Source organism: Vitis vinifera, chromosome 10 (genome assembly GCF_030704535.1).
Source record: "Vitis vinifera cultivar Pinot Noir 40024 chromosome 10, ASM3070453v1".
Lineage (NCBI taxonomy): Eukaryota > Viridiplantae > Streptophyta > Magnoliopsida > Vitales > Vitaceae > Vitis > Vitis vinifera.
The window spans coordinates 24462107-24534195 of record NC_081814.1 but is presented as its reverse complement, the minus strand read 5'-3'; the positions used below and the strand labels follow the sequence as shown (position 1 = coordinate 24534195).

The 72089-nt window shown below is 35.4% G+C and overlaps 2 protein-coding genes across 5 annotated transcripts; one reads left to right on the top strand and one right to left on the bottom strand.

Annotated features, from left to right (window-relative positions):
- The first annotated feature begins 30441 nt into the window (after window positions 1-30441).
- On the top strand, window positions 30442-52770 carry LOC100240757 (uncharacterized). Of its 4 annotated transcripts, XM_002270411.4 has the most exons (5): window positions 33086-33308; window positions 44766-48124; window positions 48693-49765; window positions 50892-51429; window positions 52216-52770. In XM_002270411.4, exons 3-5 carry the CDS (start codon window positions 49352-49354, stop codon window positions 52524-52526), a joined length of 1263 nt encoding a protein of 420 aa, XP_002270447.1. In that variant the 5' UTR covers window positions 33086-33308; window positions 44766-48124; window positions 48693-49351; the 3' UTR covers window positions 52527-52770. The 4 variants fall into 4 exon arrangements, 2 of the variants coding, with proteins under 2 accessions (XP_002270447.1, XP_059596406.1); XR_002031047.2 differs by lacking the exons at window positions 50892-51429; window positions 52216-52770 and having other exon boundaries at window positions 30442-33308; window positions 47987-48124; window positions 48693-49240; XM_059740423.1 differs by lacking the exons at window positions 33086-33308; window positions 44766-48124 and having other exon boundaries at window positions 48142-49765.
- A 404-nt stretch (window positions 52771-53174) lies between these two features.
- LOC100263021 (pentatricopeptide repeat-containing protein At5g08305) lies at window positions 53175-55323 on the bottom strand. Its single transcript, XM_002270440.4, has one exon. The coding sequence runs from the start codon at window positions 55090-55092 to the stop codon at window positions 53473-53475; it is 1620 nt and encodes a 539-aa protein (XP_002270476.1). The 5' UTR covers window positions 55093-55323; the 3' UTR covers window positions 53175-53472.
- Between the last annotated feature and the right edge of the window lie 16766 nt (window positions 55324-72089).

Below are 72089 nucleotides of genomic sequence, written 5' to 3'. Positions count from 1 at the left end.
TGTTAGTAATTTGATCACCAAAGCAATCCAAGTTTGAGGAGAATTCTTTGGAATCTTGGGCAAAGCAATTGGAAGCTAAGAAACATGAAGAACTAAAGCTTTAAAGCCCTTTGCCAAGAGTAAATCCGGAATGCAAGGAGAAAAAGTAAAGAGAATCTGCCATGAAGCATATTCTTGATGACAGTCGTGGCAGCCACTTTTGGAGCACTTTCTGAAGACCAATTGATGCATGCTATATACCATTTCAAAGCTCAGGAAGTCAAAAATCCAATGCTTCAAACGGTGCATAATTCGGAGTTGAAACGAAGAAGTTACAGCCATTGCAAGTCAATCACTCCAAGCTGAAGGAAGCATTTTGCAAAGTGTTGCGAAATCACCCTTTTGTTGCGAAGTGATTCCGCAGCCTTTTTGTACAGTGTGGTGGATTTCCTCCTGAAGTTGCCCGATATATGCGACAAGATGGAAGCTGGGAACCTCAAGATGGAAGCCAACTTCGCAGCCTTGCGAGAATAGCCTTTTGCTGCGAAGTGATTTCGCAGCCCTTCTTGAGTGTCTGCGAAATCTCGCAGACATCATTTTCTCTTGCGAAATGGTCCGTAGTGCTTCCCGATATTTGCTACCGACATTGGGATATATTTTCCATCAGATTTTTGTTGTCTAAATCCCAAAATACTCCTTGTAAGCCACCAATTACAAGATTCCTTAGCTTTTAAGTTAGTAAAAAGAGAAAATATCTATGTAATAATTAGTTTTATATTATGTTCATATAAATACCTCTCGGGAGCCTGTTCTCAGAGAGGAGATCCTTTGTAAAGTTTTGGGAAAGCAAGTAAAGTTCAGGTCCTTTGTTTTGTCTTACCTTCTCACTTCGTATTTTCATTTTCTTACTAAGTTATACACTCTCTGAGGAATTTTCCCCAGAGAATGAGTAACTAAACCTTTAGTTCCTTGGAGCTAAGGTTGCCGGGGAAGGTTCCAAGTGCAAGAATGCAAAGCTTTGTGGTTTCAGCCATCAATGAAGAGGAAGTGAAATCCTTTAGTGATTTCTATGTTTTTAGTTAACTTAAAACACCTTAGAGTCACCTGGGCCAACACTTGGTAAGGCAAGTGATTTCCAACCATGGAGATGCACTAGTTTACCCCTTGCGAGCCTCTGGGAGGTGACTTTAGGGTAGGATTTTCTGGAATTGCCAACACTTGGTAAGCTTTTGGACTCCAATGAGACATCCATTAGCTATCTCTTGCGAGCTTGATAAGGGAAGTCCAAGGTTAAAGATCACCTTGAATGGTTAAGGCTTAGTGAGAGGCTTAAACCATTGCAAGTTGCATCAGTGAGAGAATTAAAGTTGAAATCTAATTAAATGATGTATCTGTACAACACCGGTTAGAGAATTGACTATATGTTGAATCTCTAACACGAGGAAATGAACCATCTGACCGGAGCTATGTCTTTTGCATGAGGAACCACCCCAGTGAACCTAACTCTCCAAGGAATGTTTTTCTTCCTAAGTTATTCCCATTACTTGTTTTGTTAGTTAGTTTAAGTTTAAATCTTTACCAATCAAAGTTTGTGTTTTATTTCTTAAGCTAACCTTGAAATGAAACAAGACCAATTCACTTTGAATTGGTATCATTGATAGCTTGCTAATCCTTCCCAGTGAACGATCCTAGAGCCGCTATACTATAGTAGCTTTTTCTTTGCTACCCTAGTATATGGTGTAATAGGTTATAAATTTTGTTGATTACTCCCACATCCAAGGAGCACCAGCTGGACGTGAATCAGTTGAGACACCAATTTGGCATGAATCATTACTCTAACAGCTGGATTATTTTGAATTGGTAACAGAATGGATAGAGTGAAGAATTGGTGCAGATACTCTTGGATTTTCTGCTGAAGATTCTGATTGTCTAACATTTTCATCATCTTCGTATTCACCGTCAAGCAACAAGCTCGAGGCTTTGAGGTTTTCCACCACTGTAATTAGTTTATTTGATACTGTGTCCCATGAATATATTCCTTTGAACAAATTCAAACCCATAGCATATTGTAGCAAGTGTTCCATGGAAACATCACCATCCCCCAACAAAGCGTAGAGTAAAAACAATGACTTTACCTCATCACCTTCCAAATGGTTATAGCTAAACTCCAGACATGAGTAGACGTTATTACTCACACCTCTGATGTTTGTTGGCTACACCTTCTCAGTTCTTCCAAGGCATTCTCCCATACACCCACCTTCTCATCTCTTTATGCATTTGCAATGGTACCAATTGCAACTAGTAGACCTTCACATTTTTTTATCTACATCAACTGCTATGGGATGCAGTTGACGCTTCTCCACGCTATCACTTGTTATCCTCTTGAATAAATGCTAGGCTTCATCTTCACTTAGATGTTGAAGATGGAACTCCTTTTGAGTACGCATATCTTTAGACAAGGCCCGACACTCGCGGGATGTCAGCAACACTTTGCACCCCTTATGATCATCTCCATAAGGAATTCCTATTTCTCCTAACTCAAGTTTCTCCCAAATATCATCTAAAATCACCAGGATCTTCTCCTCTTTCTTTAACATTTTCCTCAGGCAACCTACTCTATCCTTCTCCGCCTTACATTTCAGACCCAACATTCTTGCATTTTTTTCTTGAATTTCTGGGATGTTGGGAGTTTAGGATATGTTTAATGCCATGACCACCTTGTGAAAGAGCTTGTCTTCCTCCGCTTGTTTGGCTACTTGAACTTGACGTAAGTTAAGATCATATATAGTTATTTTATAGTAACATTATATTATTGTTATTTTATTTAATTATACTCAATTTGAGTTGAATCATTTGCAAATTACTATATTTTTATTAAATAAATATATTTAAATGAATTACAACATAACCAATCTTTTAGTAAATAAATGTATTTTTATTGTTTAAATTAGTTGAGAGTTATAATATCTGAATTTATTTAATAACTATATACATTGTATTTCTATAGCATTATTGGTATTATTTGAGGTAGTAAAGATGATTAATAATATTATTTATTTTTTGTTTATTAAAAAAATAAATATGTGTAATGAAATAATATGTATTTAATAATGAATGAGTTTTTTAAAATTAATGCCTACTTATTAATGGTAATGCTATGATGTAACTAAAAAATATTCTAATATTGTATGTTGATGCCAATAATTGAAGTATTTTGTTATTTCAGTGGTTGATGAAGTAGGAATAATGCTTTTATATGAAGGATAATGGGTATGAGATGAAAATGTTTTCTATTTCGAAGGAAGTAAAGGTAAAGGCATTGACTTCCCGAAAACTATATCATATAAAGAGTTATTAGGGGTTATCCATCATATTTTGAAGCTAGATCTAACAAATTGTTTTCTTTCAATGAAGTATCTATTCAATGCCAACTTACCCACAAGTCCTATACAACTAATTGATGATGGGGATGTGAAATTCTTTATTAGTTTAAATTGTACAAATGGTAAGCTGCCTGTTCCATTGTGCATCACAATTGAAAAGAGAATTGATAATCATAGTCATAAATCAATTTGCAATTCTTATTCCGAATATCATATGTCTTCTGAGATTGATAAAGAATTGAATAGGGAGTCAATGTTGATTCATAAAAGTACATACAGTCATTGTGAGTCAATTGAAACTCTTACTGTTGATGGTGAAAATGGACCAAGATTTCAAAATGAGTCACTTGAAGGGTATAAAGTTCATGATTGGAACATAAATGAGACTGCAATTAATAGGGAGGATTATAGGATGGATACTAACCCTACTAATGATAAGCAAGTGACCCAAATTGGCTCATTCAGAACTGGTTCAGCTCAGAGTGCAGAAATCTTAACCATGATTGATATAAATGATGGTTTCATACATGACAATCCCACTATAATCGAAGGTGTAGCAAATGAAAGACAAAACATGATGCAACAACCCATAGTTATTGGCATTAGTGATGACCATCTAGAAGAGCACCAAATATACTTAAGTAAGAAAGAATTACAAAGGAAGTTGTATATGATGGCTCTCAAAAGGAAGTTTGAGTTCAAATCAACTAAATCCACTACTAAGTTATTACTTGTTGAATGTTTTGATAAAGAATGCAAGTGGCAAGTTCGTGCTATCAAGTTGGGGATTTTCAATATGTTTCAAATAATGAAATACTATTCAACACACACTTGTCAATTAGATATGATGTCTTGTGACAATCGACATGCAAGTAGTTGGTTGATTGTTGAGAGTATAAGAAAAATGTATCAAAGGGTTGGTTGTGAATTTTGACCAAAAGACATTGTAGCAAACATTCAAAAGCAGTATGGTGTTCAAATTAGTTATGATAAGGCATGGAAAGCTAGAGAACTTGCTCTATGTTCTATTAGGGGATCACCTGAGGAGTCTTATAACACTTTACGATCCTATTGCTATGTTTTAGAGCAAAAAAAATCTTGGTACCATTACTGATATAGTTATTGATTGTGATAATCATTTCAAATAATTTTTTATGTCAATTGGCGCATCTCTTGTTGGGTTTCTCACATCAATAAGGCCTGTGGTTGTAGTTGATGGGACATTTTTGAAAGCAAAGTACTTAGGGACTTTATTTATTGCAACGTGTAAAGATGGCAACAATCAGATATACCCTTTAGCCTTTGGGATTGGTGATTCAAAAAATGATGCCTCATGGGAGTGGTTTTTACAAAAATTGCATGATGCAATTGGACACAATGATGATTTGTTTTTAATATCATATCAACATGGTAGCATTGAGAAAGTAGTACATAAAGTATTTCCCTATTCGAGGCTTGGTGTCTACACTTATCATGTTGGACAAAATTTGAAGACAAAGTTCAAGAATCCTGCAATTCATAAGTTGTTCCATGATGCTACCCATGTTTATCGTGTTTCAAAGTTTAATTTTATATTTGGGCAACTAGAGATGATTGACCCAAGAGTAGCAAGATATTTTACGGATATAGGAGTTGATCGATGGGCACGCTCATATTCTACCAGAAAAAGATATAATATCATGATGACAAGGATCGTTAAAAGCCTTAATGCTATGTTGAAACATACTAAAGATCTTTCGGTTTTGCAATTGGTTGAAGAATTGAGAAACTTACTTCAAAAATGGTTTGTGACTTGTCAACAACAAGCAATGTCAACTAAACTTACCATGTGGGCTGATGGAGAACTTCATTCAAGGTATAATATGTCAGCAACATATCTAGTGGAACCTATCAACTACAAGAAGTGTAATGTTAAATATGTTGGCATTAGTGCTCAAGTGAATTTAAACACTCATTCATGCACATGTCAACAATTTGATCTTGATCATATTCCATGTGCACATGCTATTGCTGCTTGTAGATTTTACAACATTTCATGTTACACTTTGTGCTCCCAGTATTTTACTACTAAAGCTTTGTTATCTTCATATTTAGAGTGTATTTATCCAATTGGAAATGAAATAGATTAGGTAATACCTGATCACATTCGTAACAAAGTTTTGTTACCACCTAAAATGAGACGCCCAACAAGACAACCCAGGAAAGTAAGAATTCCTTTTGGTGGAGAGGGTAAGCGCACATCTCGTTGTAGTCGATGTGGTCAATATGAGCATAATAAAAAAAACATGCAAACGACCAATCCCTTGACATCATGATAGCTTTGGCACTCTATGAACTTACGTGGAATGAAAATTGTAATAGTGAGCTTTTTTATTTTTTTGGTACCCATGTGAACGGAAATGTAAGTTACTTTTTTGTATAAGGTGATAGGATAAGCATTTAGATGAATACTGTAATAATGATCCCCTTTTTTTGCATACCCATAGAAATGGAGATATTTGTTACTTTTGTACATATATTCTATGATGAGTTATGTATAAAGTATGAATGAAAATTACATGTTTATTCTCAAACTATGGACTTAACTGTCCTCACATGTATTGATAAAGAACTTGACAATAGTTAAGTTCAGGTTTTGTCTGAAGACTGTGGACTTAACTACCTTCAAGTTTGCACATAAAACAACTTGACAATAGTTAATTTCAGGTTTTGTTTGAAGACTGTAGACTTAACTACCTTCAAGTTTGTACATAAAACAACTTGACAATAGTTAAGTTCAGGTTTGGTCTGAAGACTGTGGACTTAACTACCTTCAAATTTGTACACAAAACAACTTGACAATGGTCAAGTTTAGTTTAAAAGGTCAATTGTATACATAAATATCAAACTACATTCATCAAAATATCCAAGTATATATATCAAGCTATCCAACTACATTTCTCAAAATGTCTAACTACATATATCAAGCTATCTAATTACATATAACAAACCATCTAACTACATTATCAAAATGTGAAATATCAACATGAATTCATTACATAGGCAAATATTTCATATAAAATAACTATGCTGCCATATTTTCCCGAAACTAGTCCATTTGAGCATTTGCTAATGACTTCAATGGACAGTTGTGCATTAAGTATTCAACATATTTGATAACAAACATGCCATAGCCACCATTGCATGGTACACAGATAATCAATGTTAGAACTATTATTAAGGATTAAGTGTATAAGATATGAAAGTAAATTTAAGATCACTTACTCATGTTCCTGTTGAGGAATATCTTGTAGCCATTTAATTTCCCATTCCTGGTAGTTAAATTTTGTGTCACCATGAAACCCATAATATGCTATGGCATCCAATATATGCGGCAACAATTTGGCTAATGGTTTAATGGCAACTTGCAATCTTGCATTATTATTGATGCCCATCAATGAGTCATATACATACATAATCCTTCAACGAAGGTGGACAACTCCTAATACCCAGTGTCTAACCCGAACATTGATGGGGACATACACAATGTCAACATCGGGCCATTTGACATAATAAAGAGGTTGTGAACCATTGGCATAATCAATAAGAATGTCATTCTCTGGTAATTTGAATGGTTCCATTTCTTGTCATGCTTAATCCATCTTGCTTGAGCATTTTGCTACATCAAATAAAGTTAACATACATAAATAAATAACCAAGATCATAAGATTCATTATTACAAAAAATTAAAAATGATAATTAAAATTCAAACTACACATACCCAAAACATAGTATCCACTGTGGTAAACTTTTGGGAAAAAATATGAGGATTTTCTATTCGCTGCTTCGAGAAAAAGAAGAAGACAACATAATGTGCTAACAACTACAATTAAGTAAATTAGTACACTATTTGGTTGTAAGCTGAACATAATAATAAATAAAAATAAAAACAAAATGTGTCCTTTACAAATCGTGTCAGCAAGCCATGAACCATTATTAGACAGTGATTGAAACCATTTTTTTATCTATATGCATGTAGTCAATGTCAATTGTGGACTTTTGACATCAAAGTAGAAAAAAACATTAGTAATTTTATAACTTGTGAAGAACACAAATTTACAAGTATGGATGTATACAACTCACCATTGGTCATCACTCATCCACTTTTGAAACGACTTTAATGTTTCTTCAAAGGTTGGATGCAAAGGATCAAATAAAGTTAATGGTTCCTTAATCTCTTTTCTTAGTTTCTTTCTCTTGGTGGGATCTGTAAAAGGGTGCTACAAGATACGAGATTTTTTAATCTCACGTTTTCGCTTAAAAATGGTAGGAGATAGATGGTGAGGTATGACATATACTGAAAACTCGTCCGACATAGTTGGGGTACCAAACAACTTGGCAATATCAATAACTGGATCATCATTAGAGTAATCATCTTTCAACTCTTTAGTCATGTGTTTTTCTACAAGCTGAAGGTTTCTAGAAGCTTCCATGCCAATGTTCATATCCATGGGAATGTCATTCCTCTCCCCTTCATCATCTATAACATCCTAAAAAATTTCAGTCTGGAAATCAAAGCCCATACTGTTGTCATTTTCCTTTGTACTAGATTTTGTGAATCTAGTGTCATGCATAACATGCTCCTCATTCAAACTCTTAACCTGAAATTGCATACACCACCCAATAATAATAAATATGAGAACACACAAAGGTCAAAACATTGAAGTATTAAAAAATATAAACATAATAAACATGTCACTAACTTCTAATAAAAGTTGTTTCAATTCATCCATCTTCAAGTTGAGTCCTTCAATTTCTTTCTTTAGATGACTGAAATTTATATTATATTACTAATCAAAACAAAAGAAAAAAAAAAATCATGCAATCATGCAATAATGAAAAGTAAATGTCTAATATATCATAACATAAAAACAAAGAAATAAGGGATATGCTTATACTACCATCTTAAAGTCATGGATGCATAAGAAACTATGGGACAAGACTTTCGAGATGGACAAAGACTTTAGAATGGGTCAAACACGCACGTAAAACTATTGAACAAGCTATTTATGATGACTTTTAAGCTTGGGTAAAAACTTTAAAATGGGTGATGTCTGGTAGTTAGTGTTAAAAACTTTAAAATAAGTGATGTCTAGTAGTTGGTGTTGATAAATATTACTTTTAAATATATTTATTTAGTTTAGATTTTTCCTTAGAAGGTTTTTATCATATGCTAATATAAAATCTAATTGATTGATAAATATTATTTAGGTATTTAATTATTAATATAAATTAATTAATTAGAGTTCTATAATCATTATTATAAATAAATACATTAATAATAGAAATATTTGGTTAAAATAGATTAAATAATTTCTAAATTGTGAATCTAACTCATCTCATGTGTTTTGTTAAAAGGTAATTTATTTTTGACATAAATACCCTTTATCATTTCAAATTTTTACAGATAAATTTAAAAAAATTATTTATTCTTTGTACACTAATACAATGAAAATGGCGGCTATGCATGCTTCATTGCCCAATTAGGAAAGTAGTAAGAATTTTCAACTCATTATAGTTGTAAGATATTTCTATCTATTGTTTGCGATGGTAGTTGTGTGATTTTCAATCTATCCACGTAGAAATAAGAAGTGATAAATTTATTTTTACTTGCTCGTCCAATTTTGGTGTACTAATTTATTTTCTTGATAACCCTCTGGTGACTCTCATGTGAGATTGTCTAAAATCCTAAGTAATGGATGAATGATTGATGAAGTGGTTTAAAAGATTTTCATGGGATGCTGAGGATGATTTTAATAAATTGATTTAATGATTTAATTTAAATAGTTAAACATAATAAGAAAAAAAATACAAAAAAGGGAAAATATGATAAAGTGATTTAAAACATTTTCACGGGAGCTTAAGGATAAGTTCAATAACTTAATTTAAGTACTTAAACATAATAAGAAAATATATATAGGAAGGAAAGGATCCGATTGAGAATGAAAAGGATTATAATAAGAATTTGAATTAAGGGTAGGTTTGATGAGTGGTTATGGGTATGAAAAAATATGAAATTATTTTGGTCATTTTACATGTTTTTCTATTTAGAAAAAAAAAACGGGCATAAAACCGTACAAAAGTAAAGATCAAAAGTAATTTAGTTTATAATTTGTCATTTAGTTATTAATAAGATTACATATTCAAGAAATTATCTTTGAAGAATAATGAAAATTTTATATATTTTTTATTTATTTTAAAGACTGCACTTTATAATCATAGACACATTGAACCTATAATTTATATGACATACTAGTTGTCATAGGCACATATTTTGCCAATTGGTTTTGGACGCCTAAAAGTCATTTAAGCCAACCTACTCAACCCACACAAGAATGCAACCAGGAAAACTCGTAAAAACATACAAGGTTGTGATGCTTAATTCTGCAACTTGTACTTTATTTCTTCTTTAAATAATAATACAAGACATAACAAGACTCCCACAATCCCTTGGTGAGTTCATGCTTCCTCTCACATTATGTTTTGAAAATATTCTCCCTCTCTATATGCCATTGTATATTTTTCTCTCTTTATTCGTTATCTCAAGATAATTTCAAAAGGCACATCGATCCTCCTTATAGGTATGGCACCAACCACTTCCTATTCAAGTGGGAGTAAGCAATTCTAATTCAAACTACAACTACAATCAAAATCCAAACTTCTATTCAAACTCAAATCACAATTTGAGTCCAACTCTAAGCTTTCAAATGTCTTCGAGCCATTCCTTATCCATTTGGAACTCCTCATGTTGTTGCCACAAGCATTAATCCACATTCTAGCCCCTCAAGTACTCGGTCTATGATGCCACATGCCTTCCTTAGGCTTGTCCCCAATACCAAGATATCTCTCTTTTGTTCTACCTTAAGTTAGCCTACTCTTATGCCTTGAATTAGTCCACTTATGCACTTGAATAGACCTTTGCAACCAATCAACTTGTTGTAGAGTCTTTAAGTACCTTGCTACTGCTGAGAACCCCAAATTACTCTATTCCCTAACCCTAGATCTCATAAGTTAAATGTTATCTATCCTTAGACTCTTTAGATCTAACGCAATGGAAAAATATGGCTATAAAAACCATATTAGAACCTAGATCTAGAGGTATTAATGTCATACCATTGATATGGATATCTCCAGTGTTGGGAATTCTTGGATTACTCCTTTCTAAGCCCTAAATCATATAATTACATGCAATCTACCTTAGGACTCTAGATCCTATGTGACGGAAGCAAAAAATAACAATTTTAACAATCAATAATCTAGATTAAAAGCTTTAGAAAATAATACCTTTGATTTGAATGTTCCCAAATCAAATCCATTTGAAGAAGATCAAAATTGAAACTATTGAAGATCTCATGAATCCAAGATCTTCTATCCAATGACTTAACTTGATCTTAACACAACAAAGGTGGATCTTTAGTAAGGGAGGAGGCTATGCCTCTCTTCTCTCTAAAGGTGGAAGACAACTCTCTTTTAAAGTGATGGAAGCCTTAACACCTATTAGGGTATTTATAGGATTCCCTAGCTAGGTGATTACTACCAAAAAGTGCTATTTTGTAGACCTAATAATAATGGTTTTAAGCACCTTTGAGTAGTAATCATATTCATTTAACCCAATTAATTCATTAAGGTCCTTAGTAATTGGTTTTAACCATTTTGTGGCAAGTTTACATGTTTTTATCAGCTTATGAACCAATTCAAGCATGCCAATTAATGGAAGAGCTATTTGGGCGAGTTAAGCAAGGATTTTGGATGATTACAGGCTTGAATTTGAAGTGGAAACACGAGCACAAGCAATGGAGAAGAGGAAAACAGAGTGAAGAAAACAGCTTCAGTCTTCTTTCGCACTTTTGAAGCACTTCCCGAAGTCCATTTTCTACATGCTATATAGCATTTCAAAGCTCAGGAAGTCAAGAATCCAACGCTTCAAACCGTGTATGATTTGGAGCTAAAATGAGGAAGATATGGCCTTCGGAAGATAACTGCATCATGCCAAATGACCAATTTCGCAAGGTGAATTTTACCTTGCGAAAATTTCGCAAGGAGATTTTCATCATGGTGCGAAATTTGGCCATTTCGCACCATGAAGAAATACCTTGCGAAAATTTAGCAAAGAGGATTTAGGTACCTTGCGAAATTCCTTTGAATCCTCTGTTTCTCCACGCACGCACCACCGACTTCCCAAATATTTTTAGCTTGATATTTTCTCATGTAAATTCCTTTTGTAACCTTGTATTCAGCCGACATAAAGCTTTATCTTGTAATTTTGCTATATATAGAGGTGCACAACACCTCCAACACCATAGGAGGGAATTGGGGGATCGATCCTCTGTACATTAACTTAGGAATATATAAAGCTCTGTTTTTCTCTCTTCTCCTGTTCTTCCCCATTTCTATTTTCTTAGTAGCCAAACAGCCTCTGAGGGCTTTTCCTCAGAGGATGATTGGCTAAAACTTTTAGTTTCTCAAAGTATGGATGTTATGTGATGGCTTGGATGCAATCCCATGGAAATTTCTCGCACTTGGAAGGTAAGGTAGTCGTTTTTCATTAACGGTTCATTAATGCAAAGTTTGGTTTTTATTTCCTTTGGACAACTTCCAACGGCCAATACTTGATAAGCTTTTAGATTTCTATCCATTAGTTATCTCCTACGAGCTATTGGAAGGTGAGGTTTTCAATTCCAAGTTTTGCATTAATCTGTTAGAACCAATTTCAATGGCCATTGAAAGGTGAGTTTATCACCTGGAATGACTTTGAGTTGCCAATATTTGGTAAGCTTTTGGCTTTAGACCATTAGTTATCTCTTACGAGCCATTCAAAGGAAGTCTAAGGTGAATAACCATTGATGAAATTCACTACCATCTGTTTTGCCATTTTAAAGGATTAAAACTTGATTTGCTAAATCCATACCGGTTCGGGAAGCAAGCATCACCATAGTTGCAACCCCAACGCGAGGAGCCTATCCTGAGATTTCCAATTTGCATAAGAGCCAGAGCATAGCTATCCTATCTTTGAGAAACTTGTTTTTACACCCTTTCATTTTAGTCTTTAATGTTAGCTTAGATTAGTTTAAATCTTTCTAAAACATTTACATCTTCTTTTAAAGCTAACATCCATAAGAAAATCACCTATTTTCCTAATTTGAATATCACTAGTGTTTGCGAAAACCCTTCCCAGTGAACGATCCTAGAACCACTATGCTATAGTAGCTTGGCTACTTTAGTAATAGTATTTAAGGTATAAATTTTGTTGATACGCCTTTAAAGCTAAGCTACCATGAGTCGCATCACTAGGCTTAAGTGACTTGAGCCCTCTAATGGTGCGAGTCATTTAATTTAGCCCAAAATGGGTCCTAATTAATTAATTAACCTAATAAGGTTATTTAATTAATCAATTAACCCAATTCAGAGACTTTATTTACTAACCTATGCAACTTAGTGTAATTACCAATATAAACAAAAGTGAACCTAAAGCCAATATAACCCTCATAAACCATGCCTTCACAGTATATGAGCTTTAGCGAGGGCCATTGAGATTCATAGGAGTATTAGCTCCCTCAAAATCCAATTTTGAAGTTGATTCAACATCCTACTACAAAGAATCAACTGCACTATAGTACCCTATGTAAATAACAATGAGACGAAGTTCAGGTCCATGATCTGTTATCTACTGCATGCAAATTCACCATGAACTGGTGTCCATAATCTAACAAAGTAGTGTTATCCCCTATCAAGATTACCTCTCCAATCATTGGATTACAAATCCCACTTATTATGTGATCAATTAACATATTCCAGCTCCTAAGGAGCATATGTCAAATTTCCATTAAAGGAAATGTTATGACCATAGTCTTTTAGATTACATGTTCTTTGGATTACCCAAGGAGACACACTTTCTCAAAATCATAAAATATCATGGTGCCTCTATTGAGAATATTTGTTGTCACTAGCCTTCATCAATAGAGACCCAATCCATTAGGATATGTGACCACCTTAAGGTCTTATCTATAGATCAAAACCTCTTGTTGACTTTGACATAAGTTCAATATTCTCTCAAGGTTGAGAGTTTATACAGTATAATGGCTTGATGAATCATGACAATTGATAGTCTTATGTCATGATTCACCATAGGTCTTGTCTAATGTGTAACCATACACATTAGTGAACCCATTATGGGAAACCTTTTCCGATAGCCAATATAAGACATCCCTCCAATTATGAGGTAGTACACTACGATCTCTATTAGATTGCCCTAATCCATGAACTATATGTGAACAAATTATCTATTTACAAGGAACTCGTATCCTCTGTGTAACTCCTAATGCACCTAAGTCATAGAGAATGTAAGAAATATGGGTGTGTATGCTTAAATAACCAATTAATGCATATGGGATAAAGAGAATCAACAAACATGAATAAATAAATTTAGAAATGAATCTTAATTTTTTACATCATGTCATGCTTTCTATGGCTCAATTCCAACTCCCAGATCAAATCCAATCCAATAAAAATGTTGTAGGCATCGTGGTTGTCTACTCAAGGATCTTCCGCCTAATCTTTCCCTTCAAAAATCTTAGTACACAATAAGGGTGGGTTTCTCTTTCTCGCTTAAGGGTGGTTAGGATTTGCTTTCTCTCTCTCTCTCCGGAAGACAATGACAAAAAGTGAAGTTTTAAATCCCTTTAAAGGGTTTATATAAGCTTCCTTGTAGGCTTAAGTGACTTGAGTCCAACTTAGGCTTAGATCATATAATCCAACCCACTTAGGTTTTAATTAATTAATTAGCTCTATTGGACTCCAATTAATTAATTAACCGTATCCAAAAAGACCATTGATAAGATCTAATGCAACCTTTTATTTTTACCAAAATGCCCTTATGCACACTTATGAATTGCAAACTTAAAATCTCTCAAACAAATATGTTACTATGAATTAAAAGCTCAAGAGGGGATCATTGTTGACCCATAGAAAAATACTAGCTCCCTCAAAATCCAATTTTAAAGTTGGCTCAACACTCCACTAAAGAAAGTCAATTGCACTTTAGTATCCTATGAAATCACAATGAGATAAAGCTCGGGTCCATGACCTATTATCAATTGCATATAAACTCTCCATAAATTGGTGTTCATGATCTAATGAGGTAAATGTTATCATCCTCTCAAGATCAACTCTTTAATCCTTGAGTTACAAATCCTATTATTATGTTATCAACTTGCATAATCTAGCTTACAAAAGCATATGCCAAATTCCACCTAAGGAATTATAGTGACCACAAACTTCATGATCACATGTCCTAAGGATCACTCAAATGGACACATTATCTTAATCTCATGAGATATCATGATGCCTCTATCAAGAATATTTGTTGCCACTAGCCTCCATCAATAATGACTTAATATATAAGGAATATATATAACCACTTTATTGGTTTAAGCCTCCTATTGATTTCAACACGAGCTCAATATCCTCTCAAGGTTAAAAGACTCATGCAATATAGTAGTTTGGTGAATCATGACAACCTAATAGTTAAGTCATGATTCATTGTAAGTCTTATCTAATTTATAACCATACACACTAACGCACTCACTAAAGGAAAACCATCTCGATAACCACAACTAGTTATCCCTTCAATTAGGAGGTAGTGCACTAAAGGGTCATATTGATTGCCCAAGTCTATGAATTGGATGTGAACTATTGGGAACACCAAATTACTTCATTCCTTAACCCTACATTATATAGGGTGTATGTTTTCTACTCTAAACTTCTCTAAATTTATTGTAGTGGAATAACATGGCTATAAAAAAAAATAGATTTAAATAGTGTAAAGATCATACTTTCAATCTAGACGTTCCCAAATCGTGTCCAATCAGATGAAAAGGTCAAAAACCACTGTAGAAGTCGTCTACCTAGTGCTCTTCCAAATGATCTCTTCTTAAACGAGCTTAGACACGAGAAAATGGTGGACTTTTCTCTCTAGAGCATAACTAAGGTTTCTCTCTTTGGATGCTCTTCAGAAGATAACAAAAAATTCTATAGAAACCCTAATCCCAAGGGATATATAGAGGGTTCCTAGTGAGCTTAAGTGACTTGAACCCAAATTTGGCTTGGATGACCTATTTTAATCCACCCAGGTCCTTATTAATTAATTATCCATATTAGGCTCTAATTAATTAATTAGCCCTATCCAGAAAAGTAATTCATATGGTTTAGTGCAACCTTACGTTTTAACTAAAAGGTCTTTATACACACTTATGAACCTAAAACCCAAAGTCTTTAAAAAAACATGCCACCATGATCTAAGAGCTCAAGTGTGGAGTGTTGGGATAATAAATAAAAATACTTGCTCCCTTAGAATCTAATTTTGAAGTTGATTCAACATTCCACTAAAGAGAATCAACTATACTCCAATATATTATGTAATTGCAATGAGACGAAGCTTGAGTCTATGATTTACTATCTACTACATGCAATCCCTTTATGAACTGGTGTCTGTAATCTAATAAGGTAGTGCAAACACTTATCAAGATTACCTCTTCAACCCTTAAGTTACAAATCCACCTATTATGTGATCAATTGAAATACTTTAGCTCCAAAGAGCATAGTCAAATTTCCACTAAAGGAAATACTATGGTCATAGTCTTCTAGATCACATGTCCCTAAGATTTCCCAAGGAAACGCACTATCTCAATCCCTTGAGATATCATAGTACCTCTATTAAGAGCATCTGTTGCCATTAGCCTCTACCAACAACAACCTAATCCATAAGGATATGTGACCATCCTGGGGTTTTACACATATGTCAAAACCTCCATTGACTTTAGCACAGACTCAATATCCTTTCAAGGATGAGAGTCCATATAGTATAATAGTTTGATGAATTTTGACAATTGATAACTTTAGGTTATGATTCACTATAGGTCTTTTCCAATAAATAATTGTACACACGAGTGCACTCACCATGGGAAACCCATCCCGATGGTTAAGACAAGTCATCCCTCCAATTAGGAGGTAATGCACTACAATCTCTACTAAATTGCCCAAATCCATGAATCAACTATGAACAACTTATCATCTTACAAGGAACCTATGACTTGTATCCTCTATGCAACATCTAATGCACCCAATTCATGTATAATGCATGTAATATGGGCATGTATACTCAAATAACCAATTAATACAAATGGGTTAACAGAGAGAACAATATACTTAAATAAATAAATTTATTAATAAATCTAAAACCGTTACATCATTTCATGCTTTCTAAGGCTCTATTCCAACATAAAAAAACTCATCAATCTTGCAATGAACCAATAACTTGGATCTTCCATGCAACTCCTAATGTACCTAAGTCATGTACAATGCTAGTGATGTAGGTCTGAATGCTCAAACCAATATCAATGCAAATGATGGATAGATAAGTGGAAACTCAAGTCAAACTTTGTTATATCATGTCTTACTTTCAAGGACTCTATCACTCTCACTAGCCCTAAAAGTAGATTAGGCATTAGACATAGAATATGTTTCATAGAAACATCACCTCTTTGAATTATCTCATAAAAAGGTAGTAGCTCATCTTTATGCATTTTTTCTTCTAGTGTTATCTTGGTTCTTTAAGTTGTGTTAACACCTACTATCATCATAAAACAATATCATGGATGATACAACCAAGGGAACTATCTCTAATCCTATAAGAAATCCCCAAAGCCAAATGACTTCATTTTTTGCTTCAAAAGGAACAAAAACCACTTAGAGTGGACACATACCCAAAAGATGACTTGTAAAATCCTCATCAGATTGAAAGTCTTGTTCTCAGTGCCTAAGGAGTATCAACTCATCGCAAAGCCTCACAAACATATATTCCTTCATTTTCCTAGGATACTTTATTATATGCTTGACATCCACCTAAAACTTTAATCTTGGGTTGACTTTATATCTACTCACCACTCCTACACTGAATCAAATATCTAGTCTAGCCAATAACATCGCACATATATGGTTACCTACTATAAAGGCATAGGAACACTGAACTTGAGAAAAATGAACTCCATGCCTAAAGGGTAGCAAACTCTTCTTATAATTTTGGATTATGCACTTGACCAAATGTTTATCAATGTAAGTGGCATAACACAATTTTCCCATTCTTATAGTCCTTAAGGACCTTAATCCCAAAAATATATTGCATTTTTTCTAAATTTTCGTCTAGAGATGAGTAAACAAACAGAGTTTGATTGATGATAATATCCCCACATCATTCCAAATGAGTAGATTACCATCTATCTAAAAGATCTTATAACACCACCATGTTTTCCTACACCTTCTTATACACACAAGGTTCAATCTTGTTTTGATCAAAATTAAGGGTCTTGAATTATTGATCAAAACACTTGCACCATGAGTAAAATGTTTGCACTAATATTCCATAAATGGATTTATGTAACTTGTATTCTAAGTGCTCTTGGCCCTTTACTATGAAAACATTTGATTGCATTATATACATGATAACATCAAAATAACATTTCAAGAACACTATCTTGATTTTCAATTGTCATATATCATAATTGACATGCACTGCAATGGATAGGAGTACTATGATGGATTTAAGTATGACTGTTGGTGAAAAGGTTTCCCATTGTTGAAACAAAGTTTCAAACTATAACCTTTAGCTACAACCATAGCCATATAATTTTTACCCTCCATCTACTCATTTTTTCCTCTTATAAACCAGCTTGCACGTATGGATTTTATCTCTTGAGGTGCTTTTACAAGATCCCAAACTACGTTAGAATGTAAAGGATTCTAAATCACTCTTCATATCTCCTTGTTAACCATGAGCACCAACATCACTCCTTGTTTTATCATAATCCATGGGTTTTAAACCTCTTATTGTGATGAGGCACTCATGTACTAGAAGTATCAGGAATAACATGTGCTTATACCTTTGGATCCATAGTATCTTACGCTATGTGGGACTATCTCTTGGTGTTTTCCTATCTATATCCCTCTTTGCCTTATTACTTATCACAAAAAAATCTAACATTTGTACCAACAAATACCTTCTAATCAATTTGACTATAAAGTACTAACCCCAAAAATCCTCTTGGACATCCTACAAATTGATATACCTCTTATGTAAAGGAAGTACAACATAGTCTCTAAGGTATATCCCTAAAAGATGTTAGGATAAAGCTCTTAAAAGTATGACATGATATAACAAATTTGGGATTCATTATTTATTTAATGATATTCTAGTTTCATTTTTAACTATCTTTATTTCATGCATTACACTTTATGAGCATTTTCACCTAGCATATTTTGCATTGTACATGATTTAGGTGCATTAGGAGTTGCATGGAAAATCCAAGTCACGGGTTCCTTCTAAATAGATAACTTATTCATAGTCAATTCGTAGGTCTAGGCAATCCATTAGAAGTTGTAATGCATCACCTCCTAATTGAAGGGATGGTTGATCTTGGCCATTAGGATGAGTTTCACATATTAAGTGCACTAGTGTCTATGGTTACCCATTGGATAGGAACTATTGTCAGTCATGACTTACGGCTATCAAGTAATCCTGACCTCACCAAACTACTTCATTATATTACCTCTCAACCTTAAGAGAATATTGAACTTGTGCTAAAGTTAGCAATGACTTTAACTTATGGGTGAGATCGTAAGTTGATCATATATTCCCTATGGATTAGGTCACTATTGATGGAAACTAGTAGTAATAGGTATTCTCAATAGAGGCATCATGATATCTCATGGGATTGAAATAGAGCATGTCTTTAGGTGATTCTAAGGAGGTATGTTCATAGAAATTATGGTCATAATAGTTTCTTAAGTGGAACTTGATATAAACTCTTTAAGAGCTAAGACTTTTTAGTTCAACACACAATAAGAGGATCTACAACTCAAGGATAGTAGAGGTAGACTACAGAGACCAATTCATGTGGAGATTGAACACAATGGATAGTAGAGTGTCTTATTGTTAGTACTTTAACTCTAAAAGATCAATTTTTGAAAAATTGGTATTACTTCTGTTGCCTAATTAGATCTAAGATGCCAACAAAATCATGTGAGAAGTGATGAGCAATCTATCATCGATCTCACTCTTACATCAAAGTTTGATTTCTTCTTTCCTCTAATCCATTTTGCAATGGAGTCTCAAGTGCATTCAACTAAGATATAATCTCATGATCCTTAAGGAAAAAATCAAACTTATTAGACATAAACTCACTACCTTAATCTAATCAAAGTGAATTGATATGTTTACCTAATAGGTTATCTAATTCTACCTTAAAATTAATGAATTTATCCAAAGCATCAAATTTCCTAAGTCTTAGGTGCTAGGAACCCTGGATTACTACATTTCCTTGCCCTAAATCTCATAGGGTACATACAATTTCATCCTAGAAAAATAATATGACAATAAAAATCATAACATGTTCTAGATCAAGAGGTTTAAGTTGCATGCTTGCGACTTAGAAGTTCCTAAATCGAATCCAATTCGAATGAGATGTCAAATTTTCAGTAGTCATCGTAGATCTCGTCTACTCAATGATCTTCCACCTAATTTTTACCTTTACGAAACTTGGCATAAGTGAAGGATGAGTTTTTCTTGCTTTTTAGGATGGCTAGGGTTTTCTTTCACTCTCTGGAATACAAATAGCAAAATTGAAACCCTAATCCCCTAAGGGGGTTTATATAGGCTCCCCTATGAGAATAGTGACTTTAACCCAACTTAGGCTTAGGTCACCTAATCTAGCCTATGAGGGTCTCAATTAATTAATTAGTCTTATTAGTGTAGACCCGCATTTTTCACGTGCATCCCCACTCAATAGCAAGACTCATTTTTATTGGTGAAAAATTAGTTTTGTAAAAGTTGGAATCACCACTTATTTTATTTTATTTTAAAAGAGAAAATAAAACAAGAAAGAAAACCCTAAAGAAGTGACTCCACAGTTTTGGAAAAGCAAGTCTTGAAAAACCCATGTTTTGGTCCGAGGATCAGGTTACCTATTGGGAAAGTACCTCTAAGAGGTAGCACCCCTATAAGCCCTAAAGAGGTCTCTAATGACTAAGTCGAGAAAAAAATGGCAATTAATCAATTGATCGAAGCTACCTAGGTAGGCTAAGGTGATTTCAAAACTAGCATGCTAAAAAAAAAATTAAATCACAATCGCAAAGGATGGTTAGGATGTGTACCTGGACTATCTCTCAAGTGTTATCATAAGACATTAAAGTTAGCACAAAAATATAGTACACGACATGTATTTAATCAGAGCAAATCGAACACACATCTAGGCACCTAAGGATGGAATCAAACATGGATAAGGCTCACAACAACATGCATGTTCATAAAATTCTGAAAAGTAAGTGATAAAGAGCGTACCTGGATAGCATGCATAATTTATAAGATTCCTCCAAAAATGGTATAATGGTTAGGACAAGTATAAACTATATAACATGCCCATTATGTCTAATATACAATACCAAAGCCAAAATTGAGCTAAGGTAAGTCAAATGACTCTAAAAATAATAACAATTTCAAGCAAAGTACAAAATCATCAGTATATAATTAGAAAAGGGAACATCACAAAACAATTTCTAAAAAATGTCTTGGAGTGGAATTTAGTTACAAAAAATTTCAGGAAATAACTCTTACACATCTAGAACAACATACGAAAATCCATACACTCATTCAAATGACAGATTGTAGTAAAGACACCTAAAAGTTCTAAAAAGTCCAGATTAGGTAAAAAAAGAGTGGCATGCATAAATGAATTTTTTTTAAATAATAAGTGATCACATAAGATCATAAAAAAAAAATTACACACATCTTTCAAAGTGTCTATATCATAGAAAAAATAAATCCAGGGTTGGGTAGTACCCAAAAATATTTTTAAAACACTCCAGTTAATCAAATGTCCAGATTCCATCATGTACAGTAGGTATGACTTTGAAAACTCATATCTCCCTTAAAAAGAATATTTTCAATATTTTATATGTCTGAGATCAATTTCAAGAAGTCCAGAATTAAGAAAAAATATTGAATCAAATTTAAAAAGTCATCTGTTATTTTATTTTTAGAAAAATATTTCGGGTATCCAGTATTAGGTGAAAATAGAGCCCTCCTAAATACTCATTTATATCTTCTATTCCAGAATTACTTTCTAACTCAAACGAAATTCTAAATTCAAGTTCAAGAAGTGAGGAAAATCATACAAGTTTTGGAAATTTTTTAAAGATATTTTGAAGTTATTGAAAGAAATTTTAAATCTAAAGGGTCAATGGTTGAGTGAAAACTAGCAGCAATGATCAAATCATTTAATACCTTAGATGGGTAGTTCTTTTCTAACAAACCAATTTTAAACCAAGAAATCTTAGTAAGTAGGGGCCTCATCTTAAACGGAGCAATACTACACATTTTGAGACTAAAAAATCTTGGATCAAATGATATCAGATTTAAGTGTTCAACTTATTGCTATAATCTCACAGTAGATCACAAGCAAGTAGTTATGCTTTTATATGAAAGGTCGGTCACATGTCACAAGATAGGGATGCAACATCATTAATTGAAAACAAGTAACCAAGTAGAAGTTTCAACAGGAGTTAGGCTTCATATAACAGAATATTTTCCCTAAATTGTAATCCATAATTTTGATATTCTTATTGGTCATTTTCAATTGGTTAACACCAAGCAGGTGGTTGTTAATTAGCATGGGCCTCAACAGGTAAATTTATATTATAATTGTATCTGAGATGACAAAGTATCATCCATACCACCAAAATCTTGTGTATTTTGTAATAAGGTAACCATGAACAGGGGTGCACCAACTGGGAATTCATGTTAGAAAATTTCAATAGGTATAGAAGCTGCTAAGGGGAATCACAAAAAGTTAGAACCTAACATTTTTATAAAAATCTTACTATCAGAAAAACGATGTAGGTGGTCAGGCCCCTCCACTGGCCTTGTCAGCAATAGCAATCTTCGTCTTAATATCTTCTCTCTTACCATTCACTTGTGATAGAGAATCAAATAGAGGATTTGAAAACCTGATGGCCCTCGCTTTCTTTTTATCTTCCTCCAGTGTATCTGTCTTAGACACTGATGCAAATTTGGCAAGCCGAGCTTTCTTCTTGGATGCGTGTTTCTTGTGTGTTTATGCGTCCTCAGAAATTTGGGCAATATGTTTGAAGAAGCGTGTCGTTGGTCGCCACCCATGGACGCGTGCTACTAGCTGCCTTTTGAATTTATGGACCATGCATGCTGAAGGCCACCCTCATGAATGTTTGGTTAGTTTTCCTCCTAAATCACTCCAGTTATATCTCAATCCTTATCAACATGGCAGCTCGCGTGTCAATCTTCCAATCATGCCTACTGTATATATCTTTTCCTGGTTGTGCGTGGAACTCTTAATTGGTTGATGCCCTGAACCTTAATTGGTTGGGAGTCATCGATGGACCCCCGTTACGTGGACACTTTAGAAAACAATACCTTGAGCATTACACTCCTACAATGAAAAAAAAATTGTGAAATAAAATAGGTGCGTTCCTAACCTATTTGTTTTTTTGGTCAGTTTACTAAGGACTGAAAAATAACTAGGTTGAGGGGGAAAGAATAGTTTGGCATACTATTTTCGAAAACTAATAAATAACACGTAGATTTTTGTAGAAGAGTAAGGATTGACCCTTTGGGAGTGGAAATTCCTCTGATGCTTAAAATTGCATAATGTCTTCTCTATATGAATTGTGATCATGCAAGTTATTTGATAACGCATGTTGAAGTTTGAGTTTTATATCTTTAATGTTCCATGTGAGAGTTTGATCAGTCATGCCACTTGAAATTTTTTGGAGTGATCAACATGATTTTGTAAATTAAGTACTATCTAATTTTTATTTTTCTCTCCTTCATTGCTAAGGGACTAGCAATATGTCGGTTGGGGGAAGTGATTACTACTCAAAAAGTGCTATTTTATAGCCTAAAATTAACTTTTTTCAAACGCTTCTGAGTAGTAATTAACACCTTTTAACCCAATTGGCACATTATGAACCTTTGCAAGTATACTAATCAAATTTTGATAAGTTTTGGTGTTGTTAATAGCTTTTTGATCATTAAAATGAGCCAAGAATGAGGGAGGACTTTGTTCCGTTCATAGCAAAGCTAGTTGAATCTCAAAACATGAAAAATCCAAGTCTTAGAGAGCTTCGAAGCCTTTGCCAATTCAATCAAGTGAGCAAGGAGGAGAATCAGAGAAGGAATCTAACATTCATCAATTTCGCAAGTTACCTTTCAACTTGCGAAACTGGTGAGGAGTTTGTACTACAGGACAGAGATCAACAAAACTGAAGGAATTTCGCAAGTCCCTTTTAACTTGCAAAAATTCCCCCTGTATAAATTTGGGATATTTTCCTGTCGACTCCGTTAGATTTTTATTTCAAGATATTTTATGTAATTTCCTATTCTCTCCTTATAATCAGCTGAAGATATTTTCAGATATTATAATTAGCTGAAGATCTTTTGTTTTTAGATTTTTAGGATATTTTAGTGAGGGGTTGAAAATATCTCTCTATATATGTCTTAGAATATCTCCTTTTGTAATATCAATCTCTAACTCTCGAAAGAAGTTCTTGGGGATCACTTGTACATTCTTATTAGTAAGTAAAAAAATGGAGTTTTTCTCTGCTTTACCTTCTCATTTTGTCTTTTATTTTCTTTCTATCCAAACACCCTCTGAGGACGTTTTCTCAGAGGATGAGTGGCTAGACTTTTTCGTTTCTTGGACTAAAGGAAGTTAGGTAAACGATCTGGATACAATATTGGGAGTTTTCCTTGTTTCAGTTTTAATGAAAAGAGGTTGTGACCCGTGAATGGTTTTTATTTTTCTAGTTAACTTAAAATCGCCTGGGCCAACACTTGGTAAGCATTTGGACTCAACCCATAGAGATCCATTAAGTTATCTCTTGCGAGCCTCTGGGAGGTGGTTTAAAGGTAGGAGTACTTAGAATAGCCAACACTTGGTAAGCTTTTGGACTCTTCGAAGACATCCATTAGTTATCTCTTGCGAGCTTTTGAAGGGTATCCCAATGTTAAGGACCTCCTTGAATGGCTAATACCAAGTGAGAGGTATGAACCATTGCAAGGTGAGTCAGTGAGAGGTTTTAGGGTTGAAACCATTAATGGGAAGTAACTGTACCACACCGGTTCTAAAAATAACTACATGTTAAATCCCTAATTCGAGGAAAAGATCCGAAATTTTCTCTTTTTGTATAAGGGACCTAAACCTAGTGACCTGGAAGTCCAAGAAACCTTTTCATTATAATTAATCACAGTTATTATTTTGATTAGCTTAAACACAATCTTTTTCAACCAAACGATTATGTTTTCTTTTAAAGCTAACTGGTAAAAGGAAAACCATTTTTTGAAACTAATATCATGTGTGATATGAAAACCCATCCCTATGAACGATCCTAGAGCCACTATGCTATGCTAGCTATGCTACCCTAGTATATGGTGAATCTGGTTTATAAATTTTGTTGATAACTCTCATCTGAAGACCGAATCAAGTTTTACACCGTTAGGGACAAATCAGGATGCATGCTATTGGAGAGCCCCCTCTTATAGTGTGTGTAGAGCCCCTTCTTATAGTCCCACTCTCTCTCTCATGTGTGTTACTGAAAGAAGTCACCTATGGATGCAACCCACTTAAAAATCCCATGTGAAATCTCCTCCCATTTGCACAGCTTATGCGTCATCCCAAAAAAAAATCTAGTGGTCTTTCTATATGTGAGTGACAACCATCTTGTATGCGTCAAAGGGCTTTCTCCTTATGGATTGGTGTGTCTTCAATTCTATCTGCTAGAAAAAAAAAATCTGCACCATGAAGTGTGTGTTGTGTGCTCTTCCCAAAAATAAAACCCCCCTCTTGATTATTGCATGCTGCTCAATCTTGCTTGAAGAATCTTCCTTCCAAAAACATCCTAAATCTCCCTTTGACCAACCTTCCAAAATCCTTCAATTTTCTTTAACCAAATATCTCATTCTTTATTTCACTTTAGCGTTCTGCTATGTTCAAAACGGCAAGCTGAGCATCTTTCCAAAAACTCCACCAATTGTGATTCTGAATGCCTACTGTATGGTAGGTATGCCACCCTTTCCTTTGGTAGTGTGTTGACCTTGCCCTTATATGCAACATGTTTCCATTTTTACATGGCAATGGAGAATTATGCAACCCACCCACTTAATCAATCCTCAAATAGTGTATGGAATCGTGTCCTTTAAATGTGAGACTCATAGGGTTCTTTTCTTTTTTGGAATGGTAAGTTCACCTTCCAAAGTGACATCCTCTCTATAAAACAAAAGAAAATAGAAGTTAGTAACCATATATTAACAATAAAATAGTAAAATTTGAAAAACTTAAAAAAATGGGATAAAAAAAAATCTTGTAATTGAAAATAAAAAATTAAAATTATGTAATTAAAACTAAAATATCAATTGCATTAAAAGAATTAAAATCATGAAGCTCAAGCAATTTCCTACCAAAATAAATAAACAAATAAAGTAAATACATAAATATATATGAAATGTCAATTCACACAATTAGGAAAAACTAAAATCTCAATTTTCATGCAATTTTCTAAAAAATGAATAAGTAAATGAATAAAAACTAATAAAATAAAATTAAAAAAATCAAGCACATGCTAGTCATACAAGCCATGAAACCATACTTGAAAGGTGACCTAAGCAAGACTAGGTAAACCTAAGTGGGCCAAGGCGTGCCAAAATGGGCCTAGGTGAGCCTAGGTGCGCCAAGTGCATCTAAATGGGCCTAGTGTGCCTAGATATGTTATCCTAAAAGTGTATTTAAATGAGCTGTCCAAAAAAGAAAGGAAAATCATAGGCCTAACTCAAGACTGCCAAGGGTCACAATAAAGGGTCAGATAAATCCCTCAACCGGAGTCTCTGAGGTGGCTAAAAAAAAAAAAAACATTAGTAATGGGTCACCAGGGAACTACTATGGAGCATTGGAAGTGAACTTAATGACATGTGCTAAAGGGACAAAATAGGGGGTCTACAATTATACTCCAATTAATTAGCCAAATCCAATTGCATTTTTACCAAAGTGCCTTTATGCACACTTATAACTACAAAACTAAAATCTCTCAAACAAATGTGCCACCATGAATTAAGAACTCAAGTGAGGATCATTAGGACCCATAAGAAAATACCAATTCCCTCATAATCCAATTTTGAATTTGACTCAACACTCCACTAAAGTAAGTCAACTACACTTTAGTATCTATGATATGACAAACAAGGATAAAAATTTCAAGAAATTTTTGTCGAAATATCGAGTATCAACAAGGCTTCAAGCGGAATTTGCCCTGGAAATCTTGATTAGATGATGTTTCCGAAAAGTGGACAAAAAATTGTCGATATATCAATAATACATCAAGGAAGCATAAAACATCAATGACACAAAAAAAAAAAAAAAAACCATGGTTAGGCATGGAAAATCACCCATTTTTTAGCAATAAATCAAGAAAAATTGTCTATTTTTCCAATGTTTTTCCTGGATAATCTCCTACATGATTCAATGGCCTATATGCTCAATGATCAATCCAATCACCAATATTATGTTGATGTTTCTTTAACCTGATCCCAATGGTCAAATGCCCTTAGGATCATCTAAGGGGACACTTTGTTTCAATCCCATGAGATATAATGCCTCTATTGAGAATACCTATTGTTATCGACTTCCATCAATAGTAACCTAATCTATAGGAAATATATGATCAACTTACGATTTCACCTATAAGTCAAAGTCATTGCTAATCTTAGCATAAGCTTAATATTCTCTCAAAGCTTAATGTAGCAGCTTGGTGAAGTCATGACTACTTGATAGTTTTAAGTCATGCTCACCATAAGTCCTATCTAATGTGTAACCATACACTAGTGTACTTACCTTGGGGAAACCCATCTTAATAGCCAAGACCAATCATTCCTCCAATTAGGAGGTAGTGCACTATAGTCTCTATAGATTGCCTAAGTCCATGAACCAATTTTGAACAAGTCATCTACTTACAAGGAACTCATGATTTAAATCTTCCTTACAGTTCCTAATGCACCCAAATCATGTACAATGTAAAAGCTGTTAGGCAAGAATGCTTATAAAGTACAAAGCATGGAATAAGAATAGATAAAAGTGAAACTAAAATGTTATTAAATAAATAATGAATTCCAAATCTATTGCATCATGTCACGCTTTTAAAGGCTTTATCCTAATAAATTATTGTATCTCAATGTTATTGATGCATTGATGTATCTTGAAAATTATACAAGACCAGATATTGCATTTTCTATTAACTTGCTTATGAGATATAGTTTTACACCAATTTGGAGACATCAAAATGGAGTCAAACTCATACTATGATATCTTCCTAGATTAATCCACATGAGTTTATTTTATACAAAAGATCAAAATCTTAGTTACTTAGATATGCAGATGCTAACTATCTTTTAGAACCCCACAAAGCTCGATCTTAAATGGGGTATGTATTTACCTATGATAATGCGACAATATTGTGAAGATCAGTCAAGCAAACAATGGTAGCCACCTCTTCAAATCATTTAAAGATTCTTGCAATTCATGAAGCAAATAATGTGTATCGCTAAGTTCAATAATTCAACATATTTAGGAATCATGTAGTCTACCCTCCATTAGAGATAATGCTATCAAGTTATATGAAGATAATGCTATCAAGTTACATGAAGATAATGTTTCTTATATTGCATGAATTAAAAGAGGATTCATAAAAGGTGATAGAACTAAACATATCTTTAATTAGTTTAATAAAAACACCAAAGAGGGGGGAGGGGGAGGGGGAGGGGGAGGGGGAGGGGGTGGAAGGCAAGGGCAAGTTCATTAGGTTTTAAAAATTTTCAAAAAACTATTCTCAAGCAACAATGAAACAACAATAGAAATAAAGAGATAAGGAATAGAGAGATTGTAAGCATTGATTTTATAGTGGCTCGATCAATTATGCCTACGTTTACTCTCTTCATGCTCCTCCCAAGTGAGGATTTCACTAATTTAAAGCTTCAAGCAAGCTTCCAAGCTCTTACAATTGGATTCACTTGCTCCAATGGGCACTACAATCAACCTTTCAAGTTTTTCCTCAACTTGAAGCTCAACACTCAACCTTACTTCAATAAATGAGAGTTTAAAATCACTTAATCCTAGAATAATTAATGAACAAATACAAGGAAGCTAAGATGAACAACAAATGTGCACTAGTATGATTTGCAAGAGATGAATTTAATGCATCACAACAGAAAAAGAGCTTTGAAAGTGAGAAACAAGTAGTTGGAGAGTTAAATGCAAGTGTTCTCTTTTTTTCAATAAATGAATGAGAGCTCTCTATTTATAGGTTTTCAACATCAAACACCAAAAAGTGCATCAACAAGCTTTTCCTAGTTGAGCTTTGCTCGACTGATTAACTAGCCATTAAGTATTAAATGTTTGGCATGTGACAATTTGGGGTTCGATTAGACCTCGACCAAGAAGAGGTGAGAAAGGGTTTCCCTTGATCAGGAAAACAACCCTTTTAGAAATGAGAGAAGATTTTTTACATCCCTTGACTAAAACTTGACCGGGAAGGGTAATTGGTCAACCAGTTTCCTAACAATTGAGCTTGCCCTTGGCCAGTTTACCATTTTTAGCTCAAAAACTTATATTTTTCAATTTCAATTCTTTCTACCACTTAGGCAACATCTTTAAGCACTTTTAAAACTAAAATGAGAGATTTTTGCCTAAGGTTTTGGATTAAAACTCGAGTTTTTAAAAGATATCACTTTTAAAGCTTAAGATGAGTATGAAAATAATGCATGGATGAATTGGAAACTCCTGACTGCACCTAAGTGAACATCTTACAGTAAGTCCTTATGGTTGAATGGTCTTTATGCTCCCTTAATCTTGCACTTCTTGGATCTTTTAATGATCATCTTGATTTTTAATTTGAATTTCTCGATTCTAACCATGATTTGTTATCATCAAAACTCATTTTAAAGAACCCTTAGGCTAACATCTTCTATACTCATGAGCTCTAAGAGAAATGTGAAGTTGATATTTAGCAAATTTGGTCATGTGATAATTTGGTAGATCTATTCACAAAGGCATTACCTTCGACTACTTTGAAAAAGTTAAGACACGACATCAAAATGCAAAGATGGAAAGATCTACTAATTGAAGTGTTGAAGAAATTATAATCATGTCTACATAAGGGGGAGAATACTAATGTGGATATACTATACTCTTTTTTCCTTTATTCAGGTTTTGTTGGTTTTATTGGCAAGGTGTTTAATGAGATAGTCATGATTGTCAAAGCATTTGAAGAATACACTCTTTCCTTCACTAGGGTTTTTCCCATTGGGTTTTTCATGGCAAGGTTTTAATGAGACAATATTCTTATGATCTTTCAATGTGGAGTGTTATAAAATATAGGAATTTATTTAATTGTAGGAACTTGTGACTGATCATTTATATTACTGTACAAATATTTGAAAAAATATGAGTAAATTTTTAAAAAATAATTTTTAATTTTATTAAACACTTCTTTATATTTTTCAAAAAAATAATTTTTTTTTCACTTATTCTACCACCTAAATCATATGAAATTTGGTACTTAGAAAAAGATACGAGATATAGAAGACATAATAGTAATTATTATTATTACTATTATTATTAGTATTATTTTCTTCAAGATTAGATTAAATACACTTAATTAATATTAATATTAATATTTTTAAAATACCTCTTTTTATCTTTTTTAGGTATATTATATCTTTTTAAACTAATGCTTAGTGCATTTATTTTAAACATAATAATAATAATAATAATAATAATAATAATAATAATAATAATAAAAGGATTAGTGGGATACTCACTAATTTTGATTTTTTTTTCTTTTGGTTTAAAATTGGTTTTCTGACGTCTTTTTTCTTGATATTTAAATTTTTTATTTCCTAAAATAATCTTTGTCCCCAAAGCTGAAAACTTGGAATGTTGCCAAGATCGGCCAAAGCCGCCGAGTCTCTCTACCTTCACAGCTAGCAATGGCGCTGCCCAGAATCACAAAACCCCATAGTTTCATTAAATCAACCAGACCCATCAGTCAAGTTCCTCTGATTCAACTCTTCTTCTACACCCAGAAATCACTCTTCACACAAAACCTTTCCACTTTCTCACAATTTCTCAGACTCATTTGCACCAAATCCTCTGCCTCCTTTTCTTCTCCTCACGGTGCCCATATCACCAATGCCCTTATTTCCATCTTCACCAAACAGCCCTTCAACCCAGACAACCAAGAATTGAGAAACTTTGGTTCAATGCTTACCCATGAAGTTGTTGAGAATGTGTTGAGTGGTCTCAAGAGTTGGAAAATAGCCTATAGATTCTTCAATTGGGCTTCAGACCAAGGTGGGTTTAATCACAATTGTTATACTTATAATGCCATGGCTTCTTGCCTATCACATGCTCGACAAAATGCCCCATTGAGTCTTTTGTCAATGGATATAGTGAATTCTCGTTGTGCAATGAGTCCCGGTGCTTTGGGGTTTTTTATTAGGTGTTTGGGTAGTACGGGTTTGGTGGAAGAAGCCAATTTGCTGTTTGATCAAGTGAAAATGATGCGTCTTTGTGTTCCCAATAGTTATAGCTTCAATTGTCTGTTAGAGGCTATTTCTAAGTCCGGTTCGATTGATTTGGTTGAGATGAGATTGAAAGAGATGTGTGATTCTGGGTGGGAGCCTGATAAATACACCTTGACATCGGTCTTGCAGGCATACTGCAATTCCAGGAAGTTTGATAAGGCTTTGAGTGTTTTCAATGAAATTTATGGACGGGGTTGGGTTGATGGGCATGTGTTGTCTATCTTGGTGCTCACTTTTAGCAAGTGCGGTGAGGTTGATAAGGCCTTTGAGTTGATTGAAAGGATGGAAGATCTTGGTATTAGATTAAATGAGAAGACGTTTTGTGTTTTGATTCATGGGTTTGTGAGACAGTCCAGAGTAGACAAGGCCCTCCAATTGTTTAAGAAAATGCAGAAATCAGGTTTTGCTCCTGATGTATCAGTTTATGATGCATTGATTGGAGGGCTTTGTGCAAAGAAAGAGATTGAGAAAGCTTTACATCTATTATCAGAAATGAAGGAGTTGGGGATTGATCCTGACATTCAAATACTTTCCAAGCTTATAGCATATTGTTCTGAAGAAGTTGATATATACCGATTGATAGAGGAAAGGCTGGAAGATCTGGACACGGAAGCTATGCTATTGCTTTATAATTCTGTTTTGAATGGTCTTGTTAATGGCAAGTCAGTGGATAAAGCTTACTATCTACTTCGGGCCATGACGGGGGACAATTATACTGACAATTTTGAGGTCAACAAGTTCTTCATGGTCAAGGAAATGGTTCGCCCAGATACTACTTCTTTTAGTATTGTTATTGATGGTTTATGCAACACTGGCAAACTGGATTTGGCCTTAAGCCTCTTTCGAGATATGGTTCGAGTCGGCTGTAAACAAAATGTATTACTATATAATAATCTAATTGATAAGCTGAGCAATTCAAATAGACTTGAAGAGTGTTATTTGCTTCTGAAAGAGATGAAGGGGTCAGGATTCAGACCAACACAATTCACCCACAACTCCATATTTGGGTGCCTATGTAGAAGAGAGGATGTCACCGGAGCCCTTGATATGGTGAGGGAGATGCGTGTGCATGGGCATGAGCCATGGATAAAACATTATACTTTGCTTGTAAAACAGCTGTGCAAACGAAAGAGATCTGCAGAAGCTTGTAATTTTCTTGCTGAAATGGTCCGAGAAGGTTTTCTACCAGATATAGTTGCCTATTCTGCAGCTATTGATGGTTTTGTCAAGATCAAAGCAGTAGACCAGGCTTTAGAGATATTTCGAGACATTTGTGCTCGCGGGTATTGTCCTGATGTGGTTGCTTATAACACCTTAATAAATGGATTTTGCAAGGTCAAAAGAGTTTCTGAAGCTCATGATATTCTGGATGAGATGGTGGCAAAGGGGCTTGTTCCCTCGGTTGTTACGTATAACTTATTGATAGATGGATGGTGCAAAAATGGTGACATTGACCAAGCTTTTCATTGCCTTTCTAGGATGGTTGGTAAAGAAAGGGAGCCTAATGTCATTACCTACACAACCTTAATAGATGGCTTGTGCAATGCTGGAAGACCCGATGATGCCATCCATCTTTGGAATGAAATGAGAGGAAAAGGATGTTCTCCAAACAGAATTTCTTTTATTGCTCTTATTCATGGCCTTTGCAAGTGTGGTTGGCCAGATGCAGCTCTGCTTTATTTCCGCGAGATGGGAGAGAGGGAAACGCCTGACACCATTGTTTATGTGGCATTAATTACTTCTTTTATATCAAACAAAAATCCAACCTTAGCATTTGAGATATTGAAAGAGATGGTTGCTAAAGGAAAATTTCCAGACCCGCTAGATAAGAATGATTTACCTCTAAGAGATGCAATACTTGAACTGGCTGAAGATGCTAGTACTTCTTCAAATGTGAAGAATCTTATTGCTGAGGGCCGTATTCCAACAATTGTTTGTCTTTCAGATGTTGGAAGTGAAGGTGGATGAGAGCCCATTGTCTAATCAAAAGGAGCTATATGACTTAACTGCAACAAGATTGTGCTTCAAGCTTAAGGACATTGTCCATTCATAGAATGAAGTTCCTGGGTTGAAGAAGCATTGCTTATTTGGTTGAGTTGGTAAATTATTTGGGTCTATGAAGGCTATGGTTGTTGATCTTTCTTCATCGCTTGACTATTCTACACTTGATGTTATGATCTCTAGCATCACTAAAAGAGGTACATTCCTCATGGTAACTTTCTACATAGCAGTTCACTTGACTATTAATTGAAACTCCATGAAATTAGAAACAAATAGTTCATGACACCAAACAATTAGGAACCTTGGACTAACAATTTCCTTTTTCCAATTAGATTGAATTTTGTAAAGTATTTGTCATTATGTGTATCACTTGTTCAGTCTGTGCAAGTGAAGATAAATTCTATTATACAAAAATTTAAATGGTGCCATGCTTGCTATTCTTTGGGTGGTTTAGTCGGAGAGGGATGTTGGCATGTTCAAGAACAAGTGGGGCCACTGGAGTCTTTATGGGATACTGTTTACTACACTCCTTTCTTCTTTATATAGTATCCATCAAGTTCATGAATATTCCTTTCAGCATGATTGTGTCACATTGAAGAGAGGCATGTCATGGTGCTGGAAACAGGATTCAAGGTCGAGTTTAGTGCAGTTTGGGAACCCTCATCTTTGGGATTATCTGAGACCAGGATGGTGTTCTGAGATCACTAGGCAATATGATTGGGTGCATTTTCTAAACCAGCTGGGTAGCTGGTTCAGAGCTGGCTATAAAGACTAAGATCGTCCAATTGATGGAAAGCTTGAATGAGGCAAAATGTTTGGGTATCACCAATTTCCTAGTGGAAAGGAACTTGGTAGTTGTTATCTCATGGATTGCAAGGGGATGAGGAGAGTATGGAGGTGGGAAAGCAGTTTGATAGCATTCATGACTTTCACAATAGTTTACTAAAATGCATAGGATTTGCTTGTGTAAGGGCCTTAGTTCCCAAAACAAATGTTACTTAGCCTTGTTATCCTTAAGATGCCAATCATTTGAAGCCATCCAATGGACAAAAGGGAGTCATAGAAGAACTTGGGATGATGAGCAAAGGTGTGATTGCCAAGAAATTAGTTGAGGACATTGCTGTAGTTAGAGTTGAATGGTGAAAAAGACTCATGTAGCCAAACCCAGGTAATGTGGGTGAAGGTCCTTTTTTTAGGTTTAAGTGGCAATGCTTAAACAAGAAACATTTTTTAATCGATTAAGAGCTTATATCACAATACTAATCGACACCAAAAGGGGGCACCACCAGAGTGCATGTAGTATATAAATCGCATCAATTGAAAAACAAGACAATCAGACAATGAAAAAGTACTAACAAACAAAAAAAAATCTACATGTCAGTCACTGTTGAAGCTGTCAACAAACTCCAAGATGAATCTTCTATATAAGCTAACTTTTTCCAGCTAAACAAATAAGGATCTAAGACTGCATTTTCTGGAAATATAAAGAGTTTGAGATTCCATTCCGCATTTGATTTGCTATCGGAATAAAGTCTAGATTTGATAACCCTTTTTAGTGATTGGGAGTATGAAATTATAAGGAGAAAATGATATCATAGATGTCTATATTACGTCTACTTGGCTATGCCTGTTTTTCTAATAAATTTTTTCGTATGTTCCAATATTATTTGCATATTAGAAAAAAGATGCTATAGATTTCTTTATATGTTTTTATAGATTCAACTATATATCAAGAAATATGAACCTCAAACATGCAAAAACATTCTTATGTTACACAACCATATAAGCTAATGACCCCTTCAGATCGAGCATGAAGTTTTTTTTTGTTTTCTTATTTTTATTATTATTTTTCGTTTTAGATATAAATATATAGGGCTTAACTCAACTATCTAGCAAGAGATTATTATGGTTATTAACTTGTTATTTGGGCAAGATTCATAGCATGGGTAGATGTAATTAGGCTTGAGGGGGCCTACCTAGTTTCTAATAGTTTTTTCATACTTAAAGAGGCATTTGATAAAAAAAAAATACTTAAAGAGGCAGATTAAAAATAGCATCCCCAAAAAATAATAATAATAATAATAAAAATATTATGTATTGGACATTTACTTGGTCTCTCCAATGTAAAGTTCCTAGATGCCCAAATATAGGATTCAATGTAATGTGTTAGTGTGTGTATATGTTCATCATAGAGTTCTATTATAAACTATCTTATTAACTAGAGAAGCAAGGTTTGCCCATAGGCAAATTTGGAAAATATTTTGATGCAATGAGGCTTGATTAGGACATGATAAATACTTGGCTCTTACACAATAAGCCAATCTTGAGGCATTTTGTCCAAATGAAGTGAAGCATAAGCCTTGAGGTAGAATAAGGTGTAAGCCTCACCTTAAACCAGTAAAGAAATAAATAATAATAATATATTTAAGAAAAATTCTAATAAAATCACATGAAAATTGTATGATATGAAACTCATAAAATTAACGGTTTGTCATTGTCAAGAGTTTTGAACTTAGTTCCCTTTTCTCTCTTCTAAAATTTAACTCTCTCATCAAATAATCCTTAGCATTACCATCACTTATCAGATCCTCCAAGGAACCATGACCATATCTAGTTGTTGGATTATCTTCCAATCAGTGTCAATGTCCTCTCATTCTTGTTTTTCATCCATTAATTACAAGGATATATTTTCTTATCTATCAATAATACAATAGTGTATATGAGCTCGATCAATAAAGCAGCCAATAATTCTCCTATTTCTTCCTCTCAATTACCCTTTGCAGTTTTCTCCTCCATTTGAAGGGTTAATTGGAAGTCAATTAAGTCCTTAGTTTATAAAAAGTTTAACTCAAGTCTAGGCCAAAGGCAAAACTTATAAAATCTTCACTAAAAGCCTACAAAAGCATAGAACCCTTAAAACTTGTTGAATATTGAGGCTTAAGCCTTTTATAAAATATATACCAAATGCACACAATAGCCCCAAACCCATTAAAGCCCTTTGAATATTTGAGGTTTAAGCCTCAATAGAATAAGGCCTAAAATTACCCTAATTGAGGCTATAACCTCAAGGTTAATTTGCAGAGCCTCGTTTTTTTAAAATATTAGGAATATTTTATCAAATTATGAGAATTACTGAATGCCCTAATTAAATTTACAAGAATTTTAAAGTCAGTATAGAATTAAACAAATTATCAATGGATGAATGATAAGATTTTATCTGGGATAATGATAAATCCGTTGAATATAAGTATTAGTTAATCAATATTTAAAGTTTTATGCTTAAATTATTTCTTAATTTCTATTGATAATGAATGCCACTTGGAATGGATTTCTGGATTTTCCCCAAACCTTATTGTGTCTAGAAAAATAAGTGGTTATTTAGAATTTTTTTTAGGATGTAAGTCACTTGTAGCTCATGTTTTGTGGCATACAACAGAATGAATGCCATTCCCTTGATGGTTTTAAAAGCAAGGCCTTTTCTTGCTTATTACCTTTCAATAAGATTGCTTCTCTCAGGGAAGATGTGGCTAGCATATTAGCTAACAGAATGGAATTTTGCAAATCCAGATTTGTTTTTGTTACTGCATGTACTTGGAACAAAGCATCACTAATTATTACTGTATCAAGGTATCTTGTTTGGCTGGTTGGAAATTTCTTCACTTTCAAATCTACCATCAGTAGAAATGCAAGTGAAAGTTGGAAATCATAATTTCTTATTATTTGAGAAGAAAAGTGAGTACAATTTATAGACTACCTTCTAGACTAAAAAAGGGAAACTAGAGAATATAATTAGAAAAAAGAAATTAACTCCTATAATTCTGCACCTAGTTAGGAAAACCAACTACAATATTCTACAGCTGTACAGTTGATATATTATACGATATGGAAGGGAATAGATTTCCTGATTTACTATTCCTGAAATTCCACATTTTCTAACACTCCCCCTCAAGCTGGTGCATACATGTTATGCATTCCCAGCTTGCTCACCATGAAATCAAACATGGTACTTGACAACTCCTTTGTGAAAACATCTGCAAGTTGTTGCCCTGTAGGTACGAAGAGTGTTGTGACTTTCCTGACTTCAATTTTCTCTTTGATGAAGTGTTGATTCATTTCAACATGTTTTGTTTTATCATGTTGAATTGGATTATGGGCAATGCTAATGGTAGCCTTGTTGTCATAGTGAATCTTTATTGGTTCATTGAGTTCTAATCTAGGTTCTTTGAGTAGACCTCGGATCCATAAAACTTCATAAACTATAGCTCTATATTTTGCCTCCGCACTTGATCTAGCCACAATATTTTGCTTCTTGCTTTTCCAAATGACCAAATTGCCCCTTATAAACATGTAATAACCTATGGTTGATCTTCGGTCCTTGATTGAACCAGCCCAGTCCGCATCCCTATAGGCCTCTACATGTAATTCACCATTCTTCTTGAAGATTAGGCCTTTTCCTAGGGTAATCTTCAAGTAACTCGATATCCGTAATATTGCTTCCATGTGACTTTCTAGGGGTGAGTGCATGAATTGACTTACAATGCTAATAGCGTAAGCAATACAAGGTCGAGTGTGGGAGTGATAAATCAATCTTCCAACCAGTTGTTGATATCTTTCTTTGTCAACTAGAACACCTTCTAGCTCAGCTCCCAACCTTGGCTTGGATCCATAGGAGTCTTGATTGGTTTGCAACCTGTCATGCCGGTTTCCTTCAACAGATCAAGTGTATACTTCCTTTGAGTAACCGAGATGCCCTCTTTAGACCTTGCCACCTCCATTCCTAGGAAGTACCGAAGATTGCCAACATCTTTGATTTCGAACTCCTTAGCAAGAGGTGATTTTAGCCTATATATTTCTTCTGGATCATCATCGGTGACAATTATGTAATCCACATAAACAATCAAAACACTAAGTTTCATTAGTGAAAATTGTTTGTAAAACAGCATGTGGTCTCCTTGACTTTGACAAAACCCATAAAGTTTTAGAGACTTGGTAAACCTCTCGAACTAGGTGATTGTTTGGGACCATATAAGGATTTTTTTCAATTTATAAACTTTCCTAGAACCTTTGAGCTCCTCAAAACCTAGTGGCAAATTCTATTTACACCTCTTCTTCAAAATTCCCTTGTAAGAAATCATTCTTTACATCAAATTGATGTAGATTTCAATCACAATTTGCAACAATAGAGAGAAGAACTCTTATGGAGTTCATCTTTGCAACCGAGGCAAAAATTTCTTGATAATCAATACCAAAAGTTTAAGTGTACTCCTTGGCGACCAACCTAGCATTATATCTCTCTATAGATCCATTTGCTTGGTACTTAGTGGTAAAAACCCATTTACATTGAACGTTCTTGCCGTTAGGTAATTCTACCACTTCTCGAGTGTCATTTTTATGCAAGGTGCTTATTTCCTCAAATATAGCTTCCTTCCACCTGGGATGTAATAAAGCATCTTTAGTAGTGTTTGGAATAGACTCTAGGGATAGGTTTGTAGTGAAGGCCTTATAAGTTGATCTTAATTGGTGATAAGAAAGAAAGTTGGCTAATGGATGTTAGGTGTAGGTTCTAGCACATTTCTTAATGGCAATGAGAATATTTAGATCAATGTCCAATAAAGAACAAGGTTGTTTAGAGTTCAAAGGAGAAGTTGAAGATGAAGAAGCAAAAGAAGGAGAAGAAATATTTTCTATACCTTTCTCCGAAGTTAAAGATTGGCTGAATGAAGGAGAATTTGGGACTATAACTGGAGGATGATTGTCTCTTTTCTTTCTAGTATGGATCACAGGTGTTTTTTCCACTTCTTTGTTACCTTCTTTAGATCTTGGAATGGTGTCCAACTATTGTTCATGAGTATTTTCTCCCCCTGATTGATTATCTTCCATTTACCCTAGATTTTCATTCTTAATCTGTCCTCCAAAGTCAGTCTTGGCTTGTATGAATTCCAATAAACCGGGTAAGACAATGATTGTAGGTTCATTCTGGCTAAGATATGGCAGGTTTTCAAGTCTCCCTCCCCCCCCTCCCAAAAAAAAAAAAAACTTGTTCGAGAGTAATAAGATAAACTCTCAAAGAATTTTTACATCCATGGTAAAAAAAGGTTTTTCGAGTGGGAGGGTGAAAACACTTATATCCTTTTTGAGTGGATGAATATCCAACAAAGGCACATTTAAGGGCTCTTGGTTTAAGCTTAGATTGATCTTTCCCATGAACATGGACAAACGTTGCACACCCAAGGAAGTAGAGATCCAAAGAGATTGACACTAGGAAAGGCTTGTTTCAGAAGGTCAATTGGAACTTTAAGGTTTAAAGTAGTTTAAATGGCATTCGGTTAATGAGATATGTTCCTGTAAGGAATGCCTCTCCCCACAAAAACTTAGTAATATTCCTGGAAAACATCAATGTTCTCCCTACTTCCAACAAGTGTTTTTTTTTTTTTTCTCTTAGTCACTCCATTTGGTTGAGGGGTGTCTACACATAAAGATAAGTGTATAATCTCATTGGAGGCAGTTATCAAGGGAATTATGGTTAAGGGAAGGGGATAGAAACACGGGGTACTTCCATCGCATGGAAAACGCCCATCGAAGAGTTAATTTTCGGGAACAGAATAAAGATAAATGAGGTGCGGTTAACAGAGGAACAAGAAGTGAGGGAAGGGATTGCGAACGCATATCAGTAGTTGCTCTCTGATAGTTCGGGCTGGAAGGCGGACATAGGGGGTCTGCAGTTGAAGCAAATCAGTCAGTCAGAAGTGGAAGTCCTAGAGCTCCCGTTTTCTAAGTCCGAGATCCATGCAACCTTAATGGAGATGAATGGGGACAAAGCCCCAGGACCGGACGGGTTCACGGTGGCTTTTTGGCAAAGTTGCTGGGAGTTTGTCAAGGAGGAAGTTTTGGACATGTTCAAGGAGTTCTATGAGCAGAACTCCTTCATTAAGAGCCTAAATAATACGTTTCTAGTATTGTTACCGAAGAAAGGGGGGTTGAGGACCTGGGTGACTATAAACACATTAGCTTGCTGGGGGGGTTGTATAAATTGTTGGCTAAGGTGTTGGCCAACAAGCTTAAAAAAGTGATAGGAAAGGTGGTGTCATCCGATCAGAACGCGTTTATTATGGGGAGACAGATTCTTGACGCCTCCTTAATCTCAAATGAGGTAATAGATTCATGGAAAAAAAGGGGAGAGAAAGGCCTAATTTGTAAATTGGACATAAAGAAGGCGAACGATAGCATCAATTGGCAATTTTTGCTGAAGGTTCTGCAAAAAATGGGGTTTGGGCCAAAGTGGCTGGGATGGATGCGGAGCTGTAAATCTATTGCTAAATTCTCAGTTTTGGTGAACGGTGTGCCAACTGACTTTTTCTCAAGTTCTAGGGGGCTGCGTCAAGGGGACCCTCTTTCCTCCTACTTGTTCGTCATGGGAATGGAAGTGGTAAGTGTGCTAATCACGAGGGCTGTTGAAGGGGGTTTTATCTCTGGGTGTAGCATTTGGCGAGGTAGAGGGCAGGCTGTCAATATATCTCATTTACTTTTTGCGGATGACACAGTAGTTTTTTGTGAGGCAAAGAAAGGGTACTTAACGCATTTGAGCTGGATACTTTTTTGGTTTGAAGCGGCTTTAGGGTTAAAGATTAATTTGGACAAAAGTGAGGTTATTCCAGTAGGGGAGGTGGAAGAGGTGAACGAGATGGCTGTTGAAATAGGGTGTAGGGTGGGACAACTGCCGACCGTCTACTTGGGGCTGCCTAATAAGGCCACTTCCGTGTGGGATGGGGTGGAAGAGAAGGTGAGGAGGAGACTTGCCATTTGGAAACACCAATATATTATTCCCAAAGGTGGGAGAATCACTCTTATAAAGAGCACGATGGCCAGCATGCCCTTGTATCAAATGTCTTTGTTCCGCATGCCAAAATTAGTGGTGAGGAGGTTAGAAAAGTTGCAAAGAGACTTTTTGTGGGGAGGGGACAATGGGGAAAAAAAAGCCCACTTAGTCAATTGGGAGGTGGTGTGTGTGGATAAAGAAAAGGGAGGGTTGAGATTAGGAAGCTTGCTCGTTTGAACAAAGTCTTGCTAGGCAAATGGATTTGGAGGTTTGCTTGTGCTAAGGAGGAACTTTGGAAGAAGGTGCTTGAGGCAAAGTATGGGCAAGAGGACTTTGGATGGAGGACAAGGAAGGCAAATGGGGTGTTTGGAGTAGGGGTTTGGAAGGAGATTTTGAAGGAATCTGATTGGTGTTGGGAAAATATGGCGTTCAAGGTGGGAAAAAGCAACAAAATCAGATTTTGGACAGATCCTTAGTGCGGGAGTTATGTGCTGTCCCAAAGTTTCCCGAATCTCTTTGCCATGGCTGTCCATAGGAATGCCACAGTGGAAGAGATGTGGGACCAGAATTTTGGCCAAGGTGGGTGGAATTTAAGGTTTCTAAGGGACTTTAATGATTGGGAGTTAGATACGGTGGGCAACTTGCTGGATGTGTTGAGGGAGCATAGGGTTACGTTGGAGAAAGACTCGGTGTTTTGGAAAGAAGGAAGAGACGGGCTGTTTAGAGTCAAGAAAGCGTACAGCGTGTTGGCAAGCCCCATTGTCGCCGTTTTCCCGAAAAGCAATATATGGGTGGATAGAGTTCCAACCAAATTGCTTTCTTCGCGTGGGAAGCCGCTTGGAGGAAGGTTCTCACTCTTGATAGGCTTCAGAGAAGAGGGTGACAGTTTCCTAATTGTTGTTTCTTGTGTGGTTGCGAAGAGGAAACGATAAATCATATTTTAATTCATTGTACAGTTGTCAGAGTATTGTGGGATATCATTCTTGGGTTGTTTGGTGCTCAATGGGCCTTTCCAGAATCTGTAAAGGAGGTTTTATTTAGCTGGAAGGGCTCTTTTGTGGGGAAAAAAAGGAAAAAACTGTGGAAGTCCATCCTGCTGTACATTTTTTTGACGATTTGGAAGAAGAGGAATATATTAGCTTTTTAGAAAGGGGGGGGGTGTTAGCAATTCAGAAGTTAAAAACTTCTTTTGTGTGTAATTTATTTGGTTGGGCTAAATTGTATATTGGAGAGGAGCTGCTCTCCCTTATAGGCTTCTTGGAGTGCTTAGCCTCCATTTAGGGGTTGATGTGTTTTGTTCTTTTTTGGTTGGGAGGCCTTAGTCGCCTTGTATACGCCCTGTATGATTTGCGGCTCTTTTGCCTCCTGTTAATATATTCTGCGTTTACTTATAAAAAAAAAATAAGTGTATAATCTCATTCTCCACCAAGTAAGGATTTAGGATAGAATTGAAATAGTCTCTCGCATTGTTTGTCCTAAGAATTTGAATTTGGCTATGGAATTGGGTTTGAATCATTTTATGAAAGGCTTTGAAGGTTTTGACAACTTCGGATTTATCTTTTAAGAGATATATCTAGGTTGTTCAGCTAAAATCATCAATGAAAGTAATGAACCATTTGAAACCATTATAAGTGTTTACTCTCAAAGGACCCCAAATATCACTATGAATAGTAGAAAAGGGAATTTCAGACCTTTTATTGCTCAATGGGATAGATACACGATGACTTTTAGCTAAATCATAGACTTGACATTGAAACTTTGAGGCATCAACATTGACAAAGAAATCCGAATACAAAGTTTTAAGAGATAAGAAACTTGGGTGACCCAATCTGTAGTGTAGCAAACAGATCTACTCCTCATATTCTTTTGTCACCTTAGAGACATATCCTAGAGCATTCTCCTTGGTCTTGGAATCAAGATTATGCAATCTGTCCTCTTCAGCACTGTCAATCCTCTTCCCCATGGTTAGGTCCTGAAAAATGCCATGAGGAGGATAAATAATCAAATAACAGTTTAGAGACTTTGTAAGTTTGCTAATAGATAGAAGATTGCAAGGTAAGTTCAGAACATGAAGTACAGAATCAAGAGTAAGTCTTGGTGTCACTAAAATTGAACCTTTTCCAATAATAGGTGTGAAGGACCCATCAGTAACAACAACTTTTCCAGGGTTAGAATTGAATTTATATGAATGAAAAAAATTTTGCTCACTTGTCATGTGATTTGAAGCCCCTGAATCAATGAACCAAGGTTTAGTGTCACACAAAACATTAAGAGCTGAAAAAGTGTTACTTATTTGAGCAAAGAAGGATGAAGAATCGAAAGTGTTGGACAAGTTTAGAGTTTACCCAAACATTTTGTAAAGAAGTTTCATTTGATCTTTGGTGAAAAGATTCTTGTCAGGTTCAACAGTTGGTTCGGTTTCAGGTGTCTCTGAGGCAATGCCCTGATATGCCTTCTTGTGTGGAGCCGTAGTGCTCTTATATTCAAGAGGTGAATTTTCCATTCAATTTCCATCATGTCTCCCTTGTGTATCTCGCCTCATTGCAATAATCACACCATCAGGTGTCCTTCTCACCAGTTTTCTTCTGCTGCCACACCTTTTGATCACCTTCATATTTGGTCTTAAGGTCTGAAATATCTTGAGAACCATTTCCCATCATAACACTTCTACGCCCTTCTTCGGTTGTCACATAAGTAAAAACATGACTGAGACAAGGAATGGGTCTTTACCCAAGACTCTACCCATACCTCATCTAATTCTGGTCGTAGGCCAGCCAAGAAGTCAAATGCTTGGTCCCGTTCCAACACCTCTGCTATAGTTGCAGCATCTTCATGTGCTACCATCTCAAAATGTTGGAGGAGATCTAATTCCTGCCACACCATCATCAGATTGTTGTAGTAGACAGTTACAGACTGATCCCACTGCTTGGTATTATGAATGGTTGTTTTCAATTTGAAGATCCGAGCAGCATTCCCTTTCTTAGAGTAGGTTTTTGTCACAGCATCCCACACCATTCAAAAGTACAGAAAGGGTCGGCCAATGTCGGGTTTCATGGAGTTGTTTTAAACAACTAGGAAATTACCATAGAATTTTCAGCATCCCAGATTTCAAATTCCATATTTGTTTCCTTTGGCTCTTTGACAGTTCCCAAAATGTACCTCATCTTTCCTCTTCTTCAAGAATGGTTTGCCCAATTGAGACCATGAGAAGAAATTTTCTTCAATCAACTTTTCAGTGGTAATTTGTAGGGTTGGATTGGACTTCTCAAAAGCTTTAGACATGTTTGGTAGAGAAGGAGTAAATGGGAATTAAGGTCAAGGAAGAAAAAAAATATATATAATAAACCCAAAGAAAATCAGGAAGATCAAATTCCCAAGAAAAAAAACAGCAATTAAGGTTGAGAAAGAAAGATGAACACCAGAAAATATTCCAGCCCTATTACCATGAAAGTTGGAAATCAAAATTTATTTCTTATTATTTGAGAAGAAAAGTGAGTACAATTTATAGACTACCTTCTAGACTAAAAAAGGGAAACTAGAGAATACAATCAGAAAAAAGAAATTAACTCCTATAATTCTGCACCTAGTTAGAAAAACCACCAACTACAATATTCTATAGTTGTACGGTTGATATATACAATATGGAAGGGAATAAATTTGCTGATTTATTTTTCCTAAAAGTCCATGTTTTCTAACAGTAAGCTTGAACCAAGTTTTTACAGAAGACTACTCGTTTTCACAACTTTAGTTTAAACTAAGTCTTAGTTTCTAATATGTATTTTTTTTAATCCAAGGTTTCTAATTCAAGTCTTTTAACACTGTTCACCATGGATGCCAGGTTAAATGAGGGTCATAAAAAACACAAGGAACTTTTACATTGATGGTTATGTTGATAACCCACTTCCAAGAATTCCCAAATCATCTCATTCTATTGATGTTCTACATTGTAAGCAATCTGAAGCATCTCACACTAGCTTCAATGTGCACTCTAATTGCCACAATTTCATTAAGGTGTATTTCTCTTCTCCGTCACTTGTTCTTTCCTTTATTTCAGAATCCCATCAGCTTATGGCTTTGTAATTTTAAAATGAAACAAATTTACTTCCATTTAAAATATATAATACAATTGTGACTTTTCCCCAATATTGAAAATTAAAGCTTGAAACAGATGTGTATCCTGGTTTAGTTTGAATTGTTCCCAGTCTCACTTGATTGACCATCTACATATTTTAGCATACTTGGATCCTGCCGATACTTGAGAATTATATGCATACCATGACTTAATATGTAGTTTTTAGTAATATATGCATCCTTTTTTCATAATTTCAGCTCCGTATAAAGCCATTTTCTCTTTAAATCCTTGTGAATTATATTTTTCAGTGCCTCCAATATGGTCTTTGCACTTCCCTTAGTGACTTCACCTAGTCGCACCTTGAGCTTAAATCAAGTCACACTTTTGTAAAGTTTGGATTTGTTCAGAATCCCAACTTTTCACGCCATGTAACACAGTTCTGTTCTGTGTTGGTGAATCAATATTGGAATTTAGATTAAGTAAATCAGTTTTTGTGACTTCAAGAATTTGTTGACAATGAAATGTATCTGTGAAAATGCTAATCTGAATCGGTCAATATTATCTTCAGAAAGTATTATACCTCGTGCTTTTTGTTTCCTTTGGTAATTCCTAACATTAGCAGTTGGTGTTGATGGATGAAGTTTCTTGATATATGGATAAAGGGGAGATTGTAATTCCCTCCAACAAGTCCTTTGCATGCTTTATGAAAAAAATGATGGAGGGAGTAGTTTTTTTTTCTCTTCCTTTCTGTCAAAGTCTTTTGGTATCAATTATATATGTCTTGTGTATCTTGGTGCATGGTTTCTTGGTCGAGATGTATAACCTAATTAAAAATAAATAAAAAATTTAAAGCTTGATTATGCGGCCTTTTTTAGGTCTTTCTTTTGATGAACTGAAGATAACACTTAGGAGGGAACTATCATTCTTCTCTCTCTGGGGATACAGGGTTTTGCACTCTTTAAGCCAAAACAATTGTACTTGCACACTGGATGGGATTCTGCTACAAATAGCTGATATATCCCCTTGAAGAACCTTCTAACTCGAAGTTCTAATATGTTGCTTACCACCTTCTTCACATTTTTTATTTCTGAATCTGTGGAAGCTTGAGTCATTACCCTTTGTAGCTCTTGACCTCTTGCTGACCTGATTGGCTCCTCAACACTTAGCATTATTATCTTCCCACGTTCATCCAGATTCATCTCCTTTATCTACTCTATATCTGATGCATAAGTTCCATGAATTTAGGTTTTAAAACTGGGAAATGTTGCTTAGAGGGTCTAAAGAAGACATGCTTTGTCACTTGGTCTGTGTCATCCATTTGACATGCTTGTCAGTCACTACTAGACAATTTTTGTTAACCTATGGAATGAAGAGGAGAGTAGCATCCCCCCTCTGAATTTTCAGAGCCTTCAATAATTAAATGGAAGTTGAACCTCTTAATCTCATAAGATCTAATTTATAAGCTCTTGAAAAATTTCTAATCTCAGAAACCCAGAAAAAAAGTTATCTAAGATAAAAAGCTGCTAAACACCTAATGAACTGTTTTGCCACAGAACAAAGATAATTCAAACTAGAAACGCGAATTGAATAGGAACTCCTATAAAATAGAAAGTTCAACAAAGACACTAACTTCTTAAATTAGAAAATTTCAGAATTAATGCTGTCTAAATTCCTTATTTATCGTATCCCCTTTGCTTGCCAAACTGACCTATTTTTGTCAACTCCTAGATCCTCTTCAGTAAGTGAGCCCCTGTTTACGGTCGGTTCTATCTGGGCCACCCACATTTGTGGAATCAACCATCCTTATCAATCTAAGATCAAACTGGGTATCTCTTGGGTGGAATACTTCTTAAATCCTGTTTCTGGAGATGACATACTTCCTAAAGTACTCCACTACTACTTGCCTGCAAAACCATGTGCACATTAAAACAAGAACAAGGAGCATTTTTATGGCTGTTAAATGCCAGATAATATGACACCCATGCCTTTCTCAAACTCCTGACTGTTAAATCATATTTTTAAATTTTTCTAAAATTTTATTGAATCAAATTGTTGAAGTCATTTGACAAAATATGATTTTTGGTAAAATTGTTCAAATAGGTATACTTATCATAGGATCGGCCCAAATCTTTCTTTAATACTGATATGTCAATTATATGATGAGCATAGAAATAACAATGGATCTCTGCATTACTTTTGGGTAACGAGTAGGTTTCTGACCTTGTTCATAGAGCTTCTGATTTTAGCACACATAGACCAAATGCTGATGAAGATTATATTTTTTGCAATAAAATTCACTATAGAGATGTTTCTTGGTAAAGAAATTCCAAGTTGTTTAAAAGAAATTGTCAAAATTAAGTTGCCTACCTCTCAAAGGCATGTACCAGCTTTTTGATTGAGCCTTCTAAATCTGCCAGTAGCAGATCTGTTACTTTCTCATAATTGCATATGAAATTAAAAGAATATTAATACTAAGAAACAACCTAAGCTCTTTTTAATATTAATGAGCTTGAACCCTCTCCATTTGACCTGAAATCCTTTAGAAAGGTACACAATTTAAGGATAAAAGTCACTGCAACTCCACTTTTACCCTCTAGCACTTTTCACCTGAGCGTAAAGAAACCTCACATGTGCATAGAGGAAAAGGTACATTTATTGAACAATGGATTGCCCATAAGCCTTGCCCTCACAAAATAAATGACCTAGCTATTACCAAACTCACTAGCCAACAAAAACTGCCTATGGTTTCTAGCCCAAAGGCTTGTCCTGTTTCTCATTAGCACAACTTTAAAATGAAGTTGGAACTTAAGTACATATCTGCATATCTTGAGAATGAGAGATTGGAAGGGATGATTGTGCATACTGCTCAACACAATTAATTGATTTGCATCGATTGATACTCCACTTCATAAGGATCCAAAAAAAACAGATGAGGTACTCCCTGTTTTATTTTAAATTTTTTATAACATGGAAATCTTTGAATTCAGCTTTGCAGGTTTGGGAAACAATCCATGGATATATAAGATCTGTTCCCCCAAGAACAGTGTATCAGTAAGCTTGGAGCTCCAACCTGGACACCTGCTAATTGAGCTGCTCATGATGTCAATGACTTTTACTCTCAGCAGGTGAAATATGAATCCCATATATGACCCTTTTATATTTTAATTATAAAATTGACAGAGGTGAAATATAAAGTAAAAAAATAAAAAAATAAAATAATAACAATAATAATAATAATGTAAAAGAAAAAGAAAAGAAAAGAAAAGAAAAGAAAAGAAAAGAACAGCGAATCATGTACATATATAAAGGCCTTAAAGAATTTTATGAAGTTCTGTTAAGAAGGAAAAAACCAGTGATGCACCTGAATCAGTAGAACTATAAATGCAAAACTTGAGATTAGAAGTATTAATGGTAGAGCTGAGGAATTTTATGATTAGAAAATATGAGTTTTGCTAGCATAGAAGAGACAAGAAAGGTCAGTTTAATCCGGAGAGGATGGTTATTATTAATATGAATGCTAGTTTTACAAATAGATTATTTCTTGTTGGTCAAAATGATTTGGTTTGCTTTATTTATTTATAGAAACAAAATGCAAACCATTCTCCTGTTTTTGTAACTCTGTTCTTGTTTGAGGCTTGGGCATTCTGTGCTGCTATGATGTTAGCTTTTTTAATCCTTGATTTTCCTGTGTAGCTTTAGCAAACCTGGAGTGTTTGCATAGCATTTGATAATGGCCATTGGCAGTCTCAAAAGAACCCCACAGCAATGACCACAACAAATTGCATCAGGTTCATTGAACCCAGTGGTACAATATGGGTGAAAGGTATAGATGGAATGATATCTCTTTGAATGGGGTTTTAGATGGACTTATTCTGGAAACAAATTCTATTCCCTGCAACTGGAATAAATTCAGAATTAATTTTTAGAAAATATCATTACTCAAACTAGAAAGAATTACTCCTATGGTTTTACCTAAAAAATGGTCAAAAATACATCATTCTGAAATTAAAAGAAAGCATGAGGCGGTTTAAGTCTTCAAAATTTACTTGTCTCTGAAGAAAAGGAGGAACCGACTCCAAAATAAGAACTTACTAGAAAAAACTCCAGAGCAAAATAAAAAAGTAAGGTACTTGTTGATGAAAGATTTAGAAACTTACCTAAAATACAAAAACTCTACACTCCTTTTGTGATGCCATCTTGTACAAAAGCCTGAATACCTGTCGATAGGAGTGTTTGGAAACATTCCCAAAATACAAAACTGTAACTCCTGTTATAAATTCCATTCATCTTTTCAAATCCTTTTCTGCCCCAAACTAGCATCAGAGAAGAAAGGCTATTCTTCTGTTTCAACCATGGAAACAGAACAGCTAGCTATTGAATATGGCTACAAGGCCAAGCCTTCAGCACTCTTGAACACCATCTTCACTTGGACGGTGAACACTGCTGCTAAGACACTTCTCTCGGTGGCATCAAATTCAAAAACTGGACATACAGAGAAGTGGAAGCCTACTGATCATCTGAAATTCATGGTCATGCTAATGACTTGGTTCACTGTCTGGGTTCTTAGGGTTTTGATGGATCATTTCCCTTCCTCCTTAGCCCCCTCTCCTTATTATCTCCCAGGAGTTTCGTCACCCATTGGACTACTTGACTTAATGCCATCGTCATCATCGTTGTCACCATCTTCGTCATCTTCTTTGGATTTGGTTCTGTATGAAGGATCTGATGAACCATCCATTAAAGCCCTTGGAAGAGCTCTCTCACATGTAAGCTTACTTGGAAAATTTTCTTCTTTAACTTCTTGGGTAAATTGGTAGTCAACTGAGATGACTGATGTTTATAGAAAGCTTGAGATGCAAGCTCCATGCCTACATGCACAGAGCTCATTCCTAGATTAATGCTGAATTTTGAACATGTGTACTATTTTTACATTCAAACTTCTAGGGCTACTCTGTAATTTAGTTTACATGTTCTTGGCATGGTAATGATCTATTTTAATCTACTTTCAATATACAAACTAGTTACTTTTCTTAGAAACAATAACTTTCCAATATTTTTTTATTGTTTAATATCTTCAGTTTCTTCTTCTTTTTTTCTTTATCTGAAATTTATTCTTGTATCATGTTATCATTCCTTTTAGTTCGTTTCAAAGTTTTCTCTAGAATTCAGTAAACACAAGGTGGTAGAAAATGTTGAAAACAAGCAGGACTCAAAACAATCACCATGTCTTGCCAGAACAATAGCTGCGATAGTAGTTTGGGTTGTTCCCTTTATTAGTGGACTCATTTCCATGTCTATAAAAGTAGTCTTATACTAATTTCGTAGTTAATAGTATTTTTATGTCCTTTACATGAACACATGTCTGATGCAGAAGATGGATGACCTAACTGGTGTCAGCATCTTCTGTTAACTCAGTTGCAGACTCTCTGCATGGCATCATTGCACCTAATACTCCACCTGGCTCTGTAGTGACAGGTGTGAAATGTGTGGCATGGTTCAAATGCATATTGTAGAGCAAATATGTCATTATGGAATAGGTTCCAATAATGTCCGTCTTCTATACTATTCAAGCTTTTTCATTTTCCATGTTACAGTGTTGTCACATAGTCAATAGTGGATTAAGACCTGTCATTTTGGATGGTAATTATTCAGACTTCACATGTTCAAAACATTAATTTCTTATTTTAGAAATTTCAGTTATTTTTCAGTTGGTTTGACAAATTTGTATTAGTTCACCAGAATTAATGAGTGCAATAATGAAATCACAATCATCTTGGCACAAAATACTATGTGAGACTGAGTCATTAAATGGTGTGTCCCAATCATTTTTATTGATGTGATTTTAGCATTATATATGCCTATCATGTATCTGTCTTGTTTGTATTGGTTCAGATTTTTACACTCCTGAATGAGATCCCAGCTACATCAAGGAAATACCAGTTTGCAGTGGCTATGGCAGACAGGATTGTGGATGAGAATTCCAGGGATGGGCATGTGGAACTACTTCATATAAACCGTACAATTTTAGCATCTGCATTTGCGCGTACAACAGGTCTTCTTTATCGTTCACTCCAAAGACAAGAAGCAGCAGGGGATGATAGGATTGCATGGCCTTCCCGCATCATCAAGGCAATCCCACTCGGCTCCTACCTTACCTTCTACGTAAAAGGGCTCAGTCACTGTGTCAGCACCATCTTCCCTTCTCTGGGCACGTCTCAATTGGAGAAGAAGCAGCAACTGGCTATGGGAGGTGGAGAAGAGGAGATAATGGCGGAGAAGTTGGCTCAGGAGTTGCTGTGGATAATGGACAAGCTGAGGGGTTGTGGGGCGGTCGACGAAGCCCTGATGCAGTGGAGCTTTGCCTCCGGCCTGGCCTCCTTTTCTCTCACTGCTAATCCAAGGGTCCAAGGTTCCATCGTCAAGATCTCGGGTGAGATATTAATTAAACTAAACTTTCTTGAACATGCATACTACACAATCGATTTTTTTCACGTTAATTCTTGTTACCATATTATACTTTGTTTTAAATAGGTTAGCCTTTATGGATACATCTTATGACTAGAGAAAAGAAATTTATGATTGATCGTAATATGTTTTGCGTTATAAAAATATTCTCCATGGGAAACATCATGTAGCAGTTCTTTTAATTTGAGACACTGATGAACCCTCCCTAAATCTTCTGATCACTCTTCATGAGTTGACCGTAACTACTTATCAAATCATATAGAGGTGCTAATCCCATATCAAATCATATAGCTCCGAACTAAGGATGTGAATTTGGTCTGTTGGTCTAAAGTTCAGTCTGATCCAAGCCCTCTAGGGTTTGGGCTGATTTTTTAAGTCTGACCCAGCCCATGGGTTATTCATGCTTGCCCGAACATATTCATAAAAATTCATAAATGTTATGAGATTTGAATACTTGTAAAAGGTAGAAAATTTGATATACCCAATCATCAAGTGAAGCTTTGTATTATTTTTATTTGTAAACGTGATTCTATATAGTAAAGAGCCCAGCTTAAGGTGAGACTTCGGCTTAGAGTTAGATTCCTACCCAGCCCGAGCTTGCCGGCCATCCAGCCCGTTTACTTGCCTATTCATAACTACATATGGAATCATATGAGTTGCTAAACATATTTTTATTACAACAGAAGACTGACTTCCTTGCTTCATATAAATAATTCGCTGAAATCATGTCTTTTATCTTCTTTATTTACAGCAATATTAGTTGAAGAGCTCAGTCGAGTAGACTTTGAAGTTCCAAGGCAGGTGAAGTTCAGGCTGATTGGGCTTTGGCTTCCACTGTTCTGCTTCGCAGGCAACGGGCTTGCGTTTCCATTCTTGACAGGCTATGAGAAGGCAGAAACGGAGAGAGCCCTGGACAGAGTGATTTCGACCTTGCCCGCAACTGACCAAGAAGTGATCCTCACCAACTGGCTACAAGACTTCACCATTTCAGCCTCAGACTGGCCAAATCTCCAGGTATCTTATGACCGATGGTGCCGTTCAACTCGAAAGCTTGCTGCATAAACTTACACGTATACACGTATACAAATACGTAGCTTGTGTACAATGCCTACAATTGACTGCAGGCTTATATACCACTCTAGTATACTTAGTTACTTTACCTTGTTTTACTGGGTAGTATATATTGGAGATTATGAAGTAAAGGGCTCACACTACAAGGGGAATTACATGCATGGTATGATTGTCTATGGAATGTTGGCCGCCCTATCTATCATCCTGGTAAATTTATGTGTAGAATATGTTTTTATGGTGGATGTTTCTTTACTATTATAACGGTTTTAGCTTGTAGCGTTGTCTTTTTAGCTCTTCCATGAGAATCGCATCTACGGATAATCAGTTGGTGTTTTGATATAATTAATATGGGATTTTCTTTGGACTTAATAGTTATGGAAATAAGCAAACAATGAGGTTTGAACCAATGACCTCACTCAAAAAAGTCTTTAATACCATGTTAGCTAAATTAATAGTAGACACAAATGGATCCAACTGGATCAGGCTTGGACCATCTTGGTTCTCTTAGCCCAAGACTCCCAAGTACGTCCCTTAGCCCAACAGTTTAATGAATGATATGAATAGAAGACTCACTCTAATCTTGGAGCCTACAAGCCAAATTTACATTCCTGGCTAATACGTAGAGAGGCCAATGATATGTATTATGTAAATGGACTATAACAATAACCATCTTAATCGATATAGAAATGTAGAAAACAAACCTGTAGATAATGAAACTTCATCATCACTTCCACTTTAATTGTCTTAAATTAAAGACAAATAAAAATATATTTCAAATGAGAGGAGGGCCTTGGCAAAAGGGGTATTCTTTTCTTGAGAAGCAAACATTGGCTTGATTCTTGAAGCCATAAGAAAATGTACCATAAATCCTGAATCACAGCTCTCCCATTTACAATCACTCATGAGTTACCATACAAACAATCCATCTCAGAACAATTCAGACTTCTATATCATAGAAACCACGTTCTTGAGTTTCAAAATCAACATCAACCATCATTTGCCTCACAATGGTGTTCAGCATCATATAAATTTTCTCTAAATCGTTATGTGTTTTATCATGAGCTATGAATCTATGAAGAGTTCCCAACACTTCCACAAAACTAAACCCAGGCGATTTCTTCACCCCTCTCCTCTCCATGGCTTCCCTCATCATTCTCGCATTGTCCCAGAGCTTCACGCCTGCATAAACGTTTGATAAACCAATGTACCTACCATCATGATCAGGCTCCAATTCTATAAGCTTTCTCCCAACTCTTTCTGCAAGGTCGAATCTTCTATGGTTCATACACCCGTTAAGCAGAGCACCTAGCATTGAAGCGGTTGGTTCCATTGGCATTTGAGCTATGAAATCGTATGCCTCTGCTAATTGGCCTGCGCGTGATAGAACATCCACCATGCAGGCATAGTGCTCGCTCTTGGGCACCATGCCTTGTTTCCCAAGGGACTTGAAGAAATGCCAAGCTTCATGTACTAAACCCCCATGAGCACAAGCGCTGAACAAGCACAAGTATGTGATCTCGTCAGGAACAATTCCTAGAACTTGCATTTCCTTGAACAACTCAAGTGACTCATGAACTAGTCCATGTGTCGCGAGCCCTCCAATGATGGTGTTCCACATCAAAACATCGGTTTGATCCATTGGAACCCCACGAAACACAGCGATAGCCTCCTCTATCGCCCCACATTTGGCGTACATGTCCATAAGCGACGTCCTCAACACTAAAGTAAACCGCATTGTATTATCCACCATGTACTGATGCATCGTCCTCCCTTGCTCGAGCGCCCCCAAGTGGGCACAAGCACACAAAACGCTCACCATTGTCACCTCATTCGCCTTAGGCCCCACCACCCGCATTCTCTCAAAAATGGCCAGAGCCACGCCATACTCACCACCCTTGACACACCCATCAATCATCGAGCTCCACGACACGACATCTCTATCCGGCATCGACTCAAACACTTGGCGGGCCGAGTCCAAGTCCCCACACTTGGCATACCCATCCAGCATTGCATTCCAAGAAACCGAGTTTCTAATAAGCATTTCATCAAACACCTTACGGGCAGATCCGATATCGCCACAAGAACCATACATATGGATCAAAGAATTCGCAATAAACCTATCAAACCACAAGCCCTCTTTCGCAATGCGGCAATGCACCGCCAGTGCGAGCCGGAGCTCGGACAGACGCGCGACTGCCTTTGCAATAAAGGGGTATGTTAGGTGGTCGGGGCAGACCCCAAACCGCAGCATTTTGACAAATACTGAGACAGATGGATTTGGGTTTTTGCCTTTGGAGAAACCCCTTATGATGCTGTTCCAGTTGGAGATTGTTGGGCTGGGAATTTGCAGAAAAATGCGATACGAGTGATCGATATCGCCCCAACTGGAAATTGCAGAGAAAGATAGGAGCCTTGAGGCAAAAGGGTGATGTTGGGAGAGGCCAGAGGTGATGAAGAAAGCCTGAATTTGCTTGAATTCAGACATTGATCGGCAATTTTCAAGGAGGGCGATGAGAGTTTGGTTTGTGCTGCCATTTTTCCACAGCAGTTGAACCATTCAACATTTACTAGAGTGAGACTTGACAGAGCGGTTGGGTCTTAAAAGCATTTGAATTTTTGGACGATGAAAGGAGGATGTTAAAGATCTGTTTGGTTACCGGGAAATTCAGGATGTGTTTGAAGAAAATGAAAATCATATTTCTATAGAAAATTTAAACTCTTGAATCAAGAGTCTTGATTTGTAATGGTTAATATTATCGAGAATTGTTTCTAAAACAGCTATAACAAAAGTTTGGAATTTTAAATATGAAAAATAATATTCATAATTATTTTCAATGCTATGTATATTTAAAAAACACTTTAAATTTATTTTTAAAAGTTATTCTTTTTTTATAATAAATTTTCAAAAAGTTGTTTCAAGTCAAAAATTCATAACATATGTTTTTAAAGTTGAAAATTTATTTATTTTTACCCCAAATAATAAAATATTATTTTTGAAACAATAAATGGGCCAGATTTCAAATAAGTTTTATAAATATGACTTTACATTCATATTCATATGATTTTTCCATTCACATTTGTAGATGATGTAAAACAATTGTCGCCTCATCTCACGTTAAGGTTTCATTTGAATACATTTTTTATTTTTTTATTTTAAAAATAAATAATAATAATAATCATAATTTTTATGCAAAATATGAAAATTCTTTAGGTTTTCAAAATCCACAAAGATGAGATTTATGTGGGTTTCTCTAGTCCATTGGAAAAAGATAGGATGAGTTTTGTTTTGTTTTGTTTTTTTCTTTTGAATTTTAAATATGTTTTATGAGAAGATGAATGGATGAGAAAAAAAAACACCAAGTTAAATGGTCAAAATTATGAAGATGGATTTAATTTAAGGCTTGATTCTACATTAAGTAAGATGAGTTTAATTTAGGGTTTAATTTTAGGGTGGGGTTAATTAAGGGTTTGATTTTATGATTAATTAAAATTAGTTTCTAACTAAGTTAATGTTATTTAGAATTATTTTAACATTAATTTAAATAATATCTATTTGACTATGATTTTAGAAAAAAAAAATTATTATACAAAATATTTTTGAAATGAAATTATGTATTTGTTAAATTTTTAAAAATATATTTGAAAATATTGAAAATTTAAAGCACTAAAGATAAAAGAATTTTATTAAAAGAATTTTATTAAAAGTATTTTAAATAAAAATATTCACAAATATGACATGATTTTTCTTAAAACATTTTGAAAAAAAATATATATTTGTATTAAAAATACTTTATGTTAGCCCAATGGTTCTCCTAATCATGTTTTGATGATATCAAAGCATAGTTAAGTTACTAATTGGTTTGAATTATAAAGAATTTCGAGTGTTAGTTTGAAAATTCATCAAATGACCTAATGGATACAAGATCAAGATTTTTGAAAGACCTTTAATCATAGGAAACATATGTAAGATGAATGCATGAGTGCACTTAAGATTTACATATCATTTCATGCATCTTTGAAAAACTTGGTTTATGCTTTAAAGTTACATTTACATCAAAATCCGAGATCTATCAAATGAACCTTAAGCAAAACATTTCAAAATTGACATATTATTTTACTTAAAGACCTTGCCTAAGCACTAGAAACAAAAAGACAAAAAAAAAAAAATATAGGTTTTCGAGCCAAAAATGGTGAACCGGTCGAGGCACTGGCCAAATCGGCTCAACTGGCTTGGGTACTGGTCGACCGGTTACTCCTTCTCGGTCGAGGGTAACAGTCACCTGCTAAGCATTAAATGCTCCAACGACTAGTGAACCGGTCAACCCCCAACTCGCCGATCGAGACGACTTTTTGGTTTTTTGGCTCTCAATATTAGAAACCCATAAATTGAGAACTCCACTTCATTTATGAGTAAGAGAACGCCCGTATTTATTTGTTACCTACTTGTTCTTGCCGTAAAAGCTCTCATTTTTTTCTTGGTGCAATCAAATCTTCATTTTCATATTCATTAGTGCACCCTTGTGATTCATCCTAGCCTTTGAGTTGTATTTGGGTCATTATTGAGCTAGGTTGAGAGATTCATATTTATTAATTGAGTGTTAAAGCCTTCAAGATAGTAGAGACTTGAAGAGATTATGTAAGAGCTCATTGGAGCCGGAATCCAAGTGTAAAAAGTGATTAGAAGCTTGGTTAAAGCTTCAAATATAAGTGGAACCCTCACTCGGTTAGAAGATTGACAAGAGTGGATGTAGGCAAAAAAGTGTCGAACCACTATAAATTTGAGTTTGCTTTCTATATCATCGTCTCTTTATATTTGTGCTTCTTATGCTTAATTTTATTATGTTTAAAAAAAATTTATTTAAACTCCAATTCACACACTCCCTCTCCCCCCTCCCTCCCTCCCTCTTGGGTATTTTTATCCTTTTAGATTAGCCATTTATTTTCTCAATTGGTGTCAGAGCTAGACCTCTTGTTTAAGACTTAATCGTCTAATAGGAAATGGCTAATCATCAAGCTCATCTTGCATTGAAAGTTTTGCAACTAATAGACCTCCATTTTTTGCGGGAACCGATTATCCTTATTAGAAAACTAAAATGACTTGGTTTTTATAATCAATCGATTTAGACGTATGGGATGTCATTGAAGATGACCCAACTTTTTCTTCAAAACTAGTTGATGAAGTCATGGTTCCAAAACCCAAGCAAGAATGAGATGAGCATGATAGAAGAAATTTTCAATTAAATGCTAAGGTCGTTTATACTTTGCAATGCTCTATGGATATAAATGAATATAATAGAATATGTCAATGCAAATCAGCTAAAGAAATTTGGAGATTATTTGAAATAACTCATGAAGGAACAAATCAAGTTAAAGAGTCAAAAATCAATTTACTTGTTCATAGCTATGAATTGTTTTTTTATGAAAGATAATGAAACTATTGTTGAGATGATCACTAGGTTCACTGACATTATCAATGGTCTTAAAGTCTTGGGAAAGACCTATAAGGAATCCCAAAAGGTGATGAAGATCTTGAGATCACTTCCATCAAAGTGGCATACAATCACTGCAATTCAAGAAGTCAAAGACTTGACCAAGCTACCTTTGGAGGAGCTCATAGGGTCACTGATGACATATGAGATCAATTTGGCAAAGAAGCAACAAGAAGGTGAAGACAAAAGGAAGAAGAGCATAGCTCTCAAAGCTACAACTACGGAAAAAGAAGAAGTTGAAGAAGAAAAACAAAGTGAATGTTGGGCTTTGTGGAGCCTAGTTTTGTTTGATCCGGTTTGACAACCCGACCCGAATAATATTGCATGGCTTTTTAATGGGAGATTTATTGAGGCCTGTTGGGCCCGTTTAGCCCATTGTGGAACCACCTTTTGTAATTAGGGTTTTTTAGTATGGTAGGGTTGCCGTGCTATATATATATAGAGAATATTGTAGCCGCCAGGTTGTACTCTGTATTCTTCCCTGATAATAGTGATATCCCTGCAACTCCGTGGATGTAGGCAAATTGCTGAACCACGTAAATACTGTCTTGTGCGTGTGATTGTTTTTCTTTGGCGTGTGTTTTTTTCTCTAATTTTTGTTTCTCACGGGTTGGGAATTCGGTTTAATTCCCTACAACTGGTATCAGAGCCTAGGGTTAGGTTTGAGTGGGAGCAATGGCAAAGGAAGCAGGAAAGGCGTCTGGAATAGAAAAGTTTGATGGCACAGACTTTGCGTATTGGAGGATGCAGATTGAAGATTATCTCTATGGGAGGAAATTGCATCTGCCTCTTTTGGGGACAAAACCTGAGAGTATGAAGGCTGAGGAATGGGCGCTTCTTGACAGACAGGTTCTAGGAGTTATTAGGTTAACTCTGTCTAGGTCTATTGCACACAATGTTGTAAAGGAGAAGACCACAACAGATCTAATGAAGGCTTTGTCCGGTATGTATGAAAAGCCGTCCGCAAACAATAAGGTGCATCTAATGAAGAAATTGTTCAATTTGAAGATGGCAGAGAATGCATCAGTAGCACAACATCTGAATGAATTTAATACAATCACAAATCAATTGTCGTCTGTAGAAATTGAATTTGATGATGAGATTCATGCTCTGATCGTCTTGGCTTCTTTGCCAAACAGTTGGGAGGCAATGAGGATGGCAGTAAGCAATTCTACGGGAAAGGAAAAGCTCAAGTACAATGATATACGAGATTTAATTCTGGTTGAGGAGATTCGCCGAAGAGATGCAGGTGAAACCTCAGGATCTGGTTCTGCCCTAAACCTTGAGACAAGAGGCAGAGGTAATAACAAAAATTCAAATCAGGGTAGATCAAATTCCAGAAATTCTAATCGGAACAGAAGCAAATCTAGATCAGGCCAACAAGTACAATGCTGGAATTGTGGGAAAACAGGTCACTTTAAAAGGCAATGCAAAAGCCCTAAGAAGAAGAATCAAGATGATTCTGCTAATGCTGTAACGGAAGAGGTACAGGATGCATTACTTCTTGCAGTAGACAGTCCACTTGATGATTGGGTTTTGGATTCAGGAGCTTCGTTTCATACCACTCCACACCGAGAAATCATACAGAATTATGTTGCAGGTGATTTTGGTAAGGTGTATTTGGCTGATGGTTCAGCCTTGGATGTTGTGGGTCTGGGAGATGTCCGGATATCGTTGCCTAATGGGTCTGTTTGGTTACTGGAGAAAGTTCGACATATTCCTGACCTGAGGAGGAATCTGATTTCTGTTGGACAACTTGATGATGAAGGACATGCAATACTATTTGTTGGTGGTACTTGGAAGGTTACAAAGGGAGCTAGGGTATTGGCTCGTGGAAAGAAGACTGGCACTCTGTATATGACCTCATGTCCAAGAGACACAATTGTAGTTGCTGATGTAAGTACTGATACAAGCCTATGGCACCGTAGACTTGGTCACATGAGTGAGAAAGGGATGAAGATGTTGCTGTCAAAAGGAAAACTACCACAATTGAAGTCCATTGATTTTGACATGTGTGAAAGTTGCATCTTAGGAAAGCAAAAAAAGGTGAGCTTCTTGAAAACTGGCAGGACATCGAAGGCTGAAAAATTGGAACTAGTACACACTGATTTGTGGGGGCCTTCTCCGGTTGCATCCTTAGGAGGTTCAAGGTACTACATCACCTTTATTGATGACTCAAGTAGAAAGGTATGGGTTTATTTTCTGAAAAATAAATCTGATGTATTTGTAACTTTTAAGAAGTGGAAGGCCATGGTTGAGACAGAAACAGGTTTGAAAGTAAAATGTTTGAGGTCAGATAATGGAGGAGAGTACATAGATGGAGGATTCAGTGAGTATTGTGCTGCACAGGGAATTAGGATGGAGAAGACCATTCCTGGGACACCCCAGCAGAATGGTGTGGCTGAGCGCATGAATAGAACTCTCAATGAGCGTGCTAGAAGTATGAGGTTGCATGCTAGACTACCAAAAACTTTTTGGGCTGACGCTGTTAGCACTGCAGCTTACCTGATAAACCGAGGACCATCAGTTCCCATGGAGTTCAGACTTCCTGAGGAGGTTTGGAGCGATAAAGAGGTGAAGTTTTCACATTTAAAAGTTTTTGGTTGTGTTTCTTATGTTCATATTGATTCTGATGCTCGTAGTAAACTTGATGCAAAGTCAAAAATATGTTTTTTCATTGGCTATGGTGATGAGAAATTTGGCTATAGGTTTTGGGATGAACAAAACAGGAAAATCATCAGAAGTAGAAATGTGATATTTAATGAACAGGTTATGTACAAGGACAGGTCAACTGTAACGTCAGATGTTACAGAGATAAATCAAAAGAAATCTGAGTTTGTCAACTTAGATGAATTGACTGAAAGTACTGTCCAAAAAGGGGGTGAAAAAGATAAGGAGAATGTAAATTCACAGGTAGATTTGAGTACACCTGTAGCTGAAGTTCGCAGATCTTCCAGGAACATTAGACCTCCACAGCGTTATTCACCTGTTTTAAATTATCTCCTGTTGACTGATGGTGGTGAGCCAGAGTGTTATAATGAAGCCTTGCAAGATGAGAATTCAAGCAAGTGGGAGTTAGCCATGAAGGATGAGATGGATTCCTTGTTGGGGAATCAGACATGGGAATTGACTGAATTGCCAGTAGGAAAGAAGGCTTTGCACAACAAGTGGGTATACAGAATAAAGAATGAGCATGATGGTAGCAAACGTTACAAGGCCAGATTAGTTGTTAAAGGGTTCCAGCAGAAGGAGGGCATTGACTACACAGAGATATTTTCTCCAGTTGTGAAGATGTCAACAATTAGACTTGTACTTGGAATGGTGACTGCAGAAAACTTACATCTTGAGCAGTTAGATGTGAAGACAGCATTCCTTCATGGTGACTTGGAGGAAGACCTTTACATGATTCAGCCAGAAGGGTTCATTGTTCAGGGACAAGAGAATCTAGTCTGCAAACTGAGAAAGAGCTTGTATGGCCTTAAACAAGCTCCTAGACAGTGGTACAAGAAGTTTGACAATTTTATGCATAGAATTGGGTTCAAGAGATGTGAAGCTGATCATTGTTGCTATGTTAAGTCCTTTGACAATTCTTACATCATATTATTGTTATATGTGGATGATATGCTTATTGCAGGGTCTGACATTGAGAAGATTAATAATCTGAAGAAGCAATTGTCCAAACAGTTTGCAATGAAGGATTTGGGAGCTGCAAAGCAAATCCTTGGTATGAGAATCATTAGAGACAAAGCTAATGGTACATTGAAGCTTTCACAGTCAGAGTATGTGAAGAAAGTTCTCAGCAGGTTCAACATGAATGAAGCTAAACCAGTGAGCACACCCTTGGGTAGTCATTTCAAACTAAGCAAAGAACAGTCACCGAAGACAAGAGAAGAAAGGGACCATATGAGCAAGGTGCCCTATGCCTCAGCTATTGGCAGCTTGATGTATGCTATGGTGTGTACAAGGCCAGACATTGCATATGCAGTGGGAGTTGTGAGCAGATTCATGAGTAAGCCTGGAAAGCAGCATTGGGAGGCAGTCAAGTGGATTTTAAGATATCTAAAGGGTTCATTAGATACATGTCTTTGCTTCACAGGTGCAAGTTTGAAACTGCAGGGTTATGTAGATGCTGATTTTGCTGGTGATATTGATAGTAGAAAGAGTACTACTAGGTTTGTTTTTACTCTAGGTGGTACAGCTATATCATGGACTTCAAATCTACAGAAGATTGTCACGTTGTCTACTACAGAAGCTGAGTATGTTGCAGCAACTGAAGCTGGAAAGGAGATGATTTGGCTACATGGTTTCTTAGATGAATTGGGTAAGAAGCAGGAGATGGGCATTCTACACAGTGACAGTCAGAGTGCAATTTTTCTTGCCAAAAACTCGGCTTTTCATTCAAAGTTGAAACATATACAAACAAAATACCACTTTATCCGTTATCTTGTTGAGGATAAACTGGTAATACTTGAGAAGATTTGTGGATCTAAGAACCCTGCAGACATGTTGACTAAGGGTGTCACTATTGAGAAGTTGAAGCTGTGCGTAGCTTCAATTGGTCTTCTAGCTTGAGGACAGGAGGATGAGTTGTAGGGATGAGGGATTGTTTCTTGGAGGATAGCAGTTTGATGTTGGTGATTGGACTAGTCTCCAAGTAGGAGATTTGTTGGGCTTTGTGGAGCCTAGTTTTGTTTGATCCGGTTTGACAACCCGATCCGAATAATATTGCATGGCTTTTTAATGGGAGATTTATTGAGGCCTGTTGGGCCCGTTTAGCCCATTGTGGAACCACCTTTTGTAATTAGGGTTTTTTAGTATGGTAGGGTTGCCGTGCTATATATATATAGAGAATATTGTAGCCACCAGGTTGTACTTAGTATTCTTCCCTGATAATAGTGATATCCCTGCAACTCCGTGGATGTAGGCAAATTGCCGAACCACGTAAATACTGTCTTGTGCGTGTGATTGTTTTTCTTTGGGGTGTGTTTTTTTCTCTAATTTTTGTTTCTCACGGGTTGGGAATTCGGTTTAATTCCCTACAGTGAAGAAGATGAAGATTTAGGTCTCATCACAAGAAAGTTCAACAAATTCATGAAGGGTGAAAGGTTAAGAGTAAGAAGGTTCACTTCTAGAAGAGACTTTTCTAAAAAGGAATCTTCATCTCATGGTGACAAGGAGAAATGGGAAGAGAAAAGAGACTTGGCGTGTTTCAAGTGCAAGAAACCGAGGCACATTAAATATGATTGTCCTCTCTACAAAAGTGAAGCCAAGAAGAGAAAGAAGAAGGCAATGATGACCACTTGGAGGGAAAATGAAGATAAATCCTACGAAAAAGAAAAGAAGAAAGAAGTGGCAAACATGTGCTTCATGGCAATAGATGAACTTGATGAGGTAAACTCTAATCATAGTTATGAAGATATACATGATGCATTTGAAGAATTGTAAGAGGATTTTGAAAAACTTAGTTTGAAAAATATTTCTCTTAAAAAGAAAGTTTAACAACTTGAAAAAGAACTTGGAGAAGTAAAAGAAAATTTTTCAAATGTTAAAGTTTCTAAAACTCATCTTGAAAAAGAGAATGAGATTCTAAGAAAGAAAAAAGGAATGGTTGACCTCTTCTCGTTCAATCTTTTCTTATGGACAAAAATCTTTTGAAATGATTCTAGTTAGCCAAAAATTTGTTTTTGACAAACAAGGGTTAGGATTCAAATCTTCACAAAATTAAAAATATTTTAAAAACTATTTTGTAAAGGAATCCACAAGTGCAAGTCCTTTCATTACTTGCAACTTTTGTGGAAGAAGAGGACTTATTAGTAGTACATGCCCTTTAAGAAATGGTTCTCAAAAGAATTCAAATGCAAAAGCTAAAAAGATTTGGATTGAAAAATCCAAGGTCACTAATCCTCAAGGACCAAAAAGATATGGGTACCTAAATCAACTTGAGTTTTACGTTGTAAAGTTCAAAGAAGGATAAATGGTTCTTGGATAGTGGATGCTCAAGACACATGACCAGAGATGAATCAAAGTTTGCTTTTCTTATAAAGAAAAATGGAGGATATGTTACCTTTGGAGACAATGCAAAAAGAAGGATCATTGGTCAAGACAACATTGGTAATGACACATACTCTCTCAGTGAATGTGTTTTATTAGTAGATGGTTTAAAACATAACCTTTTAAGCATTAGTCAACTTTGTGACATAGGTTTTAAAGTGATTTTTGAAGCATCTCATTGCATTATTAAGGATATTCAAAATGATAAAACCATCTTCATTGGTCATAAATGTGATAATATTTACGTTATAAATATTTCAAAGTATGATGACCATGATAGATGTTTTTCAAGCATGCATGATCAAAGTTGGTTGTGGCATAGGAGGTTGGGATATGCTAATATGGACCTCATTTCCTAACTCAACAAAGATGAACTTGTTAGAGACCTTCTCAAAATAAATTTTCAAAAAGAGAAAATTTGTGAAGCTTGTCAAGTGGAAAAGCAAATAAAAAACTCTTTTAAAAACAAAAACTTCACTTCCACATATAGGCCACTTGAGTTATTGCATATGGATTTATTTGGTCCCTTTAGGACACCAAGTCTTAGAAGAAAGTCTTATATGTATGTTATTGTGGACGACTTCTCCTGATACACATGGGTCTTGTTTTTAAGACAAAAGAATGAAGCCTTTTATGAGTTTTTAAAGTTTTGCAATAAGGTTCAAAATGAAAAAAGGTTTTGCAATTACTTGTATAAGAAGTGATCATGGGAGAGAATTTGAAAATATCGATTTTGAATATTATTGCAATGAGCATGAAATTGACCACAATTTTTCGGCTCCTAGAACTCCTCAACAAAATGGGGTAGTTGAAAGGAAAAATAGAACCCTTCAAGAGATGGCAAGAACCATGCTAAATGAAAATAATTTACCAAAATATTTTTGGGTCAAAAAAGTTAACACATCTTGTTATGTTTTAAATAGAGTATTACTGAGGCCCATACTTAAGAAAACTCCCTGTGAGCTTTGGAAAATCAAGAAACCTAACATTAGTTATTTCAAAGTCTTTGGATGCAAATGTTTTATATTAAACACCAAATACAACCTTGGAAAATTTGATGCAAAATAGGATGTTGGAATTTTTCTTGGTTACTCCTCTTCAAGTAAATCCTTTAGAGTTTTCAACAAAAGAACCATGGATGTAGAGGAGTTCATCCATGTTATTTTTTTTATATATATCTAACAATTCTCTCCAAGAAATAGAAAGTGTTGATGATGGTTTAGGTTTGGAAACCTATATGGGAAGATTGCAAATTGAAAATAGAAGACAACAAGAAGAAAATGGAGAGGATCCCAAGAAAGAAAAATCAGCATTGGTACTACCCCTCCTCAACAAGTGCAAGGTGAATCAAGCCAAGAATGGAAGTTTTTCATCAATCAGTCACCCACAAGATCAAATCATAGGTAATCCATGTAGTGGGGTAAGAACTAGATCCCCTCTTAGAAATATTTGCAATAATCTAGCTTTTATCTCTCAAGTTGAGCCTAAAAATGTAAATAATGCTTTAGATAATGAAAATTAGATGATTGCTATGCAACAAGAGTTAAATCAATTTGAAAGAAGTGAAGTATGAGAATTAGTACCAAGACCTTCAAATCAAAGTGTTATTGGAACTAGATGGGTCTTTAGAAATAAAACGGATGAAAATTGGATAATTGTTAGAAACAAAGCAAGGTTGGCCGCCCAAGGTTTTAATCAAGGAGAATGGATAGATTATGAAGAAACCTTTGCCCCCATAGCTACGTTGGAAACCATTAGGATGCTACTTCCCTTTGCATGTTTTAAAGACTTTGTTTTATATCAAATGGATGTGAAAAATACTTCTTTAAATGGTTTTATAAATGAAAAAGTATTTGTTGAACAACCATCCGACTTTCAAAGTTTCAACTCTCCTAACCATGTTTTTAAACTTAAAAAACATTTTATGGTTTGAAACAAGCACCTAGAGCATGGTATGAAAGATTGAGTAAATTTCTTTTGGAAAATGATTTTAAGATGGGAAAAATTGACACAACTCTTTTCATAAAAACCAAAGAAAATTATATGCTCTTAGTTCAAATATATGTTGATGATATCATTTTTAGTGCTACTAATATCTCTCTTTGTAAAGAATTTGCTAAGTACATGCATAGTGAGTTTGAAATGAGCATGATGGGAGAACTCAACTTCTTTCTTAGACTTCAAATCAAGCAACTAAAGGAAGGAACCTTTATCAATCAAGCAAATATAAGAGATCTCTTCAAAAGGTTCAATATGGAGGAAGTCAAAACAATGAAGACTCCAATGAGCTCATCCATCAAGCTTGATAAGGATGAGCAAGGTAAATCCATTGACTCTACTATGTATTGAGGCATGATAGGTTCTTTGTTATACTTGATCGCTAGTAGACCCGACATTATGTATAGTGTATGCTTGTGTGCTAGATTTCAATCTTGTCATAAAGAATCTCACTTAAGTGCCGTAAAAAGAATCCTCAAATATTTGAAATGGACAATGGACATAGGCTTATGATATCTTAAGAGTAATAACTTTGAATTAATTGGTTTTTTAGATGTTGATTTTGCCGGTTGTAAGATTGAAAGAAAAAACACTAGTGGCACTTGTCATTTCTTAGGACACTCACTTGTTTCATGGCATAGTAAGAAGCAAAATTCGGTAGCTTTATCAATAGCGAAAGCTGAATACATAGCAGCTAATTTTTGTTGTGCACAAATCCTTAGGATGAAACAAACACTTAGATGGTGTTTGTTTTTTGGCTGAATAGAAAAAGCCAAAATATTTGGCTTTTTCTATTTAGCCAAAAGGAACATGTTGACATCATCCAACATAACTAAACTGAACCTATTGATAACAAATTCATTTTAGCTATGTTGGATGATGTCAACAAGTTACTTTTAGTTTAATAGAAAAAGCCAAATATTTTGGCTTTTTCTATTCAGCCAAAAAACAAACACCACCTTAGTGATTTTGATTTATCTTTTGAGCATGTTCCCATTAAATGTGATAATACCAATGCCATAAGTATATCAAAAAATCTCATGCAACACTCTAGGACTAAGCATATAAAGATTGGACATCACTTTCTTAAAGATCATGCACAAAAGGGTGACATAACACTTGAATTTATAAGCACTAAAGATCAACTTGCCGATATCTTTACAAAACCTCTAAGTGAAGAACAATTTGTTGATATTAGAAGACAATTAGGGGTAATCTCTTTATGATCAAATGTTTTCTTAATGAATTCTTGATGAATATACCTTCTAATTGCATAAATTCCATATCATATGCATCATATAGACATATACTTAGATAATGGTCAAATTTCGACCAAAAATAAAAAATTCCCTTGGCATTGTGCATAAAAAATTGGGAATTTCAATTGAAAAGGGCAGGGGGAGGATCACAAGATGAAAAAGTGTGCAAAATTCAAAAGTCAAAATTGTTGACCTCGTTGACCAGGCAGTCGACCGGTTCATCGGGGTTTGGGAATATTAAGAGATTCCCGTGTTCTTTTTTCTACACCTTTCTCCTTCGTTTCTTTAGGGTTTTTTTGGTTTTGGCTTCTAAAGACCGATTTCAGTGCGTTTTGGACCGATTAACCTGATTTTAGGAGAGTTTTGAAGACTTTGAAGGCTAGGGTTTCAATTTTGGGTGGTCTCTTCCTTAAGTGCGTCACAATCAGCTTCAACACCATTTTCTCTCAATTTCAGATCAGGGTTTCAAGTGTGAGCCTCTACCAACTCTCTCTTTTCATTTTGCTCAGTCCCTATTTTCTATAGACCTTAGGCGAGAGCCCACAACCTTTAGGGCATAGGGCAAGGGCCCAGCTAAGGTGTCTCAACTAGAGGCACACCGAAAGACGCGGTTTGACACTGCTTTGTTCAGTTCTGTGGAGGACTACCAATGGTACAAACAACACTTTGCTCAAATACGAGTAGATCATAGGAGAAATATTAATTTTTCCCAACTTCAACACTTCGGATTCAAGGGTTTATTCACTAGGATGGGTTGGTTGTCTGTGGTTACTATTTCTAAGCCGATTTTTCTGACTTTGGTGCGAGTTTTTTACTCAAGGGCGACATACGACATGGGTGGCTCGATCATTTTTACTGTTAGAGAAGTTGAGATTCATCTGGACCTACAGAGCATATGTCGCATTTTTGATATTGCTCCGATTGAACTCAAAGTATACGAGTCCAAGATGTGGCCCATTGTGTTGGGATTTGAGCCTAGAGAGGCTATTCAGAGGATTTTTGGACTTTAAGACACCCACAGGATGGGCGAACCCTTAGCACACAACTTGATGATCATCAATAGAGTACTACACCATATGTTGTGCTCTATCTTTTTACCACGGGTGGACATCGAGATGAGGTCTCTTATTATGAGGCATTCCTTATAGACTCCATTTTGACTGGGAGATGGATCCATTTAGGATATTTGATGATGATGCACATGATTGCATGTTGCTAGAGCATGACTCGTGTACTCCCCTATGGTCGTTTCCTTACTAGAGTATTCAAGGATGTTGGTGTCAACCTGAGTAGAGAGACAGATTTTGAGGCCTCCAGCACATATGATACTTATGATGATCAATCCATGGGAATGATGAAAATTGAGAAGGCCTCAAATGGTTCTTGGGTGAGAAAAGCAGAGAGAGCACCAGCACAAGCCTGGAGATAGGGATAGGCACATCTTGGAGTTGAGGAAGAGGCAGAGATTCGAGAGATGGAAGGTAGAGTAGACCCTCAGAGTGGCTATCAATAGAGAGGGCCCGAGCTTGACATTCCGCCACTCCAAATAGAGGGTGTTCAGTTTGAGGCTACCTTCTCTAAGTCGATGATGATTGAGCTTTATGAAGGGTTCATCTACTCAGCCATCATACACTAAGCCTTCCTACTCTGGACCTGCATTCACTTAGCCTACTCATACTGAGATACCACCTCCTCAAGCATCTCTCGCTCCTGACCGTGCTCCATGGATGGATTTATCTGCTCAGATCAACTCTCTTGGCACTCGCATGGAGGAGCTTCTTGTGGTTAGTGATACACATTTCTACTCAATGGAGAATCGTATGGATCAGTATCAGGCTGGCTTCATTTCACAGTTTGAGTATCTCCAGCAGAGTATTGAGCGTATTGAGGATCACTTGGAGCATCAACATGAGGAGATGATGGCTTATTTGCGTTTTGCGTTTCAATTTCCACCTCCTCAGCCTTGATTCATTAAAAACCTTTTTTCTCCCTTTTTGATGTTGCCAAATGGGGAGATATTTTAGGATCTAGGAGACTAGATATAGGAGACTCACACATGCATATTTTTTTGTTTAGATCATACATATTGAACATTGATATAGTTAACTTATGGTATATGATTTGCTTATATATTTGATGACTTACATTGTTTCTTGTTGCAATTTCTATCTAATATGTCTTGATCATCTTGTTTTTAAGTTCTTAAATTTTGATTATTGATCCATGATTGGTTTGAGTCGGAGATTCTTCTTCTCCTAGATAACCAAGGTTTTTCATCATAAAAAATGGGGGGATTGTTAGCCAAAGGGTTCTCCTAATCATGTTTTGATGATAATAAACCATGGTTAAGTTACTAATTGGCTTGAATTATAAAAAATTCCAGGTGTTAGTTTGAAAATCCATCAAAGGACCTAATGGATGCAAAATCAAGACTTTTGAAATACCTTTAATAATAGGAAACATATGTAAGATGAATGCATGGGTGCACTTAGGATTTACATATCATTTCATGCATCTTTGAAAAACTCGGTTTATGCTTTAAAATTACATTTCCATCAAAATCCGAGATCTATCAAATGAACCTTAGGCAAAACGTTTCAAAATTGGCCTATTATTTTACCTAAAGACCTTGCATAAGTTCTAGAAGCAAAAAAAAAAACCATAAAAAAAAAAATTGGTTTTTGGGCCAAAAATGGTGAACTAGTCAAGGCACTAGCCAAGCCGGCTCAACTGGCTAGGGTACTGGTTGACCGGTTACTCCTTCCTGATCGAGTTCCGATCGAGAGATGCAAAAAAAAAAACACACTCTCTCTTTCTCTTTTCCATTAGCCTTTCTTTCTCGGTCGAGGGATTTGTCTTCCTGATCAAGGTCCGGTCGAGGGTAACGGTCACCCGTCAAGCATTACGGTCACCTGTCAAGCATTAAATGCTCAAACGGCTAGTGAACTGGTCGATCCCCAACTCAACCGGTGGAGGCTGTTTTTTGGTTTTTTGGCTCACGAGGTTAGAAACCTATAAAGTGAGAGCTCCACTTCATTTATGAGTAAGAGAACATCTGCATTTATTTGTTACCTACTTGTTTTTACCATAAAAGCTCTCATTTTTTTCTTGGTGCAATAAAATCTTCATTTGTATATTCATTAGTGCACCCTTGTGATTCATCCTAGCCTTTGAGTTGTATTTGAGTCATTGTTGAGCTAGGTCGAGATATTCATATTTGTTAATTGAGTGTTAAAGCCTTTAAGAGAGTAAAGACTTAAAGAGATTGTGTAAGAGCCTATTGGAGCCGGAATCCAAGTGTAAAAAGTGATTAGAAACTTGGTTGAAACTTCAAGTATAAGTGGAACCCTCACTTGGTTAGGAGCTTGACGAGAGTGGATGTAGGCAAGAAAGTGTCGAACCACTATAAATCTGAGTTTGCTTTCTATATCCTCGTCTCTTTATATTTGTGTTTCTTGTGCTTAAAAAGAATTTTTTTTAAAACTCCAATTCACCTCCACACCCCCCCCCCCCCCCCCCCCTCTCCTCCTCTTGGGTGTTTTTATCATTTTAGATTAACCCTTTATTTTCTCACTTTAAATGAAAATATTCACAAATATTTGAGATGGAGTAATATTTGCTTTTACTCATGAAAATCTTGATTATAAGTTATGGCTTTGGGCATTTATAGCGGGTTGAAAACCAACACTTAAAAAAGAAATTTAATTATTTGAAATAGAAGTAAGAATGGAGAATTCTAGGACTAAGGAAGCTATTTTTAATAGTAATTTCTGTATTAGAAATGAAGTTAGCTTGAACATAGATGTTTTAGTGAAAAATAAATTAAAATTAAAAATTCTCTTGTTCAATCTTTTATTAAAAAAAATTATTAAAAAATCTTGATATATTTTCAAAGAAATAAGAAGCGAAATCTTTTCTCATTTTTTTTTTTTAATTTTCCTCAACTTTTTGAAAACCAAATATATAGAATCAAAGATAACCCTTAAGAACAATATTATAAACTTATTTTTTTAATATTAAAAAAATTATTTCAAATTATTAATAATAAATTTGTCTTAGTTATAGTAAAAACTGAAAAGGTAAAAAGTCATCTCAAGTTAGTTGAAAATACCATTAAAAAATACATATTTATATATATATATATATATATATATATATATATATATATATATATATATATATATATATATATATATATATATATTAAAAATAGTAAGTTTTCATCTGAAAAAATTAGATTAAATCAAATCATAGCATATCATATCACACTAACATATAGAGAAAACTAAAATAACACCTACTCATTCTTTTCTATGGAATCTAAGTAAAATTATAATAAGATCCTTGCACATAGAGTATGTCTCACAATGTGTTTATTTGAAACACTTTCATCATGTTTCACACTTCATTTTTATGTCTTCTTAAATATGCATGAATTTAGTGATTTTAATTATTATGTTTGAATGCATAGTAATGTAAGATTGAAATTATTTGTTTTCATTTCAATGTTAAGTAATAATGAGAATAAAAATGAAAAAGAAATAACTTACAATGATATTCGTCCATATAGTTTGAAATAATTTTTTTATTACTCAAATGAGAAAATTACAAAGATTAATTCAGAGAGCTTCTCTCTCTAAAAACATAAAGAGAGAAAATGGTTGTTAGGGTTTGAGGATAACAAAATAAGGAAGAAAGATGGTAATCTCGACTTCGAGGATGACTTCGATCAAAATGATGAGAGCGTTGTTCATGAT

Bases quoted from the DNA above. Each gene is read 5' to 3' on its own strand.
- LOC100240757 (XM_002270411.4), top strand. From the start codon at position 49,352: ATGGAAACAGAACAGCTAGCTATTGAATATGGCTACAAGGCCAAGCCT. The intron at 49,766-50,891 runs GTAAGCTTACTT...GTATTGGTTCAG, and splicing joins TTGGAAGAGCTCTCTCACAT to ATTTTTACACTCCTGAATGA. The intron at 51,430-52,215 runs GTGAGATATTAA...CTTTATTTACAG, and splicing joins TTCCATCGTCAAGATCTCGG to CAATATTAGTTGAAGAGCTC.
- LOC100263021 (XM_002270440.4), bottom strand. From the start codon at position 55,092: ATGGTTCAACTGCTGTGGAAAAATGGCAGCACAAACCAAACTCTCATC.